The sequence below is a fragment of the Astatotilapia calliptera genome, chromosome 4 (genome assembly GCF_964374335.1).
Source record: "Astatotilapia calliptera chromosome 4, fAstCal68.1, whole genome shotgun sequence".
In the NCBI taxonomy this organism is placed as follows: domain Eukaryota; kingdom Metazoa; phylum Chordata; class Actinopteri; order Cichliformes; family Cichlidae; genus Astatotilapia; species Astatotilapia calliptera.
Genome location: NC_137425.1, coordinates 35,152,042 through 35,224,130, shown reverse-complemented (window position 1 = coordinate 35,224,130; position 72,089 = coordinate 35,152,042). Strand labels below are relative to the sequence as shown.

At 42.9% G+C, this 72,089-nt stretch overlaps 2 protein-coding genes and 2 long non-coding RNA genes across 15 annotated transcripts; 2 read left to right on the top strand and 2 right to left on the bottom strand.

Moving 5' to 3' along the window:
• Window positions 1-4,033: 4,033 nt before the first annotated feature.
• Window positions 4,034-20,900, bottom strand: LOC145428406 (protein NLRC3-like). 2 transcript variants are annotated; one of them, XM_080300551.1, is made up of 11 exons: window positions 20,811-20,895; window positions 19,217-19,287; window positions 19,012-19,141; window positions 18,655-18,756; window positions 17,584-17,662; window positions 17,278-17,464; window positions 15,348-17,148; window positions 14,261-14,434; window positions 13,813-13,986; window positions 7,237-7,283; window positions 4,034-7,088 (listed from the first exon to the last, which is right to left on the bottom strand). In XM_080300551.1, the coding sequence occupies exons 3-11, from the start codon at window positions 19,128-19,130 to the stop codon at window positions 6,544-6,546; spliced, it is 3,228 nt and encodes a 1,075-aa protein (XP_080156677.1). In that variant the 5' UTR covers window positions 19,131-19,141; window positions 19,217-19,287; window positions 20,811-20,895; the 3' UTR covers window positions 4,034-6,543. The 2 variants fall into 2 exon arrangements, with proteins under 2 accessions (XP_080156677.1, XP_080156678.1); XM_080300552.1 differs by lacking the exon at window positions 19,217-19,287 and having other exon boundaries at window positions 20,811-20,900.
• A 7,621-nt stretch (window positions 20,901-28,521) lies between these two features.
• LOC145428421 (uncharacterized) lies at window positions 28,522-29,446 on the top strand. The gene is made up of 2 exons (XR_013908710.1): window positions 28,522-28,871; window positions 28,952-29,446. It is a non-coding gene; the product is annotated as an uncharacterized LOC145428421 (long non-coding RNA).
• A 579-nt stretch (window positions 29,447-30,025) lies between these two features.
• Window positions 30,026-40,546, top strand: LOC145428419 (uncharacterized). The gene is made up of 2 exons (XR_013908708.1): window positions 30,026-31,051; window positions 40,237-40,546. It is a non-coding gene; the product is annotated as an uncharacterized LOC145428419 (long non-coding RNA).
• Window positions 40,547-53,294: 12,748 nt separating this feature from the next.
• Window positions 53,295-68,613, bottom strand: LOC145428411 (uncharacterized). 11 transcript variants are annotated; one of them, XM_080300565.1, is made up of 5 exons: window positions 68,452-68,578; window positions 66,332-66,526; window positions 65,509-66,179; window positions 54,583-55,935; window positions 53,295-54,257 (listed from the first exon to the last, which is right to left on the bottom strand). In XM_080300565.1, exons 3-5 carry the CDS (start codon window positions 65,647-65,649, stop codon window positions 53,571-53,573), a joined length of 2,181 nt encoding a protein of 726 aa, XP_080156691.1. In that variant the 5' UTR covers window positions 65,650-66,179; window positions 66,332-66,526; window positions 68,452-68,578; the 3' UTR covers window positions 53,295-53,570. The 11 variants fall into 11 exon arrangements, with proteins under 11 accessions (XP_080156691.1, XP_080156690.1, XP_080156695.1 ...); XM_080300564.1 differs by having other exon boundaries at window positions 66,461-66,526; XM_080300569.1 differs by having other exon boundaries at window positions 66,074-66,179; window positions 66,461-66,526.
• Window positions 68,614-72,089: the final 3,476 nt, after the last annotated feature.

Here is a 72,089-nt window from a genome sequence, read left to right as displayed (position 1 = left end):
GAATGAACTGTTAGGGTGGAAAAAGTGAATCAGGTTAAAATAGTGGTGCTTTATATCAGTGAAGATGTATAATGTAATTTAAAATGTTGATGATGGGTTGTAGTGGGCTTGTACTTACAAAACTGCCTCATTTTATTGGAACGATCCACAGTTGCATCCATTCACGGATGACATCTGACATCATTTGACATCTGGTCTGAACACGTTTGTACACAAGATGCCTCAGCTCTGGATGTTTCCACAGACTCCTCTGTGCACCTAAAGAAAAGGTCAAGGGTCAGCAGCACATGTAGTTGGGACAAGTCTTCATTTACAAACAACAGTCGCACAAACTACACAATGATTTTCCTCCAATGACGACTTTTCACTTGCAGAAATGGTCCTGTGTGATTTCCAGGCTGTGATATAAAAACTAGTTCCTAATGGCAGCGACTCACTCAGTAAACATGTGTTTCCTTCACCAACCTCACACACAGATCCAATAAGATCAGGAAGTGGGCAGTATAGTACAATATGTGTTATTCTGTGCTGCACTGCCCAAACTAAAGATCTGCTGAAGTGTTGGAAATGATCCAGATGTTTATTTTGGACGATACAGCAGAAGATCAGACATGAAAGTGGAGATAACACAGAAGACCTGCAGCAAAGGTCAGAGGTCAGACTGGGCCCCTGGATTCAACAATGAGCCAATGATCATCAAGCAGTGACTAAAGCAGAGCCCTGACGTTCTGACATTCATCACACAGTCAGAACAAATGTCTGCTGATGACTTCATCTCATGAAACGACTGATAGATGTCAGTTCATTGATCAGCTGAGCTGCTGATCTTCATCGTCACAGAAACATTCAGCTTGTTTCAATCAGTAAATAACTCCCACTACTCCCAGTTTGAACTGTTCCCACTCAAAATGCTGTGAGAACAATGATCATTGTAGGACTTCACAAACATCACGTGTTGTTTTCCACATGTAAGATCAGCAAACACACAGAAACTTCCTGTTGCCACACACGGCCTCTAAAATCTCTTCCACGCTTTCTGTCTGAAGTCCACTCTCTGTGTCGGATCCACAGGAAACAACAAGATCTTATTAACATGGTTTTCAATGTGTCTCCTTCCAAAAAGTCCAACCAATGAACAAATGTGTGTATTTGTGGAGGCCGAACAAAAGCATGACACATTTCTCTGTTTCTATAAACTGGAGTCAAACACAAACATGAAGAGTTTCACTGACAGACTCCAAAATGCCCCCACAGTGGATCAAAGGGAAATCCTACAGTGTGGCCAGAGACTCTTAATGGCTCCAACATCAACACATCCACAATGTTGGATCCAGTTCTGCCTCACAGAGTTACTAAGACACACCCTCTGCCAGCATCACAACAGCTCCACCTGCTTCACCTGCCTCCTCAGCATCTGTACACCTGAAGAGAAAAGAAAGGCTCCAACAGCTCAAATCTACAAAGGATTCATGAAGTTTCATCCAACAATAACATGTTTGCCTTCCACAGTGTGCTGTTAGACACCACTGTACCTCTGCCATTTCAAAAAGAGCAGCTTGGGAACATTTTGGCTCCAAACACTTTGTGTTTAAGTTCTTTGTTTTCTTTGTGAAGCCGACAACATCTGGAGCTTTGTGACTCATAGAAACATCATTTTGTTCTTTAGATGACAGCAGATTGGGACTGAATAATCAATCACTATCAAACCAATAAAGACAAACATGCTGATTTTACAGGAACTTTGTTGGAGAAGCTGCAAAGACATGAAACTGGTGGAGATCCCAAACCAGTTGATAGTGCTGGTTATTCCAAATAAAGCTGTTTCCCTTTGAGATGAAATGACTTTGTGTCCTGATATATAATAAAGATGTTGTTGTTTTTGAGCCCCTGTATTAAAAGTAGTTTAAAGTCAGCTTGAGTTTGATGTCTTTATGTCAAAGCTGCTCATGATGTTGAGCTGCTGATGGAATAAAAACAATATAAAAGCATGTAGTCCAGACTTAAATGTAGCCTGTTGTTAGCTGAGGTCCACACACAGTGTTTGACAGTGTAAAGTGTGTGAAAGGGCTGCTGGTGGAGCTCACTAGGATGAGCAGGTGACCACGAGGTGGAGAGCAGCTGGCCTGGCTTTGACCCGGGCCACGCCCCCTTTCTCTCTGCTTTGCTGTCACTTATCTTCACTGCTCTGTCCAATAAAGCTGAAAAAGGCCCCGAATCAAAGAAATCTGCTGCAGCCTCTGAAACGTCTTCTGTTTCCTTCCCGACGGCTTTTTCACCGTCAGCCCATCAGACAGTCCAGCAGCATTTATGATGATGTCATGATGTTGAAGAGGCTGCTACGGTGGCCTCCCATGACCCCCAGCCTCATCACAGCTGAGATGCAGACATTTGAAAACATTCAGCAGACAACTGAATAACAGTCCAACACAACAGTCTGTGTGCAGACACACACTGACCTTTCATATAGTCAAACACAGCTGGTTGAGTCATTTCTCTGTGAGTCTAAAGTGAATCTAGTATTTGAAAGTCCACTTCCTGTATTTGTTGTTGAAGACTTCTTCAGCTTCTTCTCAAGGACATCAGCTGCTTGTTTGGCAGCAGAGGCAGTTAAGAAGCTTCCTGAAAAACACTGAACAGTGAGTTCACTGTGGCATATGACAGATTCAGCTTTCTGTGTGCAAACGTGTCTGTGTCGACCTTTCAAATGCTGTTGAATCCAAAACATCAGCGGCTCCTCGGCTGCTCACTTCATGCACTTCTGTCTGTGTGACAGTCCAATGACATCACAGCTGTTTCCAGCCCCAGTGTCTCAGGACTGGACACCTTTAAACATGTCGAGGATCAAACAGCGTCCAGCTAAACACACATGAAACTATCAGAGCTGACAATCATTCCAATAACATCTAATGGTTCATGTATGTAGACACAGGACTACAAGGAAATGGCTCTCAGCATCTGGCTGTGGGAACACATGAGTCCCTGTTTGTGTTCAGATTGTGTGCATGTTTTAGACGTGTGTCACATGTAGAAACACAACAATCCCACAATGACACACAGATGTGTTTGACACAGCTGTGCAGCTGTAAGTTGTTTCTAATGATTCATTGAAGCTCTTCTAACATTCTGGAGACGATCAGTACATGAATCTGTTCAACACGACAACAATTTGACTTCAGTGTGAACGTTTGCATTAAATAACCTTCTTCATCCAGCTGACAGCATCTTCATCCTATGATGTGAACAGTTCCTCCTGTTGATGACAAACCTCTGACAGGATCTGCTTGAGGAGCTTTTTCATGTGCAGCTCTCTGAGCTCAGGGCTGAGCTGCTGTTTCATCTTTAAGAGCTGCTGCCTCCTCGCCGGACTTGTTCTCCTCTTCTTCTCCTAATGACACCATTTCTGCTTCATATTAAATTCAATAAAGATGCTGACATGTATCTGTAGCAACAACATCATTGAATCTAGAACAACTGGAGCCAAACCAGTGGCTCTGCTGGGATCACTGGTGAGCCAACACTTCCTTGTTGATGCAGATTTCAGGGCTTCCTTTTGCTCCTCTGTTATAACTGTTCTCTCTTCTCAACACATGATGACACAAAGGAATCAGCAGTGACAAAGATGATGCTGAAGAGAAGCACACACTTCACACATATAACAGACCAGTGCAGTTACACACACCTCTGCTCGACATCAGGCCTCAAACAAAGACACAAAACACTAACTTGACTCTAAACAGAAGAAACGAGCAGCTGTTTCTGTTCTGTGCTTATTTATATTTGACACACATGCTTCTCTTTGTGCAAACACACATCGCACTATAAGGGTAACCTCGCACACAATGATTGGACAGCACAGTGATGATGCTGGGAGATCCTATACGCAGCAACACAGAAACACTGAGAACTTTAAACAATGATGGAAAGTGTTATAAATGACTTGTTGGCCTCTGATCTGTCACAAACAGCTGAAACGTGTCTCTCATGAGTCACATGAAGGTTTTTGACAGAAAGGACAAAAAGTAGCTGCAGTCAGTTTGTGTCATTTTTATATTTATTCATCTGGGAGAAAAATCTGAGGGACATTAAAATGTGTTTTCAACAGAGACAAGAACATGAATATAACAGAACAGGTAAATGAACATGTTTCAAGTAAACAGCTGGACTGATCAGGTCCAAACACAGAGTGATAAACTTGTCAAACAGCTGTCATATCTTTATATAGAAGCTCTTTATAAATGCTGCTCACTGCAGTCTGTTTACTAATAATGTCAAAGTGTTAGAAACACAGAAACATCAGAATGGTCTTTGTTCACAGAAACCTGTCTGGGATCCTTTGTTGTTCTTTTGATGCAGAGTTACATTATAAATATAAAGAGTTATTTCAGAGTCTCATCAGTTTTCCTGCATGTCTTTATTTAACACATCAGCAGGGCTGAAGCTCTCATGTTAAACACACACTGATCTATGGACACGTTCATGTGTTTCTAACAGAACCAGGCTGTTATCAGCCTGCACTAACATTATGTCACACACACTGAATGTAACAGTGACAGTTTACATCATCACACAATCAGCTGTGATTGTTTCACTGTCATCAAACGAGTCAACAGGAAGTAGAATCAATAGAAACCAATCATTTCCTGACAGCATGTCTGATGGAAATAAGTGCAGATTATGTATGAAGTCTAACTGCACACAGTAACTGTGTTACAATAAGGACTTAACAGCGCCCTCTGCTGGAGTGTTTCAGTACTGCGTTAACTAGAATACACCACCTCCTCCTCACACCACCTGCTACAGCTCTACTCTTCTATGACTACAGTCATCCACAGCACTGATGTGAGGTCACATGGTTCATATGTAAGGAGCACAGCTGACCTCAGGTCAGTTTAATGACTGTGAGCAGCAGCTGTGTTATTGTCACTGTGACAGGGAGACACTCTCAGACACAGCGCTCATGTCAGCTTGTTCTCATGCAGGAGGATCAGGAGCTCCATGTTTGTCTTTCTGTTTGAATCATGATGTGTTTGTGCCATCAGAGTCTGTCATGAGTACTCAGGGTTTCACAGCAGCTCTTCTGGATGCTGACGAGGACTCCAACCTCATGTTTCACCTCTCTGAGCTTCTGATGTCTGTGAACACTCGTGTTTCTTCTCTGGGCTCATCTGGACAAAAACACCTTTCTGTGTTTGGCTGCAGCCTCATTCTGACTGACAGGAAGTGTGTTATCCATGAGCTGCACTTCTGTGAGGAAGTTTCCTGCTGTGTTTCCTGTCTGTGGACAAACACGAGTGTTCCAGCTGAGGACTTGCTTCCTTCCACCTGTCCATACAGGACATCACGCTGTCTGCAGCTCTGTAAATGCAGCTCCAGGTCCTTCCACGTGCTGCTCTGTATTTGTGCAGTTTGTAGTGTGTCCTGGGAAACGTAGCACACATGGTGTTCTTCTGCTGTTTCCTCCTTTCACTGAGTGTGAAACACTGACGCTGTGCTGTTGTTCACAGAGGGGAGCTGATTCTAGCTGCAGCTGGACTCTGTCATCTAACTGAATGTGTTGGTGCTGATCACGGGGCTCTGAGGGGGGAGCAGCAGGAGGACTCTGGATGCTGACGTCAGTGTATCTGTGGAAGCTCCCACAGCGTGTCTGTCATTCAATATTGTGCTGTATATTGTATCTATGCAAAGATGAACAGACTGTGTGTTCACTGGTCTCTGTGCTGCAGCTCTGATGTCATCATCACTCCCTCCTCCACCCTCAGCAGTCCCAGCATGCTGCTGTGGTGCACCCCACCCTCACTCTACACCTGAGCCACAGACCACACCCTCCACCTCAATATACACCAGTTTTCTCTGCTGTGGAAATGAGATCAGGAGGAAATCATCATTATTATTATTTAATAAACGCTCACATTAATGTGGGCTTATTTGTTTCATATTAGAAACATTAGTTGAGTGTTTTTAGTATAAAATGGTCAAAGTCCCTCTTTTTGCTCCTCCCCTCACCTGTGGATGGGCGGTGCTGTTACCGTGGTGACAGCTTGGATGTGTTTCAGTCCTGCCTGGTTATCACTGCAGGAATCTTTCACATTTATTACAGGTAATAACTCTGATTTTTCTGTGTATTATGAACCAAATGTATCCTGATACACACAGAGATGGATGAGCAGAGGTTTTTTTTGCAGTTTATGTAGTTACTATGGACTTAATGCATACATATTATTAAAATTAGGGCTATAACAGTTGTATTGATGTATAGCAACTTGAAATGCTCCCACAAATGGCTCCACAGCATGTAAAAATATAACAAAAGCTCTGGCGGACTTGGTTCTGTGGTCAGTCTTAAAGGGTGAAGTTAAACTCTGTAATCTTCACTGTGTCACAGAGTTCAGTGAGTCCCGTTATTCACAGTATCAATCAGATCATCAGAGAACAGCTGATCAGCAATCAGTGGTGCCAACAGCGCCTCCTGTGGTGAGAGGATGCAATAATGCAATGTAGCATTTTTCCACTCAACACTTGCAGTCATGGAAACTGTCTGTTGGATCAGCACAGGGACACTGAGGAACCACGAGACCAGAAACTAAACCCAGGATAAAGAGTTTGAGTGAATGTGGTGTTGAAGGTGTGGAGGTGGATCAGAGTGTCAGAGGAGACTCTGTAGAAGGACAGAGTGCCAGCAGGACAGTCCACATACACTGCTGCTCTGTTAGAGACAGAGGAGGAGGAGGAGGAGGAGGAGGAGGAGATGGATGTTACTCTGTTATTGTGCCTGACATGACGAGGACCATCATCAGTGCACCACAGACTCCAGGACTGATCATTCCATCCAAACACACAGTCAGCACTGCGTCCTTTCCTTCTGATGCTTCTGTAACTCACTGATATAGAAACGTTTCCTCTCCACTCGACCTCCCAGTAACAGCGACCAGTCAGACCATTTCTACACAGCAGCTGAGGACGAACATCAAATCTGTCTGGATGATCAGGATATGACTGAACCTCCTCCACATGTGTCACCTTCCTGTTGTTGTCAGACAGTTGGAGCTTTGTGTTCACTGTGTTTGTGTCGATTGTGAGTTGACAGGAATCTGATGGAGAGAACAAACACAATCCAGCTGCAGTTATTGATCCATCATCTGTTCATTGATTGACACTTTGATGATGACTCCTGACATGATGAAGATGGTTGAATGTGTGCTGCTTTGTTTTCATGAATCCCATTAAAAACACACTTACACTTCCTCAGACCTGGTCTCAACCATCGGACTCCAGCAGGCTCCACCCTGAAAGGAGGAGGGGGGTCAGAGCAGCACAGTCAGCATGCACACATGGACATTACATGGCTCTCACACACACACTGTTACACACTGAGCTCAAAGCTCGGCTCCACTGTTTTATTCAAAGAAATCTACATTTATTTATCAGCACATTTAAAAACAGCTTGAGCCAAAGTGCTGCACAGAGTAGAGAGAAAATAGGAAACATACACAGTAATGACTATAAAGACTGGTCAGGATTGAAAGCTACAGAGTACAAATGTGTTTCCAACCGGCTTTTAAAAATGTCCAGTGTTGGTGACGACCTGATGTGAAGGGCGACTGTTCCAGAGTTTGGCTGCAGCCATCGATAAAGCTCACCTCTGTTTTTACGTCTAGTTCTGGTCAGAAGCTGCTTATCTGCAGACCTGAGGGCTCCACTTGGATTCTTTTGTTAAAGAGAGATAAGATGGAGCCAATCCATTCACAGATTTAAAGACAACCAGATCTGGAAGTGGATTCTACCACGTACTGGTAACCAGTGGAAAAAGCTGGTGATGGGTCGTCTAGCACAGACCCACCGCTGGAACCAGACAATTGATGAGGGAGAGAACTGTGACAGCGCCGTTCCTTCACTTGACCTCAGTCGCTCTCGTCTGCTCCCTCGTAACACTGCTCTTTATTGAGCTTACATGAATATGCACAAGTTCATTATGACGTCTTACACAGGTATGAACAAAGAGTACCAGTCTGTGCATAGTGTGTGTGTGTGTGTGTGTGTGTGTGTCTGTGTGTGTGTCTGTGTGTGTCTGTGTGTGTGTGTGTTCGTTCCAGATGTGACCCTGTGACCCCAAAGCTGGTGCTAAGAGTCCAGCGGTCCCCCTAACAAAGGGCTCTTACAAACCTTTGCCATTTCCCAGCATGCAAGGCTCTCGTGGATGCAGGCACACCATTCAGTGCTGACGAGTATGTTGATGTCATTTTGAGGCTACAGGAGGAATTTGATCACAGATTTGCTGACTTCAAGACACACAGAGCCACCTTTCACATTTTTGCGGACCCCTTCTCCTTTGATGTGCAAGATGCCCCTTCTGTGCTTCAAATGGAGCTCATTGAGCTGCAGTGCAACTCTGAACTCAAAGCAAAGTTCAGGGAGGTGAGTGGAAAAGCAGACAAGCTTGGACAATTTTTGAGAGAATTGAGCCCTAGTTTCCCTCGGCTTTCCCGAATGTTCAAGCGGACCATGTGCCTTTTTGGTAGCACATACTTGTGCCAAAAGCTCTTCTCCACTTTGAACTTCAATAAGTCCAAGTACAGGTCCAGACTTACGGATGATCATCTTCAAGACATACTGAGGGCCGCAACTGCTTCCTCCCTCAGGCCAAATCTGGCTCGGCTATGCGAGAGGAAACGCTGCCAGGTCTCTAGCAGCAAGGAGTAGGCAAGAGAAGCCATGTTCAGAAGAACAGTTCATTTTCTACAGTGTTCCATTCATGTTCAGAAGAAGGTTATAGAACTGTTAATACAGACATTTCAATCTAAACACAGCAGATATAGAAGACTGAAAGATACACACAAGTTCACTGACTAAAAATATCTTATTATTATTTTATTTATGTTTTACAGATTGATTTATTTTCTTATTAATTCTTAATTTGTTTATTCATTTTTCATATTTTGTGTTAAAAAATAAAAATAAAGAGATTTGAGAAGATTGGAATTTTTTAACCATGCCTTTCTTGTGGAAAACCTAATGCGGCCCAGCCTCACCCAGACTCTGCCTGCAGCGGCCCCCAGCTAAATTGAGTTTGAGACCCCTGTCCTACACCATAAATCAGTAAGAGAGGGTACGACCTCTCTCATGGCCCCAAGTGGTGTGTGCATGCCAGAGCACTCTGGAAGGCACACAGAGTCTTTACAGACTACTCAGGATCAAACCTCTATCATCATGCAATCGATTATACAACTCTAAGCATATATGAGTAAATATTTCTAAGCATAAATGACAATCAACAATATAAACCTTACAGCTGGTTTTAATAACAGAATTCATTTGTTTCTCAAACGAGAAAGAGCTATCGAGAAACACTCCTAAATCTTTAGTTCTGAACTTTTCCAGTGGGCCAAGGTCAACATTATCTGCTAATGCTAAATAGGCTGCCGTTATTAACTAATGCTAATTTGATGTGAATTAGCATTATGCACTAATGCTAACACTTTTTAACAATGTGAGTAGCTAATGCTAACACTATTTCCCTTAACTTTATAACATTGTGAACGGCTAATGCTAACACTCTTTTCCCTAGCATTACAACATCTGAGCTGCTAATGCTAAGTAGGCCGCCATTAGCACCTACGTCTATCCATCCATCCATCCATTCGCTTCCGCTTATCCTTTTCAGGGTCGCGGGGGGCGCTGGAGCCTATCCCAGCTGTCATAGGGCGAAAGGCGGGGTACACCCTGGACAGGTCGCCAGTCTGTCGCAGGGCTAACACACAGGGACAGACAACCATTCACACTCACATTCACTCGCACATTCACACCTAGTGGCAATTTGGATTATCCAATTAACCTATCCCCACAAGCTGCATGTCTTTGGACGGTGGGAGGAAGCCGGAGTACCCGGAGGGAACCCACGCAAACACGGGGAGAACATGCAAACTCCACACAGAAAGACCCCGGCCTGATGGTGGAATTGAACTCGGGACCTTCTTGCTGTGCGGCAACAGTGCTAACCATCGTGCCACCGTGCTGCCCACCTACGTCTAATTTAAGGCAAATACGCATTAGAACCTAATGCTCATATCGTTTTCCTTTGCTTTATAGCAATGTGAGCAGCTACTGCTAAATAGCATTAGCTAATAACAGCAGTCTAATTTAATGCAAGTTAGCATCATTTGCATTATAACGATGTGAGGAGTTAATGCTAAGTATGCTGCCATTAGTGGCTAATTCTAATTAGGGGTGAATAATTATTACAAGCTAATGCTAATATCGTTTTCTCTTCCCTTTTAACAATGTGAGCAGCTAGTGCTAGGTAGGCTGAAGCTAGCAGCTAATGCTAAAGCTAAAGATAATTTGATGTGAATTAGCATTACATTAGTGAGGAGTTAATGCTAAGTAGACTGCCATTAGCAGGTAATGCTAATTTAAGGTTAATAGGAATTGGCATCTAATGCTAATACCATATTTTCTTGCTTTAACCCTTTAAAACTGGTCAGAGTGGGCACACTCCGTTTTGCGCAACTATTTTTAAATCCCGGTAGCACTGTAATCACGTGAGCTAGCGCAATAATTTTTTTTGCATATGAAACCTGAGGAGTTGTATTTACATCTTATGCCATCAGCTTGTCCTAGGTTACAGTTTCCTTCCACATATGCTTAGGACTCATATTGCTCTGCTGGAAATAGTTTATTTTGATGCATATGCTGTTATTTTGCAAATTTGCAGTATAATATTTATTTTCGTTTTTCCTGCAGTATATAAAAATTGGTGTATTTCAAAAATAAAACTATGAAGGCACTCAAAATAAATTTCCTGAGGTGGGAAACTATTTTGTGCAACTTTTTTGTATTTACAGTTTTGAGGGATAAGCCTCTTAAATTTCTCTAACTAGAAATATATGTTAAAAAAACAAAAACGATTTTCAATTTTTTTGTAGTTTATTGCACTTTTTTGCAATTTATGTAATTACTATGCACTTAATACATACATATTATTAAAATTTAGGCTGTAATGGTTGTATTGATGTATAGCAACTTGAAATGCTCCCAAAAATGGCTCTACAGCATGTAAAAATATAATATAAGCTCTGGCGGACTTGGTTCTATGGTAGGTCTAAACGGGTTAAATCAATATCAGTAGCTAATCCGATTGTTCAGTCTGACGTCAGGTGAAGTCATTTTTATGCATTTAAGAGCTGTGTTGAATTCAACATTACAAACTGAACATTAGAACTATCCTCTTCTCCAGGATTTTCCTGATTTAACATTTCAATATGACATTTCCAGCGCTTTGTTTTCTCTGCTCACAGACAAAACAGATACACGCATGTATATACAGCCCACGTCCAGCTCTGCATGCACTCCTGCTCCATTTCTATAGAGAATAAACAACGTAACACAATCATTCTCCATTGTTTTCAACTCAACCAGCTGCATTTAATGAAGGAGTTTGAATTTACTTTACAACAGCTGCTGTTGTTTCCTGTCTGCATTCATGTTCTTAACTGTACTCCACACATTCTGAACTGGTGTACCGTAATTGTCGGGCTATAAGCCGCTACTTTTTGCACAAGCTTTGAGCCCTGCGGCTTTTAGTCAGGTGCGGCTTTTCTATGGATTGTCCATGAGCGGATTTGTTTTGTTTGTTCCGCTGTTGTACGGCACTACGTTGCCTGGCGGAAGGATCGGGGTTCAAGAGTGGTATGTTGGTCACATGTCCATCCGTCAGGCAACGTAGTGCCGTACAAGTAGCGTGAAAAACAAACTTCAAAGTAGCGCTACCCGTTCAGCTGGAGGCCTGGATGATGAGCGGCGATAAACTTGCAAAAAGCAAGTTATGCCCAACTCCACCATTGGATTCTGACAGCGTGGAAAAGTGTGAAAACATCCACGATCACCAACAGATTTCGAAGGGCTGAATGCTGCATGATGGAGAGGAGGACACCGCCACGGCCCTTCTGAGGGTGTTCGACTCTGACACTGACAACGAGGATTTCTTTGGTTTTGAAAGTGACAACGAAAGAAAGAAGCTGAGAGTGGATGACGAAGCCACCCTGAGCCTGTTTGTTTCCGACACTGGAGGAGAGGACTTTGGTGGTTTTAGTGCGCAGGAAGATGGTGGTGAATGACTGACTTTTCTTCTTGTTAAAGCCTGAGCCTAAAAGGTAGTCCGAATCAATTGTTCTGGTGTGCTGTAGGTTATTGTTATGTACTACATTTGTTACTCATTTATGAAGCACAGTACATGTTTTGTACTTGTAATTACCGCTACTTGTACATATACCTAAAAAGTTATGCAAATATGTACCCATAACTTGTTTTTCAAAATATTAATAAAAGGGGTGTGTCTCCAAACAGCCATCTCTTTCCTGACAATTCTCTTTGTGCATATTCTCTTACATATGATAAGTCAACATTGAAACACCTGCGGCTTTTAGTCAGGTGCGGCTAATGTATGTACAAAACAGGATTTTCCCCTGATTTTAGCTTGTGCGGCTAATATTCAGGTGCGCTCTGTAGTCTGGGAAATACGGTAGTTCTTCCTAAAGTACTGCAGTATTCCTGCCAGTACATCCTTTTAGTTTTCCTAACTGTTTCCTCTGATGCTCGTTGCTATTCTTTCCTCAATGCAAATTCATGCTAAGCTCCTTCATATCCATCCCTGTTTCTAAACCTGTAATAATTGCTTTAATGTGTCTTTGGCCTAATTATGAGTCTGTCCATATGTTTGTAGTTCCCCACTTGCTTTGGTTTCTTAGCTCTGATTCTCTCAAATTTATCCTTGAAATCATTTACTGGCATCTCTCCCTCTCACTCCCACTATCCCCAGAACACCAGAGTATTCATCTCCTGGTTTATCCTATGGCCTCTTTGCATTTTCTCCAATCATCCCTGTTTCTAGAGTCTCACCCCATCTGCAGGCAGTCCAAGAGAAACTGCCTCTGCCATTTTCTTCTTCTTAATCTTTGATTTTTCTCTTCACTTTCTCCATTGGGTCTTCTTAGACGCACTTTCCAGAAAGCAGCAACATTTTTTGTGCCCCATTTTTCAAATTGTGCATCTTACTTCAGCTTAATGTGTTTCCTGTTTTGTTTTTACACAGGTCATGTAAAAGAAATCCTACCAGAGACTCGACAAAGCTGAACTGAAAGACAGCACAGGCAATAAATCAGAGCAGCACAGAACTTAAGCTCATGGTCCATAGAAGCTGGGCTCTACAGGTGTACCAGGACAAGCTTAGTGTAAGTCCCTCGAAAAAGTTTCACTTGTGCTGTTTCGGTGTAAATTACTGGTTTGTTTGAACAATTTCATCAGCTGAACCATAAATACTCCAAAACAATTTCTTTGTGACTCAGTGTGATTTTTCATTTTGTAATATTAGCATGTCAAACTCTACATTCTCTACACAGATGAGAAATGAAGTGTATTTAATAATAAAAGTTATCTCTCAGAGACAAAGTTAGTGTCTCATTCAGGTCTGTATCTGAGTAGCCTCAGACACATGCAGTGCTCATATTTTCTGTTTTGTGTGTCACTCAGACCTCTTCCTGACAGGGGCAGCAATTTCATTTAAAGTCCCATTCACTGATACAGGCTGCTGGAGCTCCAACCAGGAGGGTACACACATGATCCAGGGAAAAAAATTATATATGGTCTCTTAGATAAATATTAAGAGGTCCTGTGTTTTACTAAAAAATCAAAGTAGTAAAACACAGGACCTTTGGGTTAGATATAAGGTGATTTGACAAATCATGTCTGTTGTAAATGAGTAAGCCATTTATCGACCTGACTCAGGTTTTAAATCATCATCAGAAAAGACTGAATCCTGACCTGAGAATCCCAAGTGTACACTTTGGACTCTCCACTGCAGAAAATAGAAGCTTCAGTCCTGAATCCTGCAGGTTGTTGTTACCCAGATCCAGCTCTGTCAGACGGGAGGACTGGGAGCTCAGGACTGAGGACAGAGCTTCACAGCTTCTGTCTGACAGGTTACAGCCACTCAGTCTGAAGAAAGGATGACAAGAAGACATGAAACACTTGTGTTAAAGTATATTCATGGTGCCATGAGGAGCTACTACATTTACAATATTTCAACACTGTTTCAGGACATGCTGGAATCCTTATTGCCTCATGTTACAAAAGACAAATGTGGCAGTTTAGTGTGATTTGGATGGATTCATTAAAAAAACAAAACATAAACACTGTTAATTTTTTCCAAATGAAATTGATTAAATGATGTTAATTGATGAAAAAAAAAATCGATATTGCTTGATCTGACCTCAGCGTTTCCAGTTTGCAGTATTGACTCTTCATCCCAGCAGACAGAAGCTTCACTCCTGAATCCTGCAGGTTGTTGTTACCCAGGTCCAGCTCTGTCAGACGGGAGGACTGGGAGCTCAGGACTGAGGACAGAGCTTCACAGCTTCTGTCTGACAGGTTACAGCCACTCAGTCTGAAATCAAGGTGGAAGGGAGACAAGATCAACCAAACAAATCAGAGCTTTATTGCTTTTTTATTGTTTTTAAGCAGAAATCAGTGAGGTGCTGGTAGATTCTGTTCTTTTGGTTTATTACCCAACAACACACACATACACTAATATTTGTGACTTTTGTAATAGTAGCATTTACAATGCAAAGCAACAGCGATCACAGATTGAAGGGGCCTGAATAAAACTACAATGCAGTGATTTTTAAGATGACCTGTTCTTCCAATTTCCAACAACAGATTTCTCCAACCTTACAGTTAAAAATAATTCTTTATCTCATACTGAATCTTGGTGCACCTCCCCCCAGTTTATTAAAATGGAGTGGTACTGAAGTTGCTGTAAGTGATGTGTGATGCCACTGATTTCCTTTCTGATCCAATACAAAGTAAAATTCAGGCTGGTATCTGCGATACTGATGAAAACTATTCCTTCAGAATCAATACAAGACATCATAAGAAAATATGATGTTTTGTATAACATAAAAAGCCTGAATTTTAAAATATTCAGTTAATAATCAAAAACAGATGTGACTGAAAATAATAAAACTGAGAAACATTTTATGGCCATTCGATCCTTTTACAACCATTGCAAGAGCTTGGTTGGCATAGCCGGCAATACGTTGGATAGTAATAAGTCCGGTGGGTGATGGGCTCCACCAGGGCTGCCCTTTGTCACCGATTCTGTTCATAAATTTTATGTTTAAAGGCTGTATCAAAAGTTCATTCAAGTTACAATATTGTGGTCAAAAGTTCTCCTTTTTTCTTTTATACTATACAACTACGCTGTCTCATGGTTTTAGGACATGGATCTGTCATGGAAGAAATCTATGACCACTTTTAATCAACATTTTAAAAATAAACATGATCACAGATTTACTCACAGAGCCTTGTTGGAGGCTTTGACCACTGGCAGCAGCCTCAGAAGAGCCTCCTCTGAAGCAGAGTATTTCTTCAGGTCAAACACATCCAGATCTTCTTCTGATGACAGTAAGATGAAGACCAGAGCTGACCACTGAGCAGGAGACAGTTTACCTGTGGAGAGACTTCCTGATCTCAGGGACTGTTGGATCTCCTCCACTAGAGAACGATCATCCAGTTCATTCAGACAGTGGATCAGATTGATGCTTTTCTCTGCAGACAGATTCTCACTGAGCTTCTTCTTGATGTACTGGACTGTTTCCTGATTGGTCTGTGAGCTACTTCCTGTCTGTGTCAGCAGACCTCGTAGGAGAGTCTGATTGGTCTGTAGTGAAAGACCCAGGAGGAAGCGGAGGAACAAGTCCAGGTGTCCATTTGGACTCTGTAAGGCCTTGTCCACAGCACTCTGGTGGAGAGATTGAAGTTTTAGTTTGTTAAATAATTTAGACCATGTAGAGGTTGTTTGTTGTTGTTCCAGCAGATTGAGTCCAGAGTTGATGAAGGTCAGATGGACATGAAGAGCAGCCAGAAACTCCTGAACACTCAGATGGATGAAGCAGAACACCTTGTCCTGGTACAGTCCGCTCTCCTCTTTAAAGATCTGTGTGAACACTCCTGAGTACACTGAGGCTGCTCTGATATCGATGCCACACTCTGTCAGGTCTGATTCATAGAAGATCAGGTTTCCTTTCTGCAGCTGATCAAAAGCCAGTTTTCCCAGAGACTCCATCATCTTCCTGCTCTCTGGACTCCAGTGTGGATCTGTCTCAGCTCCTCCATCATACTTGACCTTCTTCACTTTGGCCTGAACCACCAGGAAGTGGATGTACATCTCAGTCAGGGTCTTGGGCAGCTGTCCTCCCTCTCTGGTTTCCAGCACATCCTCCAGAACTGTAGCAGTGATCCAGCAGAAGACTGGGATGTGACACATGATGTGGAGGCTTCGTGATGTCTTGATGTGGGAGATGATCCTGCTGGCCTGCTCTGAATCTCTGAATCTCTTCCTGAAGTACTCCTCCTTCTGTGGGTCAGTGAACCCTCTGACCTCTGTCACCATGCCAACACAGTCAGGAGGGATCTGATTGGCTGCTGCAGGTCGTGTGGTTATCCAGAGGCGAGCAGAGGGAAGCAGTTTCCCCCTGATGAGGTTTATCAGCAGCACATCCACTGAGGTGGACTTTCTAGGGTCAGTTAGGATTGTAGTTTTGTGGAAGTCCAGAGGAAGTCGACACTCATCCAGACCATCAAAGATGAACACAACCTGGAAGTCTTCAAAGCTGCAGATTCCTGCTTCTTTGGTTTCAGTAAAGAAGTGATGAACAAGTCCCACCAAGCTGAACTTTTTCTTCCTCAGCACATTCAGCTCTCTGAAAGTGAATGGAAATATGAACTGGATGTCCTGGTTGGCTTTGTCTTCAGCCCAGTCCAGGCTGTATTTCTGTGTTAAGACTGTTTTCCCAATGCCAGCCACTCCCTTTGTCAGCACTGTTCTGATTGGTTCATCTCTTCCAGGTGAGGCTTTAAAGATGTCTTCTTGTCTGATGGTTGTTTCTGGTCTGTCTGGTTTCCTGGATGCTGTTTCAATCTGTCTGACCTCATGTTCATCATTGACCTCTGCAGTCCCTCCCTCTGTGATGTAGAGCTCTGTGTAGATCTGATTCAGGAGGGTTGGGTTTCCTGCTTTAGCGATGCCCTCAAACACACACTGGAACTTCTTCTTCAGGGTGGATTTAAGGTTACGATGACAAACTGCAGCTTGAAGTTCTGAATGAGAAGAAAAATAAACACTCAATTCCAAAAAGAACTAATCTTTAAAACATGTTGCTCCATCTTCCATCTCTGGAAAATGTCTCATTTATCCAGCAGCTTAAATCTTTAGATAAATCCTCTTACTGCTCTGCAGACGGTCAGCCAGCTCCTCCTGCTTCATTCTCCTCAGGAAGTCCACTGTGATCTTCACAAACGCCTCTCTGCTGCTGCTCCTCTGACTCTCTAAGCATTCTGGGTAATCTGGACTCAGAACCTTCTGGATCTTCTTCAGCTCGTTCTTCACAAAAGTGATGATGTTGTCCTCCAGCAGCTGGAACAGAATATTTATGAATGAGCCAATCAGACTGAAATCATGGAGCCTACAAAGAGCAGCATGGAGACGACCGTGAACAGAACAGATGTAACAGTAGTTGTTGTACATGTACAGACCATAAATATGGAGTCCAGCTGTGTTTGATGCTGCTGGGCAGACTGACCACTGGGAACCTCTGAGCTCTGCTGGTCCACTCTGTGGAGGAACCATGAAGGATTAGATCAACACAGGATAAAGATCCAGGAGTTTCTGCTCAAATAACTTCATCTGAATCAAGTCTGTCAAGTTTTAAACTCTCAGATTGTGAACATATCAGTAATTTTCAGTCTGTTTTCATGGACGTCCTTTCAGTGGTGATGTCAGGGATGATTTTGAAGAAGCTCATCAAACTGAACCATCAGCAGATCACTGCTCCAAAACCAGAACATGATCCGAGTCTCCCTCCACCACCAGAACACCAGCTTTACTAACGTGGTAGATCAGTGTAGTACAGATCAATAACTGATGAGTCATTTGATCAAAATCACTGAGTGCTTCACGTCTGACCCTCTGATGCTTCTGTAGACATTTTGCATATTTAATGAATGTCTGACAGTTTTACATTCATTCTATGAACACAGTGGAAATGTTGTGTTATAGTCTCCATGTTGTTTCCAGCATCATAAATTCTTAAGTTCAGAAAATTAGATTCTTTCTTCACAGCTGAAAAACAACAACATTTATTCTCTATTGAAATCTGCATCGTCCACTCCAAAGGTCACAATCTGAAGGTAACATCTGGTTTTGTTCCCTGTGGTTAACTCTGAGCATCAGTATGGTGGGATTTATCCACTACATCCACACCACTGTGGTTCAGTGTTGTCCTGATGGAGTAACAGCAGCCAGTATGATCCAGGCTTTAGCTGCTGGGTCTCTGTGTGACCTCTCAGACTGTTTAACAGATCAGACACAAAGAGAATCAGAGCAGCTCTGTTCTTTAAAGACAAACATGAACCCACTCAGGTCACACTTTCCCCACAGATATGAGCATCACTGTCCTCAAACAGCAAATGACCAAGTCGAACATTTGGATCTTTTCTCTTTCATTGTTTTCTTTTTAATGAATCTTTGTAACAATCTGAGGATGTTTCAGGTCATATTTATCCAGGAAACACAAACATGTAAAGGAGTCATCACAGCTCTCTGACCTCGTTGCTCCAGGTTCACCACTGAAGACTGGGGGTGGAGTTTTGGACCGGTCACTCCTCACACTCGGACAGCTGGACCCTGCAGACTGTGACCTCTGACCTCTGCAGACACAAACATGATTGAAGCAGCTGTGATCACACAGACTGCAGATAATGCAGCTGTTTCCTGTCAGTAACATCCTCTTAGATTAGAGTTCAGCTTTTTACAGGAAAACTGGACAAAACTGATTTTTGTTACAAACTCATTTTCATTTCCTCTCAGCTCACAAACACAGTCAGACAATCAACCAGAGTCAACACTGATTATAATGTCAGTGCAGAATTATTTCTGTTACTCAGTGAGTTCAGCTCTCTGACCTCGTTGCTCCAGGTTCACCACTGAACTCTGGATTTTGACCTTTGGACCGGTCACTCCTCACAGACGGACAGCTGGACCCTGCAGACTCTGCTCTGTCCTCCTCTTCCTCCATCATCATCTTCAGTCAGTCTGAGAGGTAAACCACAAACACTCAGTGAGTTCACATTAACAGGAGGAACTGAGTTACAGTCGCTGACCTCTGACCTGTCATGTGACCATGAAACCAGGTCAATGTGTCTGTAGGTTCAGTCATCCAGGTCATGTGATCTAAGGAGCTTGGAGAGAAAAGAGACGTCTTTAAGTTTCTGGAAGACGTTTCATCTGAGAAGCTTCTTCAGCTCTAAAACCAAACGGTGGAGAGTCCCAGATATTTAAACCTGAGAGGGAAAGAAAGCATGTCGCTGACCCACCACTGATGTTATTTCAAGGAGGAAACTGAGAGCCTTTGCACCAGGAGCACAAACATCAGCTCCAGCAATGATCCACTGATGTGTTTTTATTCCATGTATGAATGTTGTTATTGACAGAGATGACGTTTGTGTGTCAGTGATGCAGTGACTGTTGTTGTTACCTGTACAGGCTGGTTAGACTCTATGAAACAGATCATACAGATCTCTGCATGTTAGAAGAGACTATTAAAGGTCATGAATGAGACAAAGGCAGGGAGGCGTCCTTTACAGCTAAACAGCAGAGTGAGAGAACAGCCAGCACCTCTACATTTATCACATTATACAGCACATGTATGATACTGACAGGGATGAGAAGAATTTAGTGATTCTGATCCCATCATTGATATTACTTATTGATTCTCAGTAGCTCTGCTCTGACAGTCACCACCATCACTGAGCAGCATATCAAAGACATTTGTGCACATTAACTGCATGTTGTGGCTCAAATGTTTGTGCATGTTGGAGGCATTTCCTCTTTGTTGTGATCAGTGTTGGTCATTACTCAAAACAGTCATTATTACACATATTACACAGAACACTTTGATTAAAAGTAATGGAGTACGTTACTTCATTACTCCTCATAACATTACTTTGATGTTAAAATGAACAAATGAGCATGTAACAACATAAAGCTGAGGTACAGCCCCACACACCAACACAGATCCTGATGAGGTCACGTGATGTTTCTCTGAGTGTTTATGAACACAAATCAAAGATGAAACAGCACAAAGACACTTCAAAGTGATTCTACTGTAGAAACATGAACAGGTAGAAACCTGCAGCCTGACTGCTCATCACTTTGTTACCTGTTCAAGTTCAGCAGCAGCAGCTCACTTTATCACGGTGCTGGTATGGGGTCAGTGTTTACTCAGCTTTAACCTCACTCTGGGTTCTTGGCTAGCCTAGCTTTAGCTTAGTGTTAGCATGCTGTGTGCTAGCTTAGCGTCAGAGCTCTGCAGGTGTCTCTGTGTAAATATTAATCACAGTGACAGTAAAGGAGGTAAAGGGCTGTGACGTCATCACGTACGCTGCGTCCTCTGTGGGCTCTGAGTGAACTCAAAGTACAAACTACAAGTACACAAACACGAACGTAGCTCAGAGTGGCGGACACACTCGGCCTCGTTGGTCCAGCTGTGAGTCCGTTACCGTGAACTATGGAGCGGCAGATTTGTGCTGAACTAAGCTGCACACAGCTGATGTTAGCCAGGAAACATTACACACTGACTTTAATGGAGAGACCGGAAATACAAACACACACAGTTTGTTGTGTGAAGAAATCAAACACGAGCTGAACAAACAGTAAAGTTCCTAAAGACAAACTGTTAAAGGAGGAAACAAAGCAAACTTACAGTTTCTTCACACACCAACAACAAGCTCCACTCCACACCTGGACACTAAACACGGACACACAGGTGAGCTGCTTCCTGGAAGGAGGCGGGACTCCACCTGAAACTCAGCACAGGTGGGAGGGGCTCAGCTCTGTGTGTGCTGATGTGTTAACTTTAAAAATATGCCGTCTGACTGCTCAGACTGAGTCAGAGTAAAGTTCACATGCTGACGTGTGGAGACATTTAGTATTTAGTATTTAGTATTTATTTATTTATTTATTGTCATTGTCAAGAACAATGAAATTGCGTTTGGGGCTTCCATACAACCCAAAAAAAGAAGAAAATAATAAATACCCCTTAAAACCCAAGTGTACATATTTAACCCAGTGTGACTCCAATGCAATAAGACAATCCTTAGCAATAATGTTCGTAGAAATTCAGACAAAGACCTGAGAAACATGACAAAATACAACAATGCACCCATTCAATATTATTGTACTGTGAGATATGATATCAGATATGATAGTTATCTATTTAAGAAAGAGGGGGGGGGGGGGGGGCAGGAGGGGGAAGAGAATAAAGATATGATGCACCAATGCAGACCAGTTCATTGCTATTAAGAAGTTGGATATGGTTATTGTCCGTGAGAGGGGGGCAGAGAGTTCAGGAGCCTCACAGCCTGTGGATACAGGCTGTTGGCCAGTCTGGATGTTCTGGCCTGTATAGACCTGTACCTTCTCCCTGAGGGCAGCAGATGGAAAAGGTGGCGCGCAGGGTGATGTTGGTCCCGCAGGATACTGTGCACCCTCCTCAGACAGCGAGTGGGGAAGATATTACTGATCTCTGGCAGACTTGTTCCAATAATTCTGCCAGCTTCTTTCACCACCCGCTGGAGTGCTTGCTGATCGGCCTTGGTGCAGCTGGGGAACCACACTAGAAATCCATACGTCAGAACGCTGCTGATGGCACAGTTGTAGAAGTTCAACATCAGAGATCTGGGAATGTGTGCGCTCCGCAGTCTCCTCAGGTAGTAGAGGCGCTGTTGGGCCTTCCGTGCAACTGAGGTGATATGGTTGCCCCAGGACAGGTCCTCGGTCACAGTTACCCCCAAGAATTTAAAACTGCTCACCCTCTCCACCGCCTCACTGCCAATGAAGAGAGGCAGATGGTTGTTATGACCCCTCTTCCGGAAATCTACAATGATCTCCTTGGTCTTTTTGGTGTTTAAGACCAAGTTATTGTCGTGGCACCATGACTCTAGTTGTTGCACCTCTGTCCTATAGTTTGTCTCATCATTGTTGGATATAAGTCCGAGCACTGTAGTGTCATCTGCAAACTTAACAATGAGATTGGACGCGCAGGAGGAAATACAGTCATGGGTGAAGAGAGTGTATAGCAGAGGGCTCAGAACACACCCCTGAGGGGCACCGGTGTTGACCACAAGGGTGGAAGAGGTGTTCTTACCCACTCTGACACTCTGTCTACGGTTAGTGAGGAAGTCCACAATCCAGTTGCACAGAGAGGAGTTAAGTCCCAGTTGGTGGAGTTTGGGACGTAGTTTGTATGGCCGGATGGTATTAAAAGCCGAGCTGTAGTCTACAAAGAGGAGCCGTGCATAGGTGTTCCTGTGTTCCAAGTGCTTCAGTAATGTGTGCAGCACTGTGGCGATCGCATCCTCGGTTGACCGGTTCTCCCTGTATGCAAACTGGTGCGAGTCCAGGGATGGTGGAAAAGCAGCTCTGATGAAACCTTGTTGTAGCTGCAGGTGTGAACACACTGATCCCAGATCAGCTCTGCTGTATTTGTAACATGAACATTTCTGCTGCAAAGCTTCAAATGTTCAGCATGTTTCTCTGTTTCCAGTCTATAGATCCAGTCACACTTTCTACCTTCACCTGTGCAGTAAAGACTGAGAGCAGAGCTGAAAGCAAGCGTCCAATCAGTGAGCAGCATCAACACCTGAGCTTCATTCAGACTCTGTTATTGAAGATGTTGTTGGTACAAAGTTCATCTGCTGCTCACATGAATCCATGAAAGATTTATTTCACTGAATGTTTCTTCAAAGCTCATTTCAACCTGTTGAAGTCATGAATGAAAGTGCAGACTGAGAGTGGATCACATGATGTTTGAGGTGTGTCATGTGACATGTTCAGTATTGTCACACATGTCTAGATTGTCCCTGATATCATAACTGCTCAAACACTGATGATTATATTTGAAGAATTATTCCTGATGGCAGCAAAGTTTGAATGGAGCTCTCTGTCTGTGCTGATTTGTCGCCCTCTGGATGTCAAAGCACAAACTGCATGATGTCACTGTAACCACCACAGTGACAGGAAGTGTTTTTATGACTGAAACACTGAAATGATGCTAACGGCTGTCGTTAGGCTCACTGACAGCAGTGTTGATGTGTTCATGTCAAACACTGGCTCAGGTCAGACTCCTTCATCCTTCTCCAGCGTGAGGCCGCCCTCAGACCCACAGGAGCTCTGACCTTTGACCTCCTGACTATATTTTTATATTTCATTTTTACTTGCTGCCAGGAACGTTTGGGGCCTGTTGGGTTGCACTTGTGCTCTGTTGAAATCACCCAATTCTTTGAATCTTTGGGCTGAAGGAAGGACAATACTCGGTGTATAAATGCTCAATCAACAATCATTTATTTCCATACAATTCAACAGTCAGAGCATTACAACGTCCGGACGGGAGAGATGCCTGCAGAGGTTCGACAGCATGTCTCAAAATGGTGACGGGTTGCTCAGCTTTTTATAGTCTCTAGTGGCCCCCAGCTAGTCGTAAAAGCCAAAACATCACATTCTTTCTCTGTTACAGCGCCTAAGTTATGACCTCGGCAGTTGTTTCTCTGCTTTCTGTAAGGTGGGGGTATGGAATGTGGTCTGTCTATCTCCCCTGTCTTTAGACTAGAGATGGACCGATCCGATATTACGTATCGGTATCGGTCCGATACTGACCTAAATTACTGGATCGGATATCGGAGAAAAATAAAAAATGTAATCCGATCCATTAAATATCACGAAAGCACCTCACAAAACTTGCAACACGCCGTAACTCACCTCAGAACGACGTTAGCACGTCGGAGCAGTATGCATCACGTGATAGAGCAGCTGTGGCATGCGGGACCTGTCGGTGGTCTGGATAGCATTTGGAGCTTCGCTAGCAACCTGGCATTTCATCTCCGACAAAGTTATCCCCGAGAGAAGTAAAGCAAGTGTGTAAGTCCATCTCTGAATGTTTGTAAAGCATTCCAGCGTTAAGCTTACCAAACGATATATGGAGCGACTGCCTCCTCTTGCTGCGACTTCAATCATGAAACTGCTTAATGATCAGCTGATCGGCTTTTCTGTCGCGAGTCCGTCTCTCTGGTTTGTTTTTGGCCCACTTTGCACCAGAAAGAGGAAACCAGCGGCTGAACAACAGCAGCACGTTTAAGCTTGATCAGCTGTTGTTAGAATTTATTTAATATTACTTTCTACTCGAGGATCTTTTTCTACGTAGCTGACGCTGGTAACTGTGCAGGGGCGGATCTAGCAAAGTTTAGCCAGGGGGGCCGATAGGGCATTAACAGGGAAAAGGGGGCACAAAGACATACTTTTCTTTCTTATTCTCATTTAAAATGTCGAGCTTTTAATAAATAATTATCTGACACCCAAAGTTTTAATTTGATGTAAAATGAATAGAAGTCAATTACTGTATATAGTGACTATTAAGTCTAATATATATATACCCTAGTAAGCTATAGTACTTTTTCCTTTGGGATGGTACCATCTGTGCAGTCTGCAATTTTGTTGAAGAAAGATGTTGAATCTATTTAATATTTCTTGAAAAATAATTGATTTCTGTGCATTTTTTTTCACACTGCATCAAATTAAGGTTGATTACGTCGATTAAGCATCATGAGGTGGAGCGTGAGGGGTGGTTCCCTATTTTTTATTTATTTATTTTTGTTGTTGCTGGGAGTTGGAACCCTATTAGTTAGGTTGCTTAATATTTACACTAAGTACTCTTTAAAATACCAGAATAGGGAGGATGGTGTAGGTTTAAGTTTATTAGATTGATCAGTATTGCTGAACTATGAAATATATATTTTTTTTTTGCATACAGGTATAACAGAATAGCTTTAGTGTAGTTGTTGTTTTAAACTTGAGTATGAACTTGCAGACTTGCAAAAAGTTTTGTTGATTAAAAAACACTATATCGGATTCATATCGGTATCGGCAGATATCCAAATTTATGATATCGGTATCGGACATAAAAAAGTGGTATCGTGCCATCTCTACTTTAGACACAGAGTCTCCTGCTTACAACCTTCTCTTCATGATTCAACAATTAAGCATGTCAAGTGTAACACATTCCCAGCAGATCAAGGATACAGAGTGATGCACATTTATCTAATGAACTAATATGTGAATATGTTCTTTTAACTCAAAAGTATAACGAGAACTAAACTACATACAGCTCACACACTCTATATTAAAGGGTATAATGTGATCTACAGCAGTATTCTAATTCAACTACTTTGATTACATATATAAGGTAACATATAATAACAGAATAATCTAACAGCTCACATCATCACAAAATAAAATGTATAAAATAAAAAATAAAATATAATAAAATAACGTGTTAAATGGGTGGAAATCCCTAGATCAATGTTTAAATTAACACGCATTGACTCTGTCGGCTATGTTTTGCCATGCATGCTCTCTTTCTTTTGCAGCTGAGGCTGTGTTACTTTTTTTCTGCAAAATTTGCATGTTATCGGCATATGCTGCCATCAGAATTTCGGCGTCAAGCGCTGTAAAATACATTGACCGCGCCTTCTTTCCCTCCGTCTCCATGGTGACTCGCTTAATCTGTGCTCCACTAATCAGGGCTTTATGTATCCTCGTGCGCGCGCCTAACTTGGGGTTAAAGCAACTCCGCGTTGACTGAACTAATTGTTATCAGCCTTTCTGAAACCGAATATTCCGAGTTGGACAGTTCGGGGTTACTCAACCCTGAGTGTCGTTTTTCACTCTGAGTTTTCTGAACCGGCTTCCTGAAATAGGGCCCTGGTGCTTTGTTTATTATTATCATTATGGATCTGTTTCTGTTATTCTTGGTGAGGGTTCTCATGTGTATTGCAGTTTCTGTTCTGTGTCATGTCTGCATCTGGTTTAGTACTTCTTGTTTCCTGTCTTATTGTGAAAGTCTTTGTCTTATGTTAGTGTGTGCAGCTTAGCTCCCCCGTCTCGTTAGCCCTGATCTCCCCCAGCTGTGTCTCCCTCCTGTGGCCCATTCCCTCATTACTACCCTGTGTATTTAAGCCCTGTGTTTTCCCATGCTAGGTGTCACGTCGTACCATCAGATTATGCCTGTGTTTCGGTTCTGCATATTCCATGTTCACTTCATGTTTTGCTTTCATACCAGCAATAAAGCTGAGGTCTTTGAGTTTCAAGTTAGTGTCTGAGTCCTGCGTTTGGATCCTCCTCTCCGCCTGCCCGCACACAGAGCCCTGACACTTACAGTCTCATTAAAAATAATCATCACTGGCTCATAGTAAAGCTAGTTTCCAGAAACATTACCAAATGTGGCCACAAGATGGGACTCGTTTACAGGACGGCTGGAGCAATAAAGCACAACAGTATGATTGAGGTTGTCTGCAGCATTTGTTTTGCTGAAAAAAACCCTGCAAGATAAAATTAATAAATGATGACAGTCAGCTGAATTTGCTGCCCCCTTGGTGGAGGACATCAGGATCAGCAGCTGCTGCTCCATCATAAACACCACAGAAGAAGAACAACACTGGATCAAATTATCTGGACGTGTTTGACAGGGACAGTGTTCATGTTCATGGACATCAGGACAAAAACAGACGATGGAAACCTGCCAGATTTGAGCTAAACTGCTCATTTCCATGTGTAGTCGCTGGGAGGTCACATGACCAACAAAGACACACAAGCTGTGTCCCAAAACGTCGGCTGCATCCTCCGGAGGCCGCATTTGAAGGCCGATGACGTCACAGCCAGGCGACGAAGGCTGTCCCGATTCCTCGACTCCTTCAAATGCGTCCTTCATTCCCCCGAGTTTGAAGGATGGGTCGGGTGTGTCCTTCGTGCCCCACCATATCCCAGAATTCATAGCGCGGCCCAGCCAAATTTCAGCTGCCAACAATGGCGGCCACTAAAACCTAAAATTTAACGAGGGAGTACTACTTACTTACAATGAATTCCTTACACTATATAATTTTCCCGTCAGTGTTGGGGAATTCTCAATGGTGCTTGGTGCCATACCCTCAGGGACTTTAATGTTATATAAAAACACTGACAGCTCAATATCTGCCTCAGTCACTCTCCCTGATCCAGCTGAGTCAGCAGTGGGAAAAATCTGCTTTTCACAGGAACTTGGTAACAGCAATAAGAGAATACGTAGTTTATTCCAAGAAGATATCATGTCTCTCCCATATATAGAATATCTTACTGGAACCGACATGTTCCAGATATCACCTGGAAGACAGTCTGGATGATCCCATAAATATCTAGTTGTGAACAAGGTGAAGGAAATCTCATATAAAATTCTTCATAAATGTGACCCAGCCAGTCACTATATGGTAACATTTAAAAGAGACATAAATACTAATTGAACTTTCTGTGGGGATCATCCAGAAACTGTGGCACATCTCTTTTGGTTCCTCTACACAGAGATTCTGGAAGAATTTAGCAGTTTTGTTATTGTCTATATTTTAAGGGAGTTTTCTTTACGATGGAAAATGTTTTATTCTGTTTCTTTAAGTTCCCCAGGAAGAATGATAAATGTTTTTTTATAAAAAATTTGTTAATACTTTTAGCTATTTTATATCCATAAATGTAAGTTTATTAATAAAACACCATATTTCTGCCGTTTTATAAGGATATGAATTGTACATACAATCAATTTCAGACTCAACCAACAAAAAGCCTCTCAGAACAATATTTATATGTAGATTTTTTTCGCCTCCTCATATCATCATTTTTTTACTCCTGGTTCTGTATGTTCATGTTCTGGGCCCTGTTTCAGGAAGCCGGTTTAGTGGAAAAACTGAGTAAGTATACCCTGAGTTAACGAAAACTCTGGGTTTTCGGTTTCACAAAGCGAGTTCAGCTGCAGCCTGAGTGAGTCACTATGACGACACACTCCGTGAAGCTAACCTGCCCCCTAGCAGGTTTACTACAACTAACCCTGACTGTCTCCGCCCCTTTGTCGGAAACCTGACAGTAGGAAGTGTCGGACATGGCGTGCCACTTCCTTGAAGAGCCAGTAGATGCTGAAGCCCAAATTCTCCGCAGAGCTCTCCGCCGGGAGAGAGTGATCAGAGCGCGTTTGGACATTTTATCATTTCCTGATGATTTTCTGTGTGAACGTTACCGTTTTTCAGCACAATCTATAAGTTATTTGGATAACATCCTCAGGCCATATATTACGCATGTGACACATCGCGGACATGCTCTCAGTTCATTGCATATTATTTGTATTGCACTTCGGTTTCTTGCAAACAGGAGCTTTCTGTATAATATTGGTGACGCTGAGCACGTTTCCAAGGCTACCGTCTGTCGGGCAATCAGGAATGTTACAGTTGCACTGAAACGTCTCCTGTACTCGTTTGTGGTGTTCCCCGGTCACAGACCCACAAGATTTATCAAAGAGGGATGCCACAAAATTGCAGGTATCAGGATGACCAAAACTATGATGTGGTGATACTTGGACTACTACTTAAATTGCACATTTATTTTCAGGGTTCCCAGGCGTGATTGGCTGTACAGATGGCACTCACATTCCAATCATTGCTCCTTCAGTAAATGAAGGAGACTATGTGAACAGGAAGTCTTTCCACAGCATTAATGTACAGGTACATAGTTCCCTGTAGCATTTCAAACTAACAAATTATTTCATTATAGTAATGGATGCTAATTTGTGTTCTCTGCACTGTGAAGATCATATGTGATGCTGCCAACATTATCACAAATGTGGAAGCCAAGTGGCCAGGCTCTGTCCATGACTCACAAATATTCCGTGAATGTACACTGAGCACAAAATTTGGACATGGTGAGTTGAGAATACTTTAAAATATATAAAGACCAATTGCTTCAGGGACATTTGAACTGAAGTGTATCCTTCTGTCTTAGGAGAGTTCACTGGCTACTTGCTTGGTGATAGGGGGTATCCATGTTTACCCTATTTGCTTACCCCTTACCCTGACCCTGAACCGGGCCCACAGCAGCGATATAATCTGGCTAATTGCAGGACAAGAGCCAGAATTGAAATGACTATCGGAATGCTTAAGGCCCGGTTCCAGTGCCTGCAAAGACTCAGGGTCACCCCAGAAAGGGCATGTGACATTATTGTGGCATGTGTGATTCTTCACAACATTGCCACAATTAGAGGAGAACACTGTCCTTCTGAACCAAACATCAGCAGTGATCCAAACCATGAACATCCTGACCCTCGCACGGACATACAAGATGGAAGCGCAGTCAGAGACACCATATGTCACAATCATTTCTTTTGACCCATCACCTCAACATGTTGAAAGAAGAATAAACAGATTTTCTGTTCAACTGGCTTTATTGGTCGCCTGTGTTTCCTGTACACAAAGTATTAAAAGATGTAAACCTCATAAAGTGTCTCTGTTGCTTCCTCCTCTGTAACAGCTGTCAATGTTTCTTCATTATTTTCCTGTAGTAAAGAAATAGACAACATTGCTGTTCTACTGTAAACTCATATAATCTGTGGAGTATTACTCACAACTGCATGTTGGTCTGGCTCAACAGGAGGCTGCACCAGATGCAGTACACCACCACCATCAACTGATAGAATATGAGGTTTATACAGGTCACTTATAACTTACAAGGGACCAAATGGCAATTAACAAACATACCAATCACCTTACACTTCATTGTCATTATGCTCTCAAAGACAACCAAGACTGAGGGAAGGCAAAATCAGTAGGAAAATAACTTCACTACAAAATAATCCATTATGGTAAAGAGTTTATCAAATGAATGAGTAGCACTGCAAAGGTGACTGTGAAGAAAGGATGTATGCACATCATGTATTATTTTGAATTTACCCCTATGTAGGCACTTGTGTCTTGCGGGGTTATTGACTCAGAGGATGTCCCCGCAGAGATGCCTTCAGTCACAGGGCGCCCACTGTTTTGGCTGAGGGCCAACTGCTCAGCCTCTGTGAGTGGTGGTGGTGGAGGACCCCCACCTGTTTTTCGGGCCTCCGCTTTTTTCCTGTTGGCTATAACGGGTCACATTTGAGCATACAGAGTAAGCAAATATGTACTTGTAATGTGCTCAGATAATTTCAATAAGTGCTTACAGAAAGAAAATTAATGTAGCCTCTAACTGCAATTGATTTACATGGGACAAACAGACCAAGCACTATGGCTCATAATACAATTACACCTTACCTGTTTGGACTATATTTTTATATTTCATTTTTACTTGCTGCCAGGAACGTTTGGGGCCTGTTGGGTTGCACCTGCGCTCACATCACATCACAAAATAAAATGTATGAAATAAAAAATAAAATAACATATGATAAAATAACGTGTTAAATGGGTGGAAATCCCTCGATCAATGTTTAAATTAACACTCACGCATTGACTCTGTCGGCTATGTTTTGCCATGCATGCTTTTGCAGCTGTGGCTGTGTTACTTTTTTCCGCGGAATTTGCATGTTATCGGCATATGCTGCCATCAGAATTTCGGCCTCAAGCGCTGTAAAATACATTGACCGCGCCTTCTTTCCCTCCGTCTCCATGGTGACTCGCTTAATCTGTGCTCCGCTTATCAGGGCTTTATGTATCCTCGTCCGCGCGCTTCACTTGGGGTTAAAGCAACTCCGCGTTGACTGAACTAATTGTTATCAGCCTTTCTGAAACCGAATATTCCGAGTTGGACAGTTCGGGGTTACTCAACCGTGAGTGTCGTTTTTCACTCTGAGTTTTCCAAACCGGCTTCCTGAAACAGGGCCCTGTTCTTTTGTAAACTTCATCTGTTTGTATGTTGTATACTCATTGTGTTTCAATAAAGTTCGATTTAAAAAAAGGTACGTTCTAAACGAAGCTTCAGACGTCACTGATCACGTGACTCTGGCCAAACGAATCAAGCCTCGACACGGTGCTTCTGAAGCAGCGCGTTGATCTTTCTGACACACGCACCGGAGCGTCAGCTTCAAGCGGACCATCACTACGTCTCACATCTAAAGGTGTCAAGGTAACTTTGAACTGAGTTCAGTCAATCTGGAGTTTTTCCAAGTTTTCTGTTGCTCTCTGTGAGAGAAGAGCGTTAACACTAGGAAGGCCCAGAGCCCAGCCATTTGGCTTTTCTACCTTTAAAACCCGGAGAGCAGCCAAATGGCTGGTAGGCTTTTAGCTAAGCTTTAGCTTCAGGCAAGTGGAAGCTAAATTGGCTAGTCATTCATATGTAAATTGGGTTGTTACCTGGGAATTCTGGAGGGAGGGGAGTGGGGGTGTGTGGATGAGGGGGTGGGGGAGCTGCTAAAAGCGGTGAGCTTCCTTTTGTTTCATCTTGATGCATTCTCAATCATCCAGGGAAACAAATCTCCAAAAGTCACCAACTTGGAGTGTTTCAGTTTGCCATCTTAGGGAGAAATCAACACACATGGGTGTATGTCCTTTGTTGCTGAGATTTATTGATAAAAACAGTACAAAAAATCAACCATTTGTACACATTTTTACAAATAATTATAAAAAGTGAGTGAGTACATTTCAACATTTTCAGCAATCACTCACAATCCTGGCACTGCCATGGTATCTGTAGTCTGCATTTACCTTGGCTTGGCTTCCTGATCAATTGTCCACTACCAAAAGGAAGCCAAGCCCTGTGATCACACCTTGTTTTGTTGTAAAGGGTGGCAGGGCTTGGCTTCCTTTTGGTAGTGGAGCATTGATCAGTCGTCCATTGTGGCATCAATGTGATCACACCTTGTTTTGTTGTAAAGGGTGGCAGGGCTTGGCTTCCTTTTGGTAGTGGAGCATTGATCAGTCGTCCATTGTGGCATCAATGTGATCACACCTTGTTTTGTTGTAAAGGGTGGCAGGGCTTGGCTTCCTTTTGGTAGTGGAGCATTGATCAGTCGTCCATTGTGGCATCAATGTGATCACACCTTGTTTTGTTGTAAAGGGTGGCAGGGCTTGGCTTCCTTTTGGTAGTGGAGCATTGATCAGTCGTCCATTGTGGCATCAATGTGATCACACCTACAAAGTTACAAAGTTTTCAAAGAAGAACTCAAGCCACTTCTTCTATCTTGCTTCAACTGGACTCTGAATCAGGGAATAGCTCCACCATCATGGGGAGAAGCTATTATAACAATCTTACCCAAAGAAGGAAAAAACAAAGAATACTGCAAGTATTGTAGAGGATATCTCAGAGATGGAAAAAATAACACTCAACATTAGACTGATGGGAGGTAAGCAGCTCCCCCACCCCCTCATCCACACACCCCCACTCCCCTCCCTCCAGAATTCCCAGGTAACAACCCAATTTACATATGAATGACTAGCCAATTTAGCTTCCACTTGCCTGAAGCTAAAGCTTAGCTAAAAGCCTACCAGCCATTTGGCTGCTCTCCGGGTTTTAAAGGTAGAAAGGTAGAAGCCTGGGCCTTCCTAGTGTTAAAGGCGGGGCTCTCCAGAGTCCAGCAAAACAGGAAACCACAGCTGGGTGTGTGTAAGTGTGCAAACCAATAGAATGCATCGTGGTGGGGGGGGGCATCACGGGCATTGGCAAGAAAAAAATAAAAGAATCGGTCGTACCCATGCTTCCCCGACGTCATGCCAGCGCATATTGGGAAATTCGTAGGCACCGATCGGTTTTCTATCAGCCATTTGCTGGGAGTAAGGGCGCCCTCCGTTTGCGAGGTGCGCCTGCTGCTGGCGGCACAGGGAGGAGAGGGCGGGGCGGCGGGGAGTCTCTGGCTGGCTGGAGCGGCATCTAATAACCAACTCGCAAAACAAAATAAAAACAACAAACAGATATTATGATACAGACTTATAATCTGCACCCATGTTTTTTCTAAATTCTATAAAGTAAGCGCGAGAGCCCTCGGTGCGCCTGCGCGCTGCTGAAGTCAAAGTAAACTTTATTGTCATCTCCGCTACAGACAGTCCAGCATATAGAGAGACGAGACGACGAGGCTGCAGTTACAGCGGTGCAAGTAAACAAACAACAAATATAAGAAGAGTAAGAAAATAAATATAACTTTAGGACTCGGGGTAAAGGATCAATAACAATTTAAATTTATAATTTACAGTGTGATGATTTAAAGTCTCACACAAGCCGTCAAAAGGGGCGGGGCCGGCTGCTTCCAAGTAGAGCACATTTCATTTATAATGATGTAAATCCAAGCCCATCATGGATTCACGATCTGAATCCTGGGTTGTGTGAAATCCCAGAAATCAACCTTAGACAAAGTGAATCTGTGAACTAAGGTGTAGGTCTGTTAGGCAGGGCCGTGCAGAGAGGTTTAAAGGGGCGGGTGCTCAAAGTTAAAAAGGGGCACATTGAACCAGGCTGAATAACAACAACACACTTTCATCAAGAATCTAATATGGGCAACAAGGCAAAGCAAACGTAGCTGATGCTTTACCTGATGGGTACAATGTTGCTGTTGAGGGGTTGCTGTGGATAGTGCTGGAGGGCAGGCAGGGCTGGACTGGGACAAAAAATCGGCCCGGGCATTTTGACTGGAGACCGGCCCACCAAAAATGTGATGTCATTCATGGATAAAACCGCAAAGGATTCTGGGAACTTTTGGCAAGCGGTACTAGCGCATGCAGGGTGTCAATTGAACTCAGTTACACAGCGATAAAAAGAAACACAAAAAATGGCAAGAAGCTGCTGTATTATTAACTGCAATAGCCGGTGTTGTGCCAAAAACTGATTGTCTGCCAAAAACTGATTTCCGGTATTTGCAAAGAAACTGATTGCTCGTATTTAAATTGCTATAAGTAACTTGTTGGGCTATAATATGTGAAACATATGTCAAATGCATCCCTCATGGATGACATAAAGTCATACTGAGCTACAAACAACATTAGTGTAACAAGGTAGAAGCCGCAATCAGTCTGTGGCAGTGACTTTTATATAACCTTTATTTATGCCATAAAAAAAAATCTAATTAACATTAAAAATGTATTTTGTAAGAAGTAGTTGGACAGCAGAAATGGCTCAAATATTACAATTATTTTTCCACTACTAATTAATTACCGTTGAGCTCAAAGGTTATATTAATACACTGTTAACGAATGTGTATTTATGAAGACGATTTGTGAGACGAACAAAGGTAAACTTACCTTTGTTCGTACGATGGTCTTTCGGTGCATTTCAAGGTCCTGTACCCATCCGTCGGTAAACTGTACCTGGGCTTGTTGCAGTGACCTGAAGTTACTAAACTTCATGAGTGTATGCACTCACTCCAAGAACCGTATAATTATAAATTTGAGCGTGGTGAAAGTTGGGCAGCACGCTGACGTCTTTTGTCCCTCTGTGTGCTCGTAAGGGTCTGACCCTTTCACTCCTTTGATTTTTCCTCGTATCTTTTCTTTGTCTTTTCGTCGAGTCTGTCTTTGTACGGACCGGCATTGTTCTCCGTCGTTTTGTACATACCTTTTTTGTGCGGCAAAGAAAAAACAAGAAGGTATTGGAACCGGAGAATGAACGTTTTGCGGTGCTGCAAATGCAAATGCTTGTATTTGATGCGGTACTTGGATTGTTTTGCCAGGAGTTCCCGGCATGCAATGCGCAAAGTCACGTGGTCTGTCAATCGCTATAGGAAAAACCATAAAGCCTTTGCATGAAAACAACTGCTTTGATGTACACTGCCTTGTTGGGATATATGTATCAATCTGATAAAGTTAAACCTACACCATTCTCCCTATTCGGGATTTTAAACAGTACATAGCGGAAACAAAAAGACTGCCTGGTAGAGTTAACCTCCTGAACTATCTACAACACATGGTAGAAACCTGAAATTAAGACCAAGAACACTAGAGGTGAGACATGATCATTAATTAATATTAAAATTAATAAATGACAGATTTAGGGATATTTTCATAAAGTATTTATTTACCAAAACAATAGAAAACAGCATGGTAGCACAATATATTTTGTTAACACAGCAACCTTTAAATATGAAAGGAGACAGAGAAAGAAAGGTGAGAAAGAAGAATAAGAATAACACTTAATTGAGTTTTTGATGGCATTTTACACACAGTACTAATACAGTATCTAGAAAATATGGGAAAATACTGGCATCTTACTTCTGAAGAAATTATATGGGACCCTGAAAAACAGGACACAAGTGAAAGGTCAAAGAACTGTGAATGGCAATTGATGGACTTGCTCAGATGATCACAGTACTGGCATCTTTATTCCAGAAAGGAATTAGAGAAATCATATACACTAGTACTTACGTTGATGAACTTAAAAAGTTGAATGGTCTCGAACCTCTTAAACAAACAATGTATGATCAGACCCTGAAAAACAGGACAGAAAGGAATAAAGATTAGATGAATATTAAAATCTATAAAGGACAGATTATGATTGAATTGTATCACCAAAGACTATTCACTCATCAATAAAAGGTCACCTACAACACTTCCACAGCAGCAACACTGAACATATCTTAAGACATGGAAACCTTTATGAAGTGAAAGGACAGACAGTGAAGGTTGAGAAAGAATTGTACTTAATAGATTTTTTCAGACGATGACAGTACTGGTATGCTTACTCTAGGTCTGGTGTGTATTGCTCTTTTCATGCTCCTCTGTGCGCAGATGTATATGTCGCCAGTCACTCATGCCTGTTATAAATGTGCTGGTGTCAGTCAGCCTTGCAAATGCCAGACACACAAAGCAGAACAATAAATGGCGTTCTTTGCAATAAGTAAGCCACTTCCTGTTGGTGCCATCTTTACAGCTGAACACCCTCATCACAACTGCACTGCTACTGTTCTGCTGTGGGTGGTAATCTAAGAAGGCCTGTAATATGGAAGGTTCAGGGCGAGCAAAGTAATCGATGCCCTGGCTCTCACTCTCCTGCTCTTCCATCTCTCTCTCTTGCTCTTCCATCTCTCTCTCTTACTCTTCCATCTCTCTCTCCTGCTCTTCCATCTCTCTCTCCTGCTCTTCCATCTCTCTCTCTTGCTCTTCCATCTCTCTCTCTTGCTCTTCCATCTCTCTCTCTTACTCTTCCATCTCACTCTCCTGCTCTTCCATCTCTCTCTCCTGCTCTTCCATCTCTCTCTCCTGCTCTTCCATCTCTCTCTCCTGCTCTTCCATCTCTCTCTCTTGCTCTTCCATCTCTCTCTCCTGCTCTTCCATCTCTCTCTCCTGCTCTTCCATCTCTCTCTCTTGCTCTTCCATCTCTCTCTCTTGCTCTTCCATCTCTCTCTCTTACTCTTCCATCTCACTCTCCTGCTCTTCCATCTCTCTCTCCTGCTCTTCCATCTCTCTCTCCTGCTCTTCCATCTCTCTCTCCTGCTCTTCCATCTCTCTCTCTTGCTCTTCCATCTCTCTCTCCTGCTCTTCCATCTCTCTCTCTTGCTCTTCCATCTCTCTCTCCTGCTCTTCCATCTCTCTCTCTTGCTCTTCCATCTCTCTCTCTTGCTCTTCCATCTCTCTCTCTTGCTCTTCCATCTCTCTCTGCTGCTCTTCTGTCTCCTCTGTCACAGACTTCTCCACTTTTGATGATAAATCAGCTGGTGCAACATGTAAGGATTGGCACAATTTGTTAAGATTTTGAGAAGTTTGAGAAACTAACCTTAAGCATAAAATAAAATTTACTATCAGCAACTTCATAGCACCCGCCCAGCAGTATATAAACTCTGTCATGCTAGTTACGCTGTACGAGTTATTCTAAGCGACTGTATAAAGTCACCACAACGAAAACAAACTACAACTAAAATTAGTTTATATCTGACACAGATAGACAGCAGGTCATAACTTCTTACCTGAAGTTCAGTTCCTCTGCCACTATGACCGGCGGCCACCTCGGGTCTCTCCTCCTCTTGCCTCCCCTTTCCCTTATCCACCTGCTGGCCTCCACCACTTGCTGATCTTGCTAAATCTGTGGAAGCTGTGCCATAGCTACCACCAAACAATTCAGTAATTTTCACACATTTGGCAGCGTCTGCCTGAAGGGCTTGTTTCTTTTTGGCCCTAATTTTTTCGGCACTGCCTTTCCTTTTTTTGTTCTCCATTTTCTTTAGTTCGTCTATAAGATTGCTAAACAAGGGGGAGGGTGCATCCGACCTCCTCGGCTGTAATTGGTCCAGCCCAGAGTCGATCATGACCAATTGGCCAATCCAACACCTTTCATTGTTTATACCCTTCCCAAAAAAAAAAAAATTTAAAAAAAGAAATCGGTCGGCCCATAAAAACAAAAAATCGCCAGCGGCCCACCGGGCAAGTGCCCGGTATGCCCGATGGCCAGTCCAGCTATGAGGGCAGGGCTGTGTTGGTCTGACACTGTAGACATTAAAAAGTCCACAGGAGAGATGGTAGCTGATTAAACAAGTGTCATGAGATAATAACAAAGTGCAAAGATTGGTGACAGCGCTTGGAACCATAAGGACACAAAAAACTGTGAGAAATAATTTAGGCTCTGCCTGTGAATCACTCTTTGCTTCTCTTCTTCCTTCCATCCCATCATTTCATATATCACTCTGCACTTGCTGTCTATCTGAGAACAAGGCACAACTTGCTATTGCAATAAACTATAATCTAATTATCCACACCTAACAACTCCTGCACTTAATCTATAATAAAATGATGACAGAAAAATGTTATAGCCCTGCCTTTAGTAGCCTCACACAGCTCCTGCTGTTTCCTCCTCATGTCCTTACCAGCCATGTCTGCACAATGTTATATCATGAGTAATATTTTTTTAAAAATCCATCTAAATAAAACACACACATGCACACACACACAGTGACATTTTAGACCTTCTTCAGAATACTGTATATACTATGGGCATCATGGTGCTGATCCAGAATCCTTACATTATTATTTATTACTAGAGCTACAATAATAAAGCAATGAGGAGGGGGAAGTAATAAATATGAAATAATGTATTTATGATGATTCCATTTGTTTCACTATCCACTCTGTGCAGGGCAAAGCTTATTACATCTTTAAACTGTAGAGATACAATCATTTTACTGCTGTAAAATCCAACTTTTGTCTTATTTAAAATATAAATCTAATATAATCTGCTTCTTAATGTATGTTCTTTAAAATAAAGCTTGTGTTTTTTAATATATTATAATTATAATAATGCATAATTATGTGGACATGCATATTAGATCGTTTTTTAGTGAAATATAATCCCTCCAGAAAGGCAGGAAAAGCCCGGAAACTTACTTTAAAACTAAATATGTTCCCTAAAACGGTGACAGAGCTACAGACCCATGACAGCCTTACACAGGTAGCCAGCAGCTATGACCAGCACTACTTGTGCAGTTAATAAAAGGACAGGTAATGTTTGTCGCGCTGTTGCACACACAGCACGCTCGTTTGTTTCAGTTCGTCAGTTGCAACAAGACAGCTTACCAACGTGTACGTAATAAGCTAATACTCCTGGGTGCTACACACTACAGTGTACGCTGTACACCTACTTACTGGTTTTGTGGCATCAGTCTGTGTCTCTGAGTTCACTTGTGTTTCTCCTGCAGCTCCGGACCGCAACAAATGCGCGTGCTCTTTGTGAGCTCGTTCCCGTCTCGTAACTAGCGCGTTCTGCCGTCAAGGGCGACCATTGGTTAAATGTGATCATGTGACTGATGCAAGCCAGATCCTTTTATTTAGCAAAACTGTGATTAATAGTTAAATATTATTGTTGAGGGGCACAGACAAGACTCCGCACGCACACACACATAAAAAAAAAATAATAATAATTTTTAAAAAAAAAGTAGCCTCAACAAAAGGGCACCTTGGGCACCCATCAGGAAAGGGGCGGGTGCTCAAGCCCCTCTAGCCCCCCCCCCTCTGCACGTGCCTGCTGTTAGGTTTATTGTGCTGATCCTCGGGTTGGGGGATTTGTGTTTGTACTGGAGCGCAAAATTCAAACCAATGGAAGATGGACAACAAAAGTTCAAAGCCATCAGGTGCTCAGGTTAGAAAAAAGAGAAAAGATGCAGGTAAGCAGACGTGTGATTGGATAATGGCAGCTCATCCTGAACCAATCAGACTAAACTCCAAACAATACATTATGTTACAGATTTTAATATTAATTAGTCATTGTTACTTGTTGATTTGTCCTTTTCTCATTGTGTGACGAATTATGACGACTGTTTGGTAGCTGTTATTGTCTCTCTCTCTCTCTTCATGTGTGTTTCTCTGGTGAAACAACAGTTTTGTGTTAATGTTAGGGCTGCACGATTTTGCATAAAATGAGAATCACGATTTTTTGGCTTAGAATTGAGATCATGATTCTCTCATAACAATAAATAAACATAAAACAACAAATGTCTCACGTTTTGTTGTTGCAGCAAAATGTTGTCCTGCTTGAAATTCCGTCTCCACCGTTGCTCGACGCTGCGTGTACAGAGCAGGTAGTGCAACAATAGAAAAATAGTTGCTGGACGGCACTGTGTAGCGTTTGTCTAGGGTGTTGATCGTTTTCCTAAATCCCTCGTTTTGCACAGTGTTGATGGAGCCATATCTTTGGTCAGGTGATAAGTGATAGCCTCCGTGATGTCTTTGTGCCTGCGGGAGGTCGACGGGTATAGGGAAGCGCTGTATAAGGTTCCGTTATTGATGTTTGGGTGGTTGACCGGGACGGATTTTCTCCTGTCACTTTCTCGTCATCCCTGACGTGCTCTCCGTTGTTTTTTCCTGCTAATTTTAGCATCACACGGCACAGCTTCTGTATCACGTGGTATAAGGCTCCGCCCTTGTCATTTGTTGAGCAGGAAGAGTGAGCGCTTGTTTTCATGCAGAGTACGTCCCGGATCAAAATGTGAAGTTTTACAAATCCCCACTTCTTTAGTGAATATCATTTCAGTCTCAGACAACCTCGTTTCTCTTACAGAGGTTGAATGCACCTTCTGCGGATGGCGGTACCACACAGTGTGCGTGGACTTCCCCTGCACAGAAGGCAACTACAAATGCTGTGAATGCTAAATAAACAGAAACAAATGATCCCTGTTGTCTTTGCTTGATGATTGGTTTGAGTCTTGACAATCCACATTGCTGGCGTTGCATCTTTCAAAGCCAGCAATGGCAGGTATCAGTGCTCAAAGCTTTTGTGTTTGTTTCCAACAAGTTGCCCACCTCGGGAAACAAAAATGTGTTCTTTTACTTGTCAGATGAACATATGAGACACTTTGACTCTTCAGTGCAGTGTGGAGCCTAACAAAGATCTGTTTTGTGTCCCAGCTGATCAGCAGGAGGAGGAGAGTCTGACGGAGCAGCAGAGGAACATTTTCAGCTACTTGGACTCAGCTCAGCCACTACAGAGGAAACAATGAGCTCAACACAGAAGGTGACAGACAGAGCAGGACCATATGACCAAAGATATTTATCACCATATACATCTGAACATTTGCCATAACGATGTAGCTGACGATAGAATTGACACCAGACAAAATACTTTACAGCTCCACAACTTTATTAAAAAGCCATCAATGTATTTTCACTGAAACAAGCAGCTGTTGTTTATGTGCATTAAAGTTATATAAAAATGTAACAGTGCAAATGCAAATTCCTCGCTGACAGTTTAACCAAAAGGCGTTTCCAGTGGAAACTGGCCGACACATCCTGAGCATAACCATGTATAATATCCACTAAACTTCAGAAGAGGTTATACAGTCGTGGCCAAAAGGTTTGAGAATTGCATAAATATTGGAACCTGGAGAAGTTGCTGCTTAAGTTTTTATAATAGCATTTTGCCTGCACTCCAGAATGTTATGAGGAGTGATCAGATGAACTGCATCGTCCTTCTTTGCCATGAAAACGAACTTAATCCCCAAAAAGCCTTACCACTGCATTTCATTGCTGTCATCAAAGGACCTGCTGAGACCATTTCAGTGATCGTCTTCTTAACTCAGGTGAGAATGTTGGCGAGCACGAGGCTGGAGATCATCATGGCTGTATCCCGATTCAGGTTCTGCAGCTTTAAAGTCCTCAAGGGCCGCGTACTCAAAGGCCGCTAAGGCCGAAGTGCGAGGCTCGTAGGCTCGTGAAATGGGACGTCTAGCCTCCGTCGCGCTGCCCAGGTTGCCTAGCAACCATGATACTAACAGCTGGAAACGTTTCATACAGCTTTGTTTGACAGAAATGAAGGAGAACATATTTAGTTCATTTGTTTCTACATGAGCTCTGTGTGATTTGATGAGTATCTGAGGCTGAGACCACAGGACTGTGAAACATGATTGTTGGGCTTCATTTCTGTGCTGCTGGCTCTTCCTCCTCCTCTTCCTCACACACTGCTGAGTTTGTCCTGGTGGATCATCAGGGCTGCAAAGCCTCACAGATGATGTGCAGCAGTGGCTCCCTCAGTCTGTCCTCACTCTGGACACTTGCAGTCGTCACTCATGGAAATCAAATGTGTGATAAGCTGCAGGATTCAAACACAAGTGTAACTAAAAACACATCTGATAGGTTTGTAGCTTGTACCTATCCGCTGGAACGTTGAAGACAATATAATTACACTGCAAAGCAAGACACAAATAGGCAAGCTTCTTCATGTTTCTCGTGCACGGGAGAAAACCGGACAAAGTGCCGTCCCTTCGCTTGACCCCAGTTGCTCTCGTCCGTTCTCCCGTACCACTGCCCTTTTATTGAGGTTACATGAATATGCATAGGTTCATTAACATATGACGTCTACATACAAACAAAGAGTACCTTGCCTGTGTATGTGGGTGTGTGTGTGTATGTGTGTGATGTGTGTGTGTGTGTGTGTGTGATGTGTGTGTGTGTGTGTATGTGGGTGTGTGTGAGAGATCTGTGTGAGGTCAAGATGTGACCCTGTGAAGACTCTGGCGCTAGCTTGTACCAGGACGTCTGGGTCCATCTAACAAAAGGCTCTTATACTTAAACAGATATACGTGTGCTTGCTATACCATAAATCAAAGATAAACTCTCCTAGGGGGTGTGATCCATGCCAGGACACTGTGCAGAGGAATGTACGCACCCCCCCTCCACACAGAGTTAATACAGACCTCTTTTAGGATGAGACATCCTTTCAATCTACCAATGATTATATACTTCTAAGCATATATGAGTAAATGTTTCTAAGCATAAATGACAATCAACAATACAAACTCTAACATTCCCCCCTTATTGACGTTTATGCTTGAAAAGTCCCCAGTTACGAATACCTCATGTCTGACAGTTTCAATGCAAACATTGTTATATTCAGCATATGTCAAATCACCCTAAATTACTGTAAAAGTACACAGTTTAACAAATGTATTAGCGGTTATCCCAGTCCTCATTGATCTCGTCCAACGGCAAACTGCATCTTACGAGCAACCAAAGAAATTGTTAATTTAATAGTGAAAATAAGAAAGTAACATTTTCAAAAACATCTCAGCTTGGTGATGCTTCCTCCAGGTGTGCAAATCACATGTCTCTCTGCAGAGTGGTTTGAGTTCTGCAGGGCGTCATGAATGTCTCTTCCAGTTGTTTCCATCATTGTCCATAGGACCAGAGTCCAAATGTACGTAGAATAAACATTCAAACATACCAGTTGGTTTTGTTGTTTGTCAACATGGGTCTCAGCTATTTCCAAAGCTGCAGACCTCTCAGCACTCTAGTTTTATGGCCTCCCATTACCTCACTTCAGGCCTTCGTCCTGCGAGGGGGATATTTATGACTCCTTCATTGTCCATACTCTGCAGAAAACACCTCTGTGGAAAGGGTGCAGGGTTCCATTATCTTACTACTGTTATGATCCCAGCAGCCTTCAGAGTGTCATCGTATGCACAGTATAGTGGCACCGCATTAGGTGATGTTCATAGGAAACTGCTGTCATCACCACCATAGCTTCTGGTTCCTGTGCTTTTCTCAGAATCATGATGTCATCCTCGAACTCCTTCTGCGCTGTCGATGGAGCTTGGCATGCTCCCCTCATCCCTCGAGTTTTCCTGTCCCTACGCTGCTGAAGATGATCTCTGATCCTCCTGAAGTCTCTCTCCTGGCCTCAGCTCCCATCCTGTGGACGATCCTCTCAGGCACTCCTTCTCGTCATGGATAGTCCTGATTTTGGCCCTGCTGGATCTGTCTCAAAACACTCAGCTTCTCTGCCTTCCTCCTGGTTCAGCTGATTCAGCCGTCACGCCTCGCACTTGGTTGCCCTAGAGTTGATCAGAGGCTGGAGGTTGAAGTGCGAGCTTACCCTACGGGGGCTCAATCAGCACTCCCCCCTCACCACTGAAACAACCAAGTGTGAGATTTCTCTATTGTGCTGTCTTGAGGGTTCTGGGGTTTCCTGGGACCTCGACCTCTTTGCAGTGGCTCTGTCAGGGGAAGACATTTGTTCTATCACAAATAAGAGAAATAAGACACTGCAGACCGACTCAGAGTTTTATAAAACATGCGCACGGGTGAATGCCTCTGAGAAGACACACACACCGAATGCAGGCTTGGTTGCTTTATTTATAGGGCAAAGCAGGTTACATAGTACTTCCTCTTTCTGCAAGAAGTCGGGGAGAGTTTAGGCATTAGCTCAGCTTATCTTGACCTTACACACTGGAGTAAAGTATACAGACGTATATCATGCTTTATCTGACATCACAGCTACTGAAGTAAAGAATGCATCATGTTCTCTTTAACAATAGGCTTTGTTATGTGAAAATATATGAACACTTGAATATAAGGCACACTTGATTATATTGTATTTCATAAAAATCCCCTTACAGGCTCTGATAAATCCAGGAGGGTCTCTCCGCTATTTTGCAGGCAGTTTCATGGTCCTTGCTGTGGCTCCAAGGTCTGATCTCATGATGGGCCCCAACCAGCTTGACCTTTGACCTCAACCACTGCCTGGGCTATGCCTGGAATGTTTCTCGCTTCTCACTGCTGCACCTGTATTTCAGAAAGACTTCTATGTGGAGAGCATGTCAACAATCATCAAACCACATTCTTTAGTTCAGTGAACTTCACTAATAGGCCATCAAAGCCTCATCTGAACATGGATGCACCACTTGCATAGATTTAATACTTGTAAATAAACGGCTAATCACACAAATCACTGCAACAATAATAGTAAACATTGTTTAATGTTAATCCTTGGACTCCACCTCTTGACGCATGGACACTCCCATGCGTCAACTCACCAAACCTGGATCCCTGTCTTAAAAACTGGCCATCATGGCCTGGAAGACAAGATCTGGAAATAAAATCACACTTCACACGTATAAACAATTATATCAAAAGAGTAATAAGCATTCAGCACGGGCAAGACAAGTGTCATGTGCAGGTTTTCTCAAATCATTAAATCACTATCATTACCATAATTCGCCTCAGACATGGATCATCCCATGTGCTCAGTTAACATTAATGTAATCGGTGACCGCCCTTAAGCAAAGTCACCCCACTCATATATCCCTATGGGCTCAAAGTGGCCAGCTAAGAGCCCATATTCAACTTTCCCAGAAACACCGTAACCTCTTATTTGTTTTACTCATGTCACTTGTCTGTTTCAGCTGAATCTTCTACATGCAGTCTCAGAAAAACAAACATTAGCAATACACATTGACTGTGGTCAGACGGTGGTCAGACACAGGTCAACAGGTTCCAGAGGTGCCATAAAAACACCATAAAGGTAGCCAACCCTAGCTGTGGAACGAATGACAGTCACATATAAACCCAGAAATCCTGTAGTAGGAAAACATTAACTAATCCTCTTATAAATCACATGATCAAACACATGATTAATCATCTGCTGTAAAAAGAAATGTAAATGTTAGCGCTGCGCAGGTGTGTACACTTTCTCACAGTAATGTCTGTGAGCAACACAAGTTAGTGGATGACACACACATAGTAAATTCACAGACAGAGAAAATGGCATTTAAAAGATTAAATCGTCATGCAACCTCGAATGTTGCTGTCATCTTTCTGCTCCTGTAACAAAAACACATAAATTCATCCACCCTTTTGTCCTGTCTAGGTGGAGGTTAACCTTGAGTCGTGGTCAAGTCCTGTCAGCTTTTACCAGTCAGTCAGTTTGTTCTTTATTTCCATTCATTCATTCATTCATTCATTCATTCATTCATTCATTCTTTGCTGATAGTGGAACCTGTCGTCGCATTTAGTTTCCACTTCCAGCAAAATGACGTCATGTCGAAAAGAAAAAGAACTTTAGATGGGATTACATCGCTGAATCCTTTTTAGGCTGGGACACTCATTTAATAATTGTCCCAAATAAGTGGCTTTCTCCTGAGCCCATTTCAATGTGGAGAAAACTCACTTGTATCAGCGTTCTCGACCGGTCGTATAGCACTTTTAATTCCTGACGTGCAGATCTGCTTAAAGAAAAGAAATAGACAAACAAAATCAGTGCCTGTTCAAAAGATAAAAATGAAAAATAACAGAGATTATCAAACCAAACTTTCAGTGCACTGTGAAAGTATCAAAATAAAAAGGCCTTGTTAAGTCATGACACAAACTCCTCATCAACTTCACAACAGGAGAAGAATCATCAGCTAGATTCACTCCAAACCAACCATCAGCTGCACAAAACACAACATAACCCTAATGTCTTATTAGCTATGAGTTTAATCACCAGGTCTGTGCTCTTCACTCATTTAGGCCACAGATCTATTTTATTCAATTTTCCTTTTTCCCTTCATCATAAAACATGTGACATGCTGTCATGCACTTCACAAAACAGTCTGTTCTGACGTATTCAGAGTTGTGTATCTAAATACAAGATTCACTCGCACATCAAACAGGAAACTCAGTGTTTTAGAGTTTCCACTCAAACACATCTCATTCACTCGTGCTAGAATTCAGTCACCTTTCATTAATCTAAAACGATCAACTAATTTGCATACCAGCTATTAACTCACTAAGTTGACAGGACGACAGAAAAGCATGTTCAAAATAGTATCACAAAAGACAATTCCCCTCATACAGTAAATTACCTGTGCTGCTCAATCAAGCAGGAAGCTTCTCCCAATTTACCATTTTAACACTAAATTTATTGTCTGATCACTGGTTGCTCAAACCAGGATCCTTTTTCCCACAAAAGTTAAACTGTTGTCCTGCAACCTGGAGAGTCAATTTTTTCTTTTTTTTTTTTTGGATAAATTCAGTATTTGATAACAAGTGTCTGCTAAATTGACACTATTTTAACACTGATGAGAGATAACAAGCTAATTTTCATTGCATGTGTGTTTGTGTTATTAGGCAGGTCTAATGCATGTCTGTGGAGCTGCATATCCAGCAGAGCATGTTCTTAAAGCTGCCTTTCCTACACACTTCTCTACTATTATTTAATCATTTCTTAACTAATGTGCTATGAGTCCACTGGTCTTTGCATCACACTAAGTGATTTGGACAAGATGATAAACAAACTCACACGCTTAAGATGTTGTCTAATCTTCATAAGCTCTTGTGTTTGGAAGTGTCAGTAGGGTTAATGCATGTTCTGCTTGTGTGTGTGATTTTGTATATGTTTCTATTTTCGCAGTGTTTCAGACTCCGTCTCAATTTTCCAACTTAAGCAGTCAGTTTTCTTTTCCCCAGGTTTGCTAACCCAAATTTTGATTTCCTACATTTAATAACAGCATTCCTCTGTGTTTCCACTTACTCTCACTCTGTTGTCATCTCACTCTTTTGTCCTCTCCCACTTCAACAGTCCAATAGCCGGCAGTTCTCCTTCAGCTTTGTCCTGTGTTCCACTGTCTCTTCTTGCCATTTTACTCCACAGGTGGCAAATGTCAAACTCCAACAGTCTCCTCAGTTCTCCTCAAAAGTTTTATTCACATGTATAGTGAAGTTGCAGCTTGTTGGAAACACAGTGCCATTCATCCGATCAGTCAGGATGATGGGTTTGCTCTTCTCTGATGCTGTTTGTCCACATTGCTGCTGCTTTGCTAGGACTTTTTGTTCAGGACTTGCTGCTGTCTCTTTATCATGTTATTGCTCTTTGGAGCTGCATTCTTCAGGGAGGAGTGAGAGCTTGCTTGCTTGTGAGGTTGAGAGACACATGGCGCTGTAAATAAGTCAGCCAGAAACTTGGCCTGCATGTTTCCAATGATGTTGAAATATAACTTTCTTCCGACTGCTGCATGTGGAAAATTGATTCAGGTCTGCTTTTCACCTGAAAGTGACAAACTAAGACATTTTCATTATCATCATCACTGCTTAATCAACACACATCTCTCTCTCTCTCTCTCTCTCTCTCTCTCTCTCTCTCTCTCTCTCGCTCTCTCTCTCTCTGTGTGTGTTTGTGTGAACAATCCTTTCTTAAAAGCAGAAAATGACATTGTAGTTGTTTTTCGGCTGATCAACATGAAACCTTTTTCCTATGATTATTTTTCTTCTACAATATAAATTCTCTTCTCAATCAAAGGCAATTACTTTTACACAGCGCACAGAAACACTGTGATGTCAGACACATTCACACTCACTTTTTCATCTGCATAAATAAATCACATGGCTGATGATACCATGATGATCCATAAATATGATCACACGTTTATTTAATTATTTTCAACCCAACAAAACAAATAAACAAAAACATGATGCTGATGCTATGAACACTCCACACACATGAGTCAAGATGCAGGAAAACTGCTCATGGAAACGCTGCACACTCTCTGTTTCCCTTTCTTTGAGTAGTTCTCAGACAGCTCTCGATCTGATAATGTGTAGCTTGCTCATCAGCTCAGAAAAAAAACCTGCAACGCAACATCACACAGTAGTTGCATGCTCTGCCCACAGCGGCAAAGTCTTACACTTTCATATTCAATACAGCTTCTCCATCATGTACCTTTAGATGTTTCATACAGGGTTCAGCATATTAGTTGTTTTCACAGGTGTGCTCCATATCTCAACAATGGCTCATAATAAGACGACAGTCTTTCACACAGGTCAAGTGCCTCTATGCACTTCATTAGTTTAAATATTTGCCTATATCACTTCTCCTCATATGTCATTGTACTGAATTTAAGCAACCACAAGCTTAATGCAGATTACTTTTAACAACTATCCACCTCAATTAAATCTATGGTCTGGCACACAGGCTGCTGTCGATCAGGGCAAGTTAAAGAATAAACATTTTGTGTCAGCAAGGGGTGGGGGGAAAGCCATTCACCAGAGCATAGCTGCTGATGTGGGCTGGCCTTTTCCACACACTCTTCAAGGCTGGTGTGTTTCCTGAAAACTTCTAACATAAGCCTGCGATTAACCGCACGGCTCAGGTCCGCGTGAAACCCGCGCGACCGCGCTCGCGTGCACCCGCGCAGCTGTGGAGCCTTCGCTCTCTCTCTTTTTTACATAAATACTTTGTGCTGCCAGGAGCAAAGTCCAGCACAAACGTCTGTCTCCCTCCGACTCACTCTTGGTTGCTTAGAAACCCATGATAACAACAACAGCTGCTGACGTCACACACCACGCGTTCTGCTCCGCACACACTCACACAACAACAACAACGAGACGACGACGAAAATGACAATAACACAAAATAGGCCTACTGTCCAGCACAATCTGGACCCCGCGGAACTTCTCAACACCCCACAAAGCGGCGGAGAACTCACCTCTCGCTGCACAAAGTAGCGAGGAACCTCTTACCCCACAAAGCGGTAAGGAACCTCTTGCTGCACACAGTAGCAAGGAACCCGGGTTTCGCTCCACAAAGCAGCGAACTTCTCAACGCCTCACAAAATGGCGGAGACTGCACAACGACACGGTTATAGAGTCGGCCTCTTTAAACTTACTTGGCGTTGCTTAGCGTGTAATATCAGCCTCGAGTCCCGCCAATCGTCATTCATCGAGGAGAAAAGACAGACCGCGAATCCACAGGAACTTCCTGGCTGACGTCAGTCTTCCAGCGTGCCTCTCCTCCCCTCGGTGAATGCGACTCCAGGGCTCCGGCATCGAAGGACCAATTAATGATAGGTTTGTAGCTTGTACCTATCCGCTGGAACGTTGAAGACAATATAATTACACTGCAAAGCAAGAGACAAATAGGCAAGCTTCTTCATGTTTCTCGTGCACGGGAGAAAACCGGACAAAGCGCCGTCCCTTCGCTTGACCCCAGTTGCTCTCGTCCGTTCTCCCGTACCACTGCCCTTTTATTGTGTTTGGGCCCTGACAGGAAGGGCATGGTTTGGTTTTTAGCTTTGTCATTTCTGCAAATGAAAATGGAACATGTAGGGATTATTTCAGGTCTGTTTTGGTGAAATGATTACAAAAATAATTTATGACCAAAGAAATAACTTATATTACGAGGCAGTATTACACCATATTTAGAAAAAAAATCAATTACGAGATTAAAGTCGTTAATATTGAGTTAATTACGTGAATAGGGTTAAAAAAAAACCCTGAATTGATTACAGAAAAGATACATTGCTAAAATAGAGCAGTACTAACATTAGCTGGGTGGCCAAGCAAGTGTCTTACACATGAGAATACATCACAAAAAAAATTAAATAAACTTTTGCAGAAGTAGTTCTCTTGGTACACAGACTGCTCTGTGAAAACATTTCAAGTTTAATATCAGTTTAATATCACTGAAATTTATATTTCAGTGAACATGCAAATTACCCACAGTTTATCACAACTTACTTAGCTAGGATCTGCCTCGTGTCCAGTCAAAAACTTCGCTGCAGGACCGTGAGTTGAAAGATACATTTACTGCGACTCCCAAGATGCATTGCAGTAAAAACCATCCAATCGCCTTGCTTAAGATCTGTTGACGTGTCGCTAAAGGCGCGCTGTAGATAAATATTGCAATTTGTAAAAAATAAAATACTAAAATTTGCAATTTTTAATTACATAATTAAACACTGGGCCAGTTTAATTTCGTATTATCGCTGGTTATTATTTTAGAGTAAATAAAGGAATAACGGGTAGCACCAAGCTGTTGTTATCTTCATTCCCATAGCGACGGCGGTCGAGGATTATGGGTAGTGTGCAGTTACGGGATTAGTGCGTCTGCGTAAATTGGTCTGATTGGCTGGAGCCGAGCGCATCCAAAACTAACAGGAGTGGTGAATGAATCTATAAATGTGTTTTACGTGTGAAATGAAAATAATAAGATAAGATAAGATAAGATAGAACTTTATTAATCCCTCGGGTGGGTTCCTCTGGGAAATTCGACTTCCAAAAAAAGCACAGCAACGACCGAAGTTACAGTTACAGAACTGTTATATATATATATATATATATATATATACACACACACACACACACACACACACACACACACACACACACACATATAAATACAGAGACAAATATAAATAAAATATACAAAGGGGATAAATAGAATAAATAGGAATAAAAAATAAAAATACAAGTGAATTGCACATTTCAAGTATTGAGTCTATTGCACTGTTGACTATTTACAAAAAGTATTGCACAAGGTATTGTACAGTGAGGTGCAGAGGCACTACAGCTTAGTTAATAAACCTAACAAAGGATTATGTACGTTAAATCTGAGCACTTTCAGATCGTGAATCAGTTTGGAAAACACTGTGTGATGGCCACAACATGAAGCCATTTTATTGTTGAATTATCAGTGATACTTTCACGTGTTTTTGTTGAGAAACGTTAACGATGTCATTAAAAGAAAGCATTAAATTAGGGAGAAAAACCCGTTCGCGGAGAGGGTCCCCGGGTCTCCAGTTAGATTGTGCTTCACGACGTCATGTTTCGCCGTGACGGGGTTATTATTGGAGTAAATGGATGGCTGGAGCCTCTGCTCGAAGCGTCTCTGATCGCCGCGAGCGCGTTCATATTGGAATGAATTGACAACCCACAGCGTCACATAAAAACGTGGAAGGGTACCTTAGGCGTCAGCATGAGAAGTTAAGGGACGTGACAAATCGTCATTATTTTACGCGTCGGGAGTGAGAACGGGTTGGTAAAAGTATATCCTTGCTGTACCCTTAATGCTAATTATGCTAAATTAACCGCTGCCTTTGCCCCTTTGGGATTATTCTTATGTCACTGGGATGTTGACCTTTGACCTTCACATTAGAGAGATGGGCAGACATAATTAGTGTATGAATTTTAAAGTAACAGGTAATAAAGAGAGTGTAGCAAATGTAGTCAGGTTTATTACTCTGTATCACACATGAGTGCCCGAGGGAGGCGGGGCTGACTGGGGAGACACAGGAAACAGAGAGACAGGGCTGACTCGACATGAAACGATGAAACGTGGGACACGGGAACAGAAACTAAACACAGGCTGAAATGAACACTGAGGGAGGGAGAACTAAGATTACTGAGAGCCTGATAAATAAGAAGAACAAAAAGCAAGAAAAACAAGAGTCAAAGAAAAGCAAAAACACAAAGCATTGGGCCAGGACCCACTGCTGTGACATTTATATGTGATAAAAACATTAAAAACTGCTCAGATGTTGAAATCTTTCTACGTATACTTTAGGTTCAGCTCTGCAGCCTGGCATTTGGTTAAGCATGATTCAAACATTTGATTTTGTTTAACTGGTTTTAATTATAGTTACTTTTTGTGAACATTTGTTGCAGCATTTAAAAATACATCATTTATTTTCAAACTTTTATTGGATTTAGAGCATCATATTTGACCAACGTAAATGTTTTAATTTCATATAAAATAACTGAAACAGTGAACTAAATATCTGAAATCTTTCCTTCCTTAAAAGTTATAATCCTACTTAAGTTATAGTGCAAACGCTTAAGCAACAAATATACTTGATGCTAATTAATTAATATTTCCCTTTGATGTTGCAACTATGCGGTCACTTCTGTCTTTAAACAAAATAATATTTTCCAGTTACAGAAATCATAAAGTCCAAACTAAAGTGCTACTGTTGCTATATGCATTTTATATAAATCATGGATGATGGTCCTGACATGAAGGAAGAGAAAGTTACAGGTTGCATCCTTTGACTTTGTCTCCGTGCCTTTGGGCCATTTTCAGAAGGACAGATGTTTCTGTTCAATTCTTAAATCAATTTTTTCAAACACAAACACTATTTTAAAGCTTCTAGAGAGTAAAATATTCATGATAATTATAATAACAATAATAAAAACAAAAGCTCTCAGATCCATCAAACCAAGCAGCAGAAAGAACAATAACTGAAGAGAAAACTTTAACCTTGTAGACTTCATTATGTTCCAGCTGCTCTACAGACGCTGTGACCTCGAACTTAAGCAGGTCATAAAGTATGTGCAGCTCAATAACTTCATAATCAGACCCTGTGGTATTTAGGCAGCAGAACAACTAAGAATAACAACTACAAATAATGTTTTTAGGTTTCTGTTGTACTGCAAGGTTCTGTACAGGAGAACCAAACCAAGAGCAAATATTACGTCTCATTTACACCCGAGCACGAAGAGCCATCAACATTTAGCAAATTGAATCATCTTTGTTTAGATGCAAGAAGAATCATATAGAAATGAAAAAGTAGAAATAGAAATCCAGAGCAAAGATATCCTCTAATTCAGCGTAGCACATGTGCAGCTGCTGCGATTCACGTAAGCATTCGGCTCGTCGCTGCTGCAGATTTTTCTCTCGCTGTTCTGGCTCACAGCGCTGCAAACACAAAAATAAATATCCCCAAAGGTGTGAAAGGGAGCTAATTAGTAAGAGTATTGTTACTCTCCGCAGGAGTAGTCCAGCAGTAGAAACCAGTCCAATAACAAGGTGTGTAACATCTAGCAGGGTGACAGAAAAACCCAGGGTAACTTCTAAGGACCTCAACGTCTCTCTCACATTGTGTTTTTTAAACATGCTTCCATTTGTCACTTCAGTCTTTACTCTGAAATACAGGAAGAGAAATCATGGCTGAAACAATTTCTCATGAAACCAGGGGTGTGGTCCAACAGTCAGTTTGGTGAGGAAGGTTCCTAACTGAGAGAAGTGACCCAGAAGTATCTGTGTAGCAGCCACAATGAATCCAGATCATGAGCTTTATTAACTGATCAAAGTCTCTTCTTTCATCTTCTGTATCATTCAGTTTGCATTGGTAATGCCCATTATTGTAATGCTTTTTTAAGACCAGCAAAACTTTATTTCACTTTGGGTTAGCTGGGATAAGTGATGGATGGAGGGAATTTTACTTCAGCCACAGAAATCATAAACAGGAAGGAGGAGCAGAGTTACAGTGGATCACTATCCAGCAGGGAAACAAGGTTTATTTCAATTTCTTGGCCATGAGTGAGATTTACTGAGTGGGCAAATTAGGGAGACGACACCATCAGATCCCGAGCCCTCCATGTGTTAATCAAGAGACGGCTGCTGTGCTACATCCATAAATAATGAATAAATTAGGAGCTAAAGCTGAAAGGACAGTTTATTTGTACCATCAGTGAAGATATTTTACATTTGAATTTTTTATTTAACATTTGCAAGATTCAATAACATAAAGAACCTGAACAAGAAAACATTTATGTGGATCAAAATACATTAAAACAAAAACTTTATAATAGGAAACAGAGTTTTCAACCAACTGATGAAAAGAAAGCTAACCACTTGACATGAACACTACAGTAGGACAGTTTTGAAAGCTTAAAATGGAACTAGGGGAAGAGTTTGATTCACAGCTGCCTCATCAGATTTTTACAGGAGATTCTATCTGAACTCTGTGGAGCCTGATCTCAAGCTTTTTGAGTCTGACACAGAAACCAGAGGATCTTTCTGTGTCTTCAGATTCACTGTGATCCAGTGATGGGAGTGATTTCAGCCCTGAGTGATCGCGCTGATGTTTGCACAGAGCAGACAATGAGGTGAATGTTTGGGCACATTGGTAACAGTGAAACAGTTTATTAGTAACGTGGGATCGTTTGTGTGCAGAGTATGAACTGAGATTCCTGAAGCTCTTGTCACACTGGTCACAGCTGTAGTTTCCTTCCATGTGTGCACGTTCATGCCTGTTACGATTATGTGAATGTGAGAAGCTTCTCTCACAGTGTCTGCACTTGTGTGGTTTCTCTCCTGTGTGGACTCGTTCGTGTGATTTAAGATGACCTTCAGTAGTGAAGGATGACCCACACTGATCACAGAGGTGCTTTTCAACCCCACTGTGAATCAGTTTATGTCGTTTTAAACCACTTGATGTGGTGAAGCTTCTCCCACATTCTTTGCAGTATTTCAGTTTGTCTCCAGTGTGTCTACGTTGATGTACTTTTAGGGTAATTTGCTGACTGAAAGTTTTTCCACAGAGGTCACAAAGAAAGTCTTTCCCACCACCACAGTGATGACAGGGTTGAGAACTGGATCCATCTGTGTCGCTCTGCTTCTAAACAAAGACACAAAGACAGTGTAAGTCAGTCCTTCAACATTTGTATCCTGAACGTCGCCTGAAATAAAGAGCATCTCTGCAGACGTCCAACTACATTTGACTGTTTCAGTTAACACACTCAGTTTACTGGGCTGCAATAACTACAATACTACCACCATAATACTACAGTAATACTAAAATCATAACTGAAAGGAAAATCTGAATAATCACTCAGAGCTGCTTTTCCATGCAGTAGAATTGCTAACATGCTAACACAGTTTAATGAGCAGAGTTGTTCCAAACAGTCAGGCTAAAATGACAAGATAACAATATAAATACATACCTCACAGTAGCTGCACTTGTAGAGTCTCTTTCTGGTGTGGATCTGTTGGTGTCGTCTCAGGTCATGTGGAGATTTAAAAATCTTCTCACACAGGTCACATTGATAAGGTCTCTCCTCAGTGTGGGTAAACATGTGTTGTTGTAACTGTGCGTCTGTTGTAAAGTATTTGCCACACTGTTCACAGCAGTACACATCATGTCTGGTGTGAATGCGTAGGTGTGTATTTCGTCTCCCTCTCTGGCTGAAAGTTTTTCCACAGATGTCACAGCTGTATGGCTTAATTCCAGAGTGGGTAACTAGATGACTCTGTAAGCTGCTACTGTGAGTAAAAGCTCTGCCACACTGATCACAGCTGTACGCTTTAACTCCACTGTGGATGAGTTGGTGTTGTTTTAGGGAACGCTTCAAGGAAAAAGACTTTCCACACATGTTACAGCTGAACGGTCTCTCTCCAGTGTGGATGAGCTGATGCTGTTTTAGTTTAGCCTTCTCAGTAAAACCCTTCCCACACTCGTCACAGCTGTATGCCTTAATTCCAGAGTGGGTAACTAGATGACTCTGTAAGTGGCTACTGCGAGTAAAAGCTCTGCCACACTGATCACAGCTGTACGCTTTAACTCCACTGTGGATGAGTTGGTGTCTTTTTAGGGAACGCTTCAAGGAAAAAGACTTTCCACACAAGTCACAGCTGTATGCCTTAATTCCAGAGTGGGTAACTAGATGACTCTGTAAGCTGCTACTGCGAGTAAAAGCTCTGCCACACTGATCACAGCAGTATGCCTTAATTCCAGAGTGGGTAACTAGATGCCTCTGTAAGCTGCTACTGTGAGTAAAAGCTCTGCCACACTGATCACAGCTGTATGCCTTAATTCCAGAGTGGGTAACTAGATGACTCTGTAAGCTGCTACTGTGAGTAAAAGCTCTGCCACACTGATCACAGCTGTATGGCTTAATTCCAGAGTGGGTAACTAGATGACTCTGTAAGCTGCTACTGTGAGTAAAAGCTCTGCCACACTGATCACAGCTGTATGGCTTAATTCCAGAGTGGGTAACTAGATGCCTCTGTAAGTGGCTACTGCGAGTAAAAGCTCTGCCACACTGATCACAGCTGTACGCTTTAACTCCACTGTGGATGAGTTGGTGTGTTTTTAGGGAACGCATCCAGGAAAAAGACTTTCCACACTGTTCACAGCTGAACGGTCTCTCTCCAGTGTGGATGACCTGATGCTGTTTTAGTGAAGCCTTCAGAGTAAACTCCATCCCACACTCGTCACAGGTGTGTTTTTTCTCTCCCTTTCTTCTGTGAGGTTTGTCGGCCTCCTGAGAGCGCTGACTTCTGGCTCCATGTTGGTCCTGCAGTGACAGAGATACAAACAGAGGCAGTGAGTGAAATGCAGTCGTGGAACAAACTCAGCCTTCAAACTCCATTAACACTAGTTTTAAACCTGAAGGTGGAGCGTGGCACCAAACACCTTAAAGGTCTCTTATCCCCACCTGCTGGTAGTTCTAACACATTACATCCAACCTGCTGTTAAAGATAATTCATGACTGTTCAAACACTAAAATCACACACACACACACACACACACACACACACACACACACACACACACACACACACTATTTTATAATTTAGATTATTTTGTTGTTTCCTATTACATATTTCTATAATTTGTATAGATTTATACAGAATTATTCAGTGATAATAAATCCTATGTTTGTTTATTCTAAAGGAACCCCGTTAGCTTCCACAACAGATGTTGCTCGTCTTCCGTCAAATACTCACATAAAATATTACACAATAAAGTGGATTCAAGATATCCACATAATTGCACTCTTACATCCACAGTGAGGTTTCACAATTGTTCAAATATAAGCAATCAATAATAATAATATCAATAACATTGAGGCACATTACACAAATTTCAAAAACAAATCATGTCTTACAATATTTACAACAACTAAAAGCTCTGTAAATCGGCTTTTAAGTGCTCATTGAAGTTTTGAATAATTCTCTAATTTTTTAAGGCAACTTATTCCACTTAAAAGTTGCTCTAAATGTAACAGTTTTACAAAACGTTACTTTTAACTCGAGCATTTACTAAATTGCAGCTTGTTGAAAACTGTGTAATATGATGATGTATTTCATCTGGATACTGCAGCTGAGCAGAATAAATGTGGTGTGTTTAACAGAATTGCTTTCTTTAGAACTACAAGTAAGCCATAGAATATTTTAGCCTGTACAGGAAGCCAAGAAAGGTTATTATGCATTTTATCAATATTAGTATAGTATGAACATCTTCACACTAATCTGGACGCCTTATTCTGGACTAACTGAAGTCTGTTAAGATCTGTCTTATTAGCTGCTGACCAAATGATTGAACAATACTCCAGATGAGACATTACTAGTGCATTAATGACATCTTTCATAATGAAGAAGTGATACACAAAGAGCATTTCATAGCCATAGCTATGCCTTGTCGGCAGAGTTATGTGACATTAGTGATGTTTGTACTTTCAGCGTTAACTTGGTTTTAAAGCCTTTAAAATATACGCCGTTCAATAGTCGACCTTAATCTGACAGAGAATGTGATGATTTTGTGGATAATTAAAGTCAGTCATATATCCACAAACACAACAAGCTGAAAGTCAGTGATGCTGCTCGGTTTGCAGTCCTGAACATCACGGCACAAGCAGGATCCACTGCACTGTTAATGTGAGCTGTGTTATATTGCTGCCTCTGTTCGGTGGTGTCGAGCCAAACGCACTTTAACGTGTGTTTGAACGAGCTGACGGTTCACTCGTTAAGCTGAAAGAAAGATGCTTTAATCACAGCAGTCACATGTGTCCACTGCACCATCTGGAACTCTTCTTGTTTACACTCGTAATAACACAAACACTAAATCCTCCTGTTTGTAGCAGTGTGTACACCTGAGACTGTCACCTGTCTGTCTGTCCTGCACTCTCTCTCTGTTTCTTTCTCTCTGATTGTGGAATAAAAGTATGAACATGTGTTTATAAGTTACACTTGTGTTTGAATCCTGCAGCTTATCACACATTTGATTTCCATGTGTGACGACTGCAAGTGTCCAGAGTGAGGACAGACTGAGGGACCCACTGCTGCACATCATCTGTGAGGCTTTGCAGCCCTGATGATCCACCAGGACAAACTCAGCAGTGTGTGAGGAAGAGGAGGAGGAAGAGCCAGCAGCAGCTGACAGATGGAGAGAATAGACAGACTGTTCCCTGTTTGTGAAGGACTGCTAGAAAAGTTTAACATAACTGTCTGTGCTGAATCAGTCTTATTAGGTAATGTTCACATAATGTGATCATCCCAGTGTTTCCAGTGTGGGAGAAAGTACTCAGGGCCTTCAAGTTACACACTATGAAAGGCAGCAACAAGTTTAATGTTCAGAAACCTAAAGTCTGTATCAGCAGCAGAATGGAGCTAAAATAAATGTTGGTTTCAGTTCTATGAAGCTTTGAGTATTTTGGATCAGTAGCTGCTGTGTTTGTTGCATCATATTGCTGTAACTGTTTATATGCTTTATATATTCTGAACTAAGTTGATCTATAGTTGTTACGTTCCCCCCGAAGGGGTCTAGGCATGTGAGAGAGGGGACCAGTAACAAATGAGTCTGGAATCAGAATGAAAAAGGAAAACAAACAGAGTTGTTCTGCATCAATAAAACTTTATTACAAAACGGTACAGGTTACCATTAACTTAAAGGGCCGGCAACGCCGTCTTACCAATAACGCCAAAGAAACAAAGAAAACGCTCGCAGCCACGAAAGGCAGGAGGACTACCAAACAAACACAATAAAAAAGGAGGCACTTCCCACACTTCCTACCCTACTCCCCACCACGGGGAGACACTCTCAGGGCCCACAAGCCCGTCTGCTCACCGGTCAGAAAGAGGCTGTCTGTCCAAAATCTAGCACAGAACCGCGTAGAGCCACCGAGGAAAAAGCCACCCTGCTCACAGCTCATCCCCAGTTTAAATAGCCTCAGAGGATGATTGCTGACTGGAGTCAGGTGGCAAACGAGGCTAATCAGCAGCAGCTGTGTCCTGGGGAGAGAGGAGAGTGAGAGAGACAGAGAGGGGTAGGAGTGGCAAGAGGGGTGGAGGCGGGGAGAGTGGGCAAACACCCCACCCACACACTCCCACAGCCTCACAGAACGTAACATTCCCCCCCCCCTTACATTGAAGCCCTACCAAAATAACAACAACAACAACCTATTGCGAGCTGCGTGAGAGCGCATCAGCCACTATATTGTCAGTACCTTTCTTGTGTATGATCATCAGATTGTAATCCTGGGCCAGGAGTGCCCAGCGCATCAGTCGCTGGTTGTGATTGTACATCCGGTTCAGAAAAACAAGGGGGTTGTGGTCTGTGAACACGGTCACCGGGGAAGCGCTGGAGCCCACATACACTTCAAAGTGCTGCAGAGCTAGAAGCAGAGCTAAGGCTTCCTTCTCTATGGTAGAGTAGTTCAGTTGATGGGGTTTGAACTTTGCAGAGAAATAACAGACCGGATGGCACACACCTTCCTCATCATCCTGCAGCAGGACTGCCCCGGCTCCGGTGGCACTGGCATCGACCTCTAGCTTAAAGGGGCGAGAGAAGTTTGGAGCTGCCAATACAGGGGTGCTGCACAGAAGAGATTTTGCCGACTCAAAGGCATGCTGGCATTCAACTGACCATTCAAAAGGCACCTTTGGGCTACACAGTTTGGTTAGCGGGGTCACGACCACAGAAAAGTTCTTACAGAAACACCGGTAATATCCGGTCATCCCTAGGAACCGCCTTAGTTCCCGTCTGGTGGCTGGACTCGGGTAGTCCAGGATTGCAGCAACCTTCGCCTCCACTGGGCGGACCTGCCCAAACCCCACCTGCTTACCTAGGTAAGTGACGGTTGCCTTACCAAACTCACACTTAGCGAGATTGAGGGTCAACGAGGCCTCGGCTAGCCGCTGAAACACTGTCCTCAGAAGGGACATATGATCTGCCCATGTGTCTGTGTACAGCACCACATCATCTAGATACACATTGCACTGGGGCACATCTCCCAACACCAACTGCATCAGTCGTTGAAAAGTAGCTGGGGCATTTTTCATGCCAAAGGCCATTACTGTGTATTGCATGAAGTGGTCAGGGGTGACAAATGCGGAAATCTCTGAAGCTCTGGGAGTGAGAGGCACCTGCCAGTAGCCTTTAAGGAGATCGAGTTTGGTGATGAATTTGGCAGGGCCGATGCTGTCAATGCAGTCTTCCATACGAGGAAGCGGAAAAGAGTCAGAGACCGTTACAGCGTTTACCTTCCGATAATCTGTGCAGAAACGGGGTGTGCCATCAGACTTAGGTGTTAGTAGACATGGGGAGCTCCAGGGGCTACAACTAGGTTGTGCCAAGCCGTTTTCTACTAAGTACTCAACTTCTTCTTTCATGACCTCACGTTTGGCGAAGGGGCAACGATATGCATGCTGCTTGATTGGGACTGCGTCTCCAACGTCAATGTCATGCTCACAAACGTGGGTACGCGAGGGTACGTCACTAAAAAGAGACAGGTAGGAGTGCAGCAAGTCAAGTACCTCTTTACACTGGGACGGAGGAAGGTGAGATAGGTTGGCCTCGGCCTTAGCTAAAAAAACGGAATTTGACAACCGCCCACATTGCTGTCCCTCAGAAAGGGTACCCAGATCATCATCACCCTTAACTTCAACACTTAGCAGGGCAACAGGGACTGAACCGGGGACAGCCGTCCCAGCAGTGTCTGATGATTCTGTCATGCTGGTGTCTCTGGTATGGTATGGTTTCAACATGTTGACATGGCATAGGCGAGTCTTCCTTCTGCGTTCTGGGGTGTTGAGAATATAGTTGGTGTCAGACACTTTTTTCACTATCACATAGGGGCCTGAGAAACGAGCCATGAGGGCAGAACTGGGCACGGGCAACAACACAAGAACTTTGTCCCCAGGCTGGAACTGTCTTTCCACTGCTTTTTGATCACATCGTTTTTTCATGTTTGCCTGGGATACACAGAGAGCCTCTTTTGCTAACAAAGTAGCCCGTTGCCACCTGTCCTTGCATGTTTTTACAAACTCCATCACAGTAGTTTTAGGCACACAACCACTGAGAAAACTCTCCTTCAGCACCTTTAGCGGACCCCGCATGTCATGTCCAAACACCAGGGTAGCTGGGCTGAACCCCAAAGACTCCTGCTTCACATCACGTATAGCGAACAATACAAAAGGGACCCCTTCATCCCAGCTTTTTCCAGTGTCGTGGCAATACTTACTCAACATCGCCTTGAGAGTTTGATGCCACCGCTCCAGTGCACCTTGTGACTCTGGGTGGTAAGCACTAGACACAGAATGAGAAACTCCAAGGGACCGTAGAGTCCGATTAAAATCCCTGGACATGAAATTGGTACCCTGATCTGTCTGCACGGTTTTCGGGAGGCCAAAGGTGGTAAAGAATTTGACTAGTGCTTTGGTAATGCTTGCTGTCGTGATTTTCCGCAGAGGAATCGCCTCTGGGTATCGAGTGGACACACACATTATGGTTAACAAGAACTGATTCCCTGCCCGCGTCTTTGGTAAGGGGCCAACACAGTCTACCAGGATATGCTCAAAAGGTTCACCGACAGCAGGGATAGGACGTAGGGGGGCGGGGGGGCACCGCCTGGTTCGGTTTACCCACAAGCTGGCAAGTGTGACAGGTGTTACAAAACTGCACTACATCTGCTTTCATTGCCGGCCAAAAGAAATGCTGCAGTATACGGTCATATGTTTTAGTGACACCCAAATGACCTGACCATGCGTGATCATGTGCTAACTGCAGCACATGCCACCGCAGACTGGTCGGAACCACCAACTGCCGCACTACGCTCCAGTCTTCTCCAGGCCTTGGGGTCCACTTGCGCATCAATAAACCTTCCCAAACGAAAAATGTCTGCCTCTTGCTCCCCTCACCTCCCTTATCCTGAGCTGCTGCGGTAAAACACTGAACTAATGAAGGGTCTTCTTTCTGAGCCGTCACAAGTGCTTCCCGGGTGAGCAGAAAAGGAGCTCCAGACACAGGAGCTGGCTCAACCACACTGTGAGCTAACTCTAAGGCTCCATTATCTCCCTCATTGGTGCAGGGCATCACATCCTTCTCTAGAATAGAGCCGATCACTGAATCTGACAAATCAACCCCCCCACCTTGTTGCTGGGCACGTGAACGAGTCAGAACGCTCACCGGGAACACATCCGGGTGCTGCAGGCTGAGGGCATCTAACACAGGCTCTATAACAGGATTGCTGGTCACCTCAGGGGTAGGGTAAACTTTCCCACCCGCGATATCATTTCCCATTATAAAATCCACCCCATTAATCGGGAGAGAAGGCCGCACACCCACTGAGAAGAAACCACTCACCAGCTCACTCTGTACCCAGATACGATGGAGGGGAGCAGGCACAAAACTCATCCCAACACCTCTTACAATGATGCTAGAGTCACAGTCAGACTTCTCATTAAATTCAAGCACACTAGCTAGTATGAGGGACTGTGAGCCACCAGTATCACGCAGAATGGTCACTTCACGCTTATCCTCGGTCTTACCAGAAAGCGAAACTATCCCCTTAAAAATGAAAGGCTTAAAACACTCATCCGGGGTCTCAGGGGAAGGGGGCCTACTGACAGGAGGCATGGTTTTAATCAGCCCAACCCCTTTTGGTTTACGTGAAGACGAGACTGATTGTTTCCGTCTGTAAGCTTCACAATCTGCGATCAGGTGGCCAGACTTAAAACAGAAAAAACACTTTCGGTCTGCCTTGGGACGAAACACAAGTACCTCACTCTTTGGGTGCTGTGCAACTGGCACCTCGCTAGCCTTCACTGGGGCATCGCGCCGGTCACACCTACCGACACTGGTTTTATGGACGAGCGCGAACTCATCAGCCAGCGTCGCAGCCTGCTGTAGCGAGGAAACCTTCTGTTCATTAATATATACCGCGATGCGCTCAGCAATGCAGTTCTTAAATTCCTCTATGAGCATTAGTTCCCGGATCGAAGCCAGGTCAGTGGCTTTGCAGGCCGCACACCACCGATCGAAAAGAACACCTTTTTCCCTGGCGAAATCAAGATAGGACTGACCCTGACCTCTTCTCAACCCCCGGAAACGCTGCCTATAGGCTTCTGGGACCAGCTCATAGGCCAGCAGGATAGCCCTTTTCAGCTTGTCATAGTCCAAGCTGTCCTCAGCTGACAACGAGGAACAAACTTCTTGAGCCTTACCCGCCAGCTTACATTGGAGCAAAATGGCCCATGAATCCCGTGGCCAGTGCAAGGCCGTGGCTATTCGTTCAAACGACTCGAAGTAGCTATCGACCTCAGTGTCACGGAACATCGGAACCAGACGACTGTTTTTCCCTACGTCAAACGGGGTGTCCGCCTGACGAATGGAGGCGGTCGGAGGAAGGGAAACCTGCCGGAGTTCCAGCTGTCGCAACCTCACAGCTGTCTCTGCCTCCACCTCCACCTTCCTCAATTCGACCTCTCTGGCTCTAGCAAGCTCTGCGTCTAAACGCCTAAGCTCCAGCTCTTTCTTTAGCTGGAACTCCCTCTCACGGTCCTCCTTCTCTAACTGGAGACGAGCCAGGCGTACACGGAGCTTAGCATCCTGCTTCGAGCCTTCACTTGATTCAATGGAGAGGGGTTCAAAGCGAGGCAATGTCATGGGTTTGTCCACAGGCAGCCCCTGACCAACAGGTGTCGACACCAATGGACCTACAGCTTGAGCTGACGCCTGCGGAACAGGCTGAGACGCTGCACCATGCTCAAGTGGACTGGCAGATACTGGCAAGGCCACTATCCCTTTCTCCACCAAGCCAGCCACAAGAGCAGCTTTCAGCTCAGCCTTACGCAGAGCTGTGGAAACAGAAATGCTATAACCTGATGCCACCTCATGCAAGTCCCTCTTCCTACAGGCGTCCAGTTGGACAAGCGAGGGGTTTTTATTAAACACGGCAATATCAAAGGTAGCCATCAATTCTAAAAACAAAAAAACTACCTGAGGCTAACAATAACAACAAAGAAGCACCACCTCCAATACACAAATGAGAAAACAGGCGGGAAAAGTGTGGCCAGAGGTTAACCAATAAATAAAAGTACCGCCGACCCTCTCCCCAGACCTGCCTACTAAAATCTTAGCCTAGTTAGCTTCTGGAGTGTACCAGGCTCGAGGCAACTTTAAAGGCTAAGCATCAAGTGCACAAAGCACCGACAAGCCTACCCCCGACAGGGAACTAATCCCCACCCGGGATTACTCCGAAAATAATAAAGGAAAAATAAAAAATGAGTGCCTGAAGGAGGAGCTTACGCTCAGCTAGACACTCCCCTTTGCTAACTGGAGAGAGAGCGCAGCAGATACCATACAACTAAACAAGCCACCGGCAAACAACTCACTAAAACTCAATTGTTATTCCTTCCATTCATATCCCGGACGAGCCCCCACATTGTTACGTTCCCCCCGAAGGGGTCTAGGCATGTGAGAGAGGGGACCAGTAACAAATGAGTCTGGAATCAGAATGAAAAAGGAAAACAAACAGAGTTGTTCTGCATCAATAAAACTTTATTACAAAACGGTACAGGTTACCATTAACTTAAAGGGCCGGCAACGCCGTCTTACCAATAACGCCAAAGAAACAAAGAAAACGCTCGCAGCCACGAAAGGCAGGAGGACTACCAAACAAACACAATAAAAAAGGAGGCACTTCCCACACTTCCTACCCTACTCCCCACCACGGGGAGACACTCTCAGGGCCCACAAGCCCGTCTGCTCACCGGTCAGAAAGAGGCTGTCTGTCCAAAATCTAGCACAGAACCGCGTAGAGCCACCGAGGAAAAAGCCACCCTGCTAACAGCTCATCCCCAGTTTAAATAGCCTCAGAGGATGATTGCTGACTGGAGTCAGGTGGCAAACGAGGCTAATCAGCAGCAGCTGTGTCCTGGGGAGAGAGGAGAGTGAGAGACAGAGAGGGGTAGGAGTGGCAAGAGGGGTGGAGGCGGGGAGAGTGGGCAAACACCCCACCCACACACTCCCACAGCCTCACAGAACGTAACAATAGTGTTACATCATATTCTATAAGGATGTTATGTGTTTGTAGACTTTCTGCCCAGTTTGACCCATTTAGTAGACGTCAGCCTGTTTAAGGCTCTGATATCTATTCTGTATGACTTACAGCAGTTATGACATGGTCTGATTTTCTCACCCAATAAAGGAATATTTCATATATCAGTCTACTCTTCATTCTATCAGACACAGTTATCACAGCTCCTACATTTGCTTTTACACATATATGTAAGCACTGAGCCAAATTTAGTAATGACAACATATTAAATGAACAATATTTGTCTCTTATATATGATACATCTGTATACACACTGTCACAGATACTTGTCTGTGAGTGAAGTGATTAATATAATAACTATAATATTGGCCATATTATATTTACATTACCACAGTGAGATGACTTTAGTCTCATGAACAACATCAGCTAATTGTTATTTACAGCTAATCTTAAACGACTGTTCAGCACAGAAATGAAGCCCAACAATCATGTTTCACAGTCCTGTGGTCTCAGCCTCAGATACTCATCAAATCACACAGAGCTCATGTAGAAACAAATGAACTAAATATGTTCTCCTTCATTTCTGTCAAACAAAGCTGTATGAAACGTTTCCAGCTGTTAGTATCATGGTTGCTAGGCAACCTGGGCAGCGCGACGGAGGCTAGACGTCCCATTTCACGAGCCTACGAGCCTCGCACTTCGGCCTTAGCGGCCTTTGAGTACGCGGCCCTTGAGGACTTTAAAGCTGCAGAACCTGAATCGGGATACAGCCATGATGATCTCCAGCCTCGTGCTCGCCAACATTCTCACCTGAGTTAAGAAGACGATCACTGAAATGGTCTCAGCAGGTCCTTTGATGACAGCAATGAAATGCAGTGGTAAGGCTTTTTGGGGATTAAGTTCGTTTTCATGGCAAAGAAGGACGATGCAGTTCATCTGATCACTCCTCATAACATTCTGGAGTGCAGGCAAAATGCTATTATAAAAACTTAAGCAGCAACTTCTCCAGGTTCCAATATTTATGCAATTCTCAAACCTTTTGGCCACGACTGTATAACCTCTTCTGAAGTTTAGTGGATATTATACATGGTTATGCTCAGGATGTGTCGGCCAGTTTCCACTGGAAACGCCTTTTGGTTAAACTGTCAGCGAGGAATTTGCATTTGCACTGTTACATTTTTATATAACTTTAATGCACATAAACAACAGCTGCTTGTTTCAGTGAAAATACATTGATGGCTTTTTAATAAAGTTGTGCAGCTGTAAAGTATTTTGTCTGGTGTCAATTCTATCGTCAGCTACATCGTTATGGCAAATGTTCAGATGTATATGGTGATAAATATCTTTGGTCATATGGTCCTGCTCTGTCTGTCACCTTCTGTGTTGAGCTCATTGTTTCCTCTGTAGTGGCTGAGCTGAGTCCAAGTAGCTGAAAATGTTCCTCTGCTGCTCCGTCAGACTCTCCTCCTCCTGCTGATCAGCTGGGACACAAAACAGATCTTTGTTAGGCTCCACACTGCACTGAAGAGTCAAAGTGTCTCATATGTTCATCTGACAAGTAAAAGAACACATTTTTGTTTCCCGAGGTGGGCAACTTGTTGGAAACAAACACAAAAGCTTTGAGCACTGATACCTGCCATTGCTGGCATTGAAAGATGCAACGCCAGCAATGTGGATTGTCAAGACTCAAACCAATCATCAAGCAAAGACAACAGGGATCATTTGTTTCTGTTTATTTAGCATTCACAGCATTTGTAGTTGCCTTCTGTGCAGGGGAAGTCCACGCACACTGTGTGGTACCGCCATCCGCAGAAGGTGCATTCAACCTCTGTAAGAGAAACGAGGTTGTCTGAGACTGAAATGATATTCACTAAAGAAGTGGGGATTTGTAAAACTTCAAGTGTATGATAAGGTGAAAACAAATACACAACTGCATGTCATGTAGTTGAAGGTTTTTTTTCTTTTGGAAGACCGGAAAACACTGAAAGTTACAAATTAGTCCTTTATTTATCCAGGTAAAAAAAAATCTCATTAAGATTAAAAATCTCATTTCCAAGAGACTCCTGGCGTCATGGCAACACAAGTCACATACCACACAGGTATATAACATTTAAAACAAACACAATATCCCAACATGTGTAACAAATGTATTGTGCTTGAAACAAATTCAGAATAGGTGATAAAGCAGCTGCACATGTGTGTCACGAGTAAATCTGGCTGTATAACAAACAGAAACAAGTGATCCTGCTGTCTTTGCTCAATGGTTGGTTTGAGTCTTGACAATCCACATTGCTGCCATCTTTCAATATGTTTGAATGCACCAGTGTAAGTGCAGCCACTCAGACTCAATGTGTTCATAGAAACAGGTGCAGATGTGTCACGAGTTCATCCAGCAGTAGCTATGGCACTTGGCCACAGGGGGCAGCAGTGGACTGACCTGCATTTGAGACTGCTCCAGCTGCTGTGACAGTCAGTAGATCTGCTACAAATTGCAGATCATATGCAAGTTTTGAAATGACATTATAAATATTCCTAACTTAGCCACGGCAGCCATGTTGATGTATTACCTATATTGGCTGAAAATGTTCATTTGCAGAGAAAAGACACAGGCAGACTGTGCTTACAGGATGTTACATGTTATTATGTGATGTTACTGAAATCATCATGAATAACAGGAGTGGTGATTCCTGTAACTTTGTGTATATAATTTGGCATTTCTTACTGATGCAGGCCAAAAATAAATACATAAACTGAGCACCTGATGGCTTTGAACTTTTGTTGTCCATCTTCCATTGGTTTGAATTTTGCGCTCCAGTACAAACACAAATCCCCCAACCCGAGGATCAGCACAATTAACCTAACAGACCTACACCTTAGTTCACAGATTCACTTTGTCTAAGGTTGATTTCTGGGATTTCACACAACCCAGGATTCAGATCGTGAATCCATGATGGGCTTGGATTTACATCATTATAAATGAAATGTGCTCTACTTGGAAGCAGCCGGCCCCGCCCCTTTTGACGGCTTGTGTGAGACTTTAAATCATCAAACTGTAAATTATAATTTAAATTGTTATTGATCCTTTACCCCGAGTCCTAAAGTGTAGATTTATTTTCTTACTCTTCTTATATTTGTTGTTTGTTTACTTGCACCGCTGTAACTGCAGCCTCGTCGTCTCGTCTCTCTATATGCTGGACTGTCTGTAGCGGAGATGACAATAAAGTTTACTTTGACTTCAGCAGCGCGCAGGCGCACCGAGGGCTCTCGCGCTCACTTTATAGAATGTAGAAAAAACATGGGTGCAAATTATAAGTCTGTATCATAATATCTGTTTGTTGTTTTTATTTTGTTTTGCGAGTTGGTTATTAGATGCCGCTCCAGCCAGCCAGAGACTCCCCGCCGCCCCGCCCTCTCCTCCCTGTGCCGCCAGCAGCAGGCGCACCTCGCAAACGGAGGGCGCCCTTACTCCCAGCAAATGGCTGATAGAAAACCGATCGGTGCCTACGAATTTCCCAATATGCGCTGGCATGACGTCGGGGAAGCATGGGTACGACCGATTATTTTATTTTTTTCTTGCCCGTGATGCCCCCCCCACCACGATGCATTCTATTGGTTTGCACACTTACACACACCCAGCTGTGGTTTCCTGTTTTGCTGGACTCTGGAGAGCCCCGCCTTTAACGCTCTTCTCTCACAGAGAGCAACAGAAAACTTGGAAAAACTCCAGATTGACTGAACTCAGTTCAAAGTTACCTTGACACCTTTAGATGTGAGACGTAGCGATGGTCCGCTTGAAGCTGACGCTCCGGTGCGTGTGTCAGAAAGATCAACGCGCTGCTTCAGAAGCACCGTGTCGAGGCTTGATTCGTTTGGCCGGAGTCACGTGATCAGTGACGTCTGAAGCTTCGTTTAGAACGTACCTTTTTTTAAATCGAACTTTATTGAAACACAATGAGTATACAACATACAAACAGATGAAGTTTACAAAAGAACAGAACATGAACATACAGAACCAGGAGTAAAAAAATGATGATATGAGGAGGCGAAAAAAATCTACATATAAATATTGTTCTGAGAGGCTTTTTGTTGGTTGAGTCTGAAATTGATTGTATGTACAATTCATATCCTTATAAAACGGCAGAAATATGGTGTTTTATTAATAAACTTACATTCATGGATATAAAATAGCTAAAAGTATTAACAAATTTTTTATAAAAAACATTTATCATTCTTCCTGGGGAACTTAAAGAAACAGAATAAAACATTTTCCATCGTAAAGAAAACTCCCTTAAAATATGGACAATAACAAAACTGCTAAATTCTTCCAGAATCTCTGTGTAGAGGAACCAAAAGAGATGTGCCACAGTTTCTGGATGATCCCCACAGAAAGTTCAATTAGTATTTATGTCTCTTTTAAATGTCACCATATAGTGACTGGCTGGGTCACATTTATGAAGAATTTTATATGAGATTTCCTTCACCTTGTTCACAATTAGATATTTATGGGATCATCCAGACTGTCTTCCAGGTGATATCTGGAACATGTCGGTTCCAGTAAGATATTCTATATATGGGAGAGAGACGATATCTTCTTGGAATAAACTACGTATTCTCTTATTGCTGTTACCAAGTTCCTGTGAAAAGCAGATTTTTCCCACTGCTGACTCAGCTGGATCAGGGAGAGTGACTGAGGCAGATATTGAGCTGTCAGTGTTTTTATATAACATTAAAGTCCCTGAGGGTATGGCACCAAGCACCATTGAGAATTCCCCACCACCACTTCCCCTGCCGGTGGCGGACTCCCTCAGGTGTCGGTGCGTTGGTGGTTCTTTGTGTCTGGGGGTGGGCGTCCAGGTACACACCGGCTCACTCCCTGGTGACCGCTTATCGGGGCCTGGAGCCTGGGGCTCGCTCGGGCCACTTTGGAGGTGGGGTGCCCCCGGCCTCTCGGCCTGGGGCTCGGTCACTCAGGCACAGCTGGCTGCCGGCGGAGCTCACGGGCGCGTCACTGCGACTCCCCCTGGCTTCTGCTCCGCGGCTGCTGAGTGAGCCCTCATCTGGGACTCTCCTCAGCTCTTTCTGGGACAGTGGCGCGGCTGCCCCTCTGTTGGTCTTCCTTGGTCTCTTGTGTTCTGGGGGCCTCTGGATGTCTGGAGTTTTGATCTCCTCCATACCTGCTTCATGCCCTGGAGGACGGGGCTGTGGCCCCCCCACACCCTCTAGCAGATCGTTACATGGAGAAACCTTTGGAATACAAGCATGCTGATCCACACAGGTATGCACACAGGTGTACACACGGGTATTCACAGACGCGGACTACAGCTTTCTTGGCTGCTGCCTCAAAGCACATTGTGCGCTGTCTATCTTGCGTGCTGCACAATATCGTTTATTATTTAGTATCTACTGATATCTACTGCTAGCTAGTTTATTGTGATGGTGCTGTTTTTTTATTATGTTGCTCTTTGTTGTTTGCTTTCTCTTCTGTTTTTTTTCTCCATACAGGTGACCCAGGTGTTTGTTTTTTCTCTCTTCCCCCCCTTCTCACCGTCTCTTCTCCCCTTTGGTTTTCTTTCTCTCCCTCTTTCTTTCATTCTTTCTCCCTGTCCTATCCCCCAGTCATGTCTGTCCCGTTTGTAGCAACTGAAAATAAAATAAATTCATAATTATAATAAAGGTCAATCAAATGGACCAATATGGCAAGGCCATGATGATCCACTTGGTAAAATAAATCCGCTTGGCATCTTTCTTGGCCTTAAGACAACAATTCTGATGCTAAAGATCCAAACGGGACACAAAAAAAAAAAAAATCAAGCACATTGTCCTAACCTTAACACCATAATGTTTAACAGTTAATACCCTCAAGTTGAAGGATAACCACCCAACACTAGAAGTACCCACTGATGTTTTCTAGAGACCTTTGAAAGATACACTCTCAGAAAAGATGTGTCTTACCCACTTTTTGTGTTCATGTATTTTAAAACGCACACACACAAATAATTGAGCACATTATTCTCCAATCACGTTGCAATTTGTGTGCACCATTATTCTATTTTTAACTGTCATAAAATGATCATTGGTTTCTTTTGGTGTGAGAGCTGAGGCGAGGAATGAAACGAAAGAAAAAGACAGGAAAGTCAGTCATTCGGTTAAAGACATTCAGCAAAATAATATTCAGGTCACAATTTCTAAAAATGTATTCAGTAGAAAACAGTAACTAGCGCATCCTAATGTGAGACTTTCCCATCCCCTTATTGAAAGATAAAAATGATTTACTGATGTTTTCCTGCTTTATATAGATGTGTGTTAATCTTAGCAGAGTTGTGTTTTTTCTACTGATGATTTTTTTACAGTTAGAACTGCAGTAAATTATTTTAATTTACTCAGTTTTCATGCAACCTTTGGAAGCTTTCCATGCCACATCACCTTGTTTGAGTCTTTCTGTTGGAGCTATTTTATTTTTTTCAAGAGGTGCAGTAGTGAAGGGAGAGGAGTCGGATGCTGGGGGTCTGGGAGGATTTGTGGCTCCCAGAGTGGAGGAAGAGAGGAGGTAGGTCTGTGGGCAGGCTGGGTTCTGGAGCAGGGTAAAGAGCATGGTGGTTTGGGTCCAGAGCATATTGAGTCTCACAGAGGTGGGGAGCAATGTGGAAGGTGCAGGAAGCAGGGCCAGTTGAGAGTGGGAAAGTGAAAAAAAGAGAAACAGGAGAGTTCTTCTGGTGGTTGAGCAGGTGGATCATAAATTCATGAAGGTAGGTATAACAGTTTGCCAGAAAATCACGGCCACAACCGGTCCTTAAATATGGAGGTCTCTAATGAATTATTACTTCCAGATGCAGGGAACAGAAAGCCCAGGAAGGTAGCTCCACCGGAAGGAACCACCCAAAGCTTCCTGGAGAGAAAATGGTACAAACTCCCCAGCCTGCCCTCAATGCTGACATAATAGGTTATATTGTGGTTCTAAACTGATGTGGTGTGAATGTGAGCATGAATGGTTAAACCTGCAACTGCTAAGATTGTATGGTGCTTCTCACCCTGTGATAGCTGGGATAGACTCCAGCAACCATATGTGGGTTAAGTCCCAGTTGGACATGTCTACTATGGCTGATAAAAAAAGAGAAATTACGATGACTGTTTAAAACGTATACATTGAGAAATAAAAGCATTTCTGATCGTTAAAAAAAAAAAAAAAAAAAGAGAATTCCCCAACACTGTTTGACAAGTTTGACGAGCATCTTGACTTTTGGTCTGTGGATATTAACAGTCCTGGGTATGTGACTTCTTGTTTAACAGAAATGTTACAGAGAGCATTTGCAGTGCAGCCTTTAATTGCTAGTAATTCACATGTTTTTAAGATTTAGACATAAACCAGATGCCTCAGAGAAATCACTAATAAC

Coding starts and splice junctions, on each gene's coding strand:
- LOC145428406 (XM_080300552.1), bottom strand. CDS start 19,130: ATGATGATGGAGGAAGAGGAGGACAGAGCAGAGTCTGCAGGGTCCAGC. Junction 18,757..19,011: donor GGTGAACCTGGAGCAACGAG/GTCAGAGAGCTG, acceptor TTGTGTCTGCAG/AGGTCAGAGGTCACAGTCTG. Junction 7,284..13,812: donor TGTACACTTGGGATTCTCAG/GTCAGGATTCAG, acceptor TCCTCCTTTCAG/GGTGGAGCCTGCTGGAGTCC.
- LOC145428411 (XM_080300563.1), bottom strand. CDS start 65,649: ATGAGGAGTGATCAGATGAACTGCATCGTCCTTCTTTGCCATGAAAAC. Junction 55,936..65,508: donor TGATCGTCTTCTTAACTCAG/GTGAGAATGTTG, acceptor CTGTCACTGCAG/GACCAACATGGAGCCAGAAG. Junction 54,258..54,582: donor ACAAGTGCAGCTACTGTGAG/GTATGTATTTAT, acceptor GTCTTTGTTTAG/AAGCAGAGCGACACAGATGG.